The sequence below is a fragment of the Cherax quadricarinatus genome, chromosome 57, assembly GCF_038502225.1.
Source record: "Cherax quadricarinatus isolate ZL_2023a chromosome 57, ASM3850222v1, whole genome shotgun sequence".
NCBI lineage: Eukaryota > Metazoa > Arthropoda > Malacostraca > Decapoda > Parastacidae > Cherax > Cherax quadricarinatus.
In genome coordinates this window covers 15766209-15838297 of record NC_091348.1, presented here as the reverse complement: position 1 = coordinate 15838297, position 72089 = coordinate 15766209, and the positions used below count along the sequence as shown (strand labels likewise).

The following is a 72089-nucleotide window of genomic DNA, read 5'->3' as shown; positions in this document are numbered from 1 at the left end:
TATTCCGGGGATCAACGCCCCCGCGGCCCGGTCCATGACCAGGCCTCCCGATGGATCAGGGCCTGATCAACTAGGCTGTTACTGCTGGCCGCACGCAGTCCGACGTACGAGCCACAGCCCGGCTGATCCGGCACTGACTTTAGGTATCTGTCCAGCTCTCTCTTGAAGGCAGCCAGGGGTTTATTGGCAATTCCCCTAATGCTTGATGGGAGGCTGTTGAACAGTTTTGGGCCCCGGACACTTATGGTGTTTTCTCTTAGTGTACCAATGGTGCCCCTACTTTTTATTGGGGGCATTTTGCATCGCCTGCCCAGTCTTTTACTTTCGTAGGGAGTGATTTCTGTGTGCAGATTTGGGACCATTCCTTCCAAGATTTTCCAAGTGTAGATTATGATATATCTCTCCCTCCTGCGTTCCAACGAGTACAAGTCAAGTGCTTCCAAGCGTTCCCAGTAGTTAAGGTGCTTGGCCTAGAGAGAATAAGTGATTTAAAAAGGATCATCATTGGCTTAGCATCTCTTGTCTTGAATGTTCTCATTATCCATCCTATCAGTTTCCTAGCAGATGTGATAGTGGCATTCTTGTGATCCTTAGGTACTTACTTAGGTACAGTTATCATACAGTAAGTTACCTAGGATAACTCCCAAAAAAGTCAAAGTGACTTATTTCTTAATAGTTTCCACAAGGAAATTAAAACAAGTGTTGATATAAATATTTGTGCTGCTTGGTTTATTAAGTGGATTTAAAGGTTTAAGACCTTTATTTGAATCAATAGAAAAGGGAGTCAAGAGTGTTATCAGTATATATAAACTGCGATATACACTGTAACAAGGATGTATACTCCCATCGGGGGTCAGGAGCTGAGACTTGACCCCTGCAGCCACATATAGTTGAATACATGTTTATTACAGTGTGTGTTTGTTATGTTTTGCTTTATGTGTCCATTTTATGGAAATATTTGATTATATTTTGTACCATTTTGTTCATATTTTGTAAGCCTTTGATCATATAACTGTTCAGGTATTTGTTCTTATTTTGGGATTTGTATTTGTTCGTATTGTTGGAATATTTGTTCGTTTTCTTGGAGTATTTGTTCGTATTGGTGAAGTATTCGCCTGTATCCTTATAATAACAATAATAATAATAATAATAATAATAATAATAATAATAATAATAATAATAATATATCTTTATTTCTACGGGTACATGTACAAGGTATACAGACCATAGCTGACATCAGTGACATGCTACTACATAGAAAGCCGCTTGTTGTGCAGAACATTTCGGGCAAATTAGGACAGTTTTGTCCCAGGATGCGACCCACATCAGTCGACTAACACCTAGGTACCTATTTTATACTGATAGGTGAACAGGGACAGCAGGTGTCTTGTGGAAACACGTCCTAATGTTTTCCAGCCGTACCGGAGATTCGAACTCCGGATCTCATTGTGTGAACTGAGTGCGCTAGCGATGGTGGTGTACAGGTAACAGACATGTTGCCGATAGGCTTTAAACCTAACATTTTTTTTTATCTAAACTACGTGAAATAGATTTTAAATATTTCATTCGGCTTACCAACCCGAAGGGTTAGTGACCCAAGATGGCCAGAAATCCAATTAGTTTGGCTTATTTCCAGTAGAGTCTATTGATCCTCCTCCCCAAGGATCCTAATGGAAATAAGCCACTTCGTCTGAGTTTTTTTGGGGTTATCCTAGGTAATCTACACATATGCTGCTATGTATGATAATTTATGTAACTGCATTTATGTGTACCTGTCTGCATGACCCTTGTCAGTTTAGCGCTTTCTTAGATTATAATATGTGTACTTGTACCTGAATAAACTGGCTGCGACCCGCGACAGCTAACAACAAGGTACCTACTTACTGCTTGGTATAGAGAGGTACCTCGCATCTCGTACCGCAGTAGTTGGGTGCTAGGTTCACAATCGAGAGGACCCGGGGTTGAACCCCATGTGAGGGGAGACATAAAGGCCCCCAGTAGAAATAAGTCACTTTGTTTTTTTTGGGTTATCCTAGGATCTCTACACATATGCTGCTATGTATGATAATCTTTGTAACTGTATTTGTGTGTGTAACAATGGTTAAAAATGACCATAATTTTTAAAGGGATGGACCGGTAAGCCAGCGGAAGGCCTCTATCAGATGACCAAAAGCTCCAAAGGCGGGTCATCATCTGACCAAGACCCGCGTCAGGAAACACTTGTCCTGTTTCCTGACGAACCTTACCTAACCTAACCTGTATTTGTGTATACCTGAATAAACTTACGTGTGGGCAGTTAACAAGCACTTTCATTTTTTGTAAGAGTTTGCCCATTTGAATGTAAATACACCTAATGTAGTGAAGTCTTTATTGAAACAGCATTTCGCCCACTCGTAGGTGAAACGTTTGCCAATGTAGGTGATTCTACACTGAGTGTATTTTTAAACTTGTTTTCTTTATACCTTTGTTAAATAAATTTTGCTATTTGTTTAGTTAGTCATTTAATTTATTTACTGTTTTCTTAACATTTAATAGAAAAGAAAACGCATAACATTTTAGCGTAAACTTTAATAAATAAGAACTGATTGGTATTTTTGTGCTTATTTCAGCACTATACAGAAGGGAAATAAATCTTTCGTCGGATTATTAACCCCGGAGGGTTCCTAATTTAGGGTAACCCAAGAAAGCCAAGTGATGTGGTCTATTTTCATTGGGGTCCTGTTTTTCGTCCTCCCCAGGATGCCATCAACAACAGTAAACTAACTTCCGGGTATAAATTCATTGCTAGGAAACAAGGGAAGCAGGTGTTAGTAGACAGATACATACGTCCCACCTCGTATGGGGTTCGACCCCACGACCTTCGGTTACGAGCCGGGCTTGGTAACCATCAGGCTACGATTAAAATTCCCCCTTGATGTTTTGTTAAGGGGGCCGTGTTTCAAGAAAATGTAGCTCTTTTGTTTACCGTCCGATTTCCTCCAGTTTTGGTGCACAAGACAAAGTTTTTTCACTCTTTCTTGAAAATATTTATCAAAAATATACCTCAAACAACAACTGAAAAAAGGCTGAAAAAGGACTGATTTACTGAAAATGCCCTTGTGTAAAACTTTTTTCCTATATGGGACGACGTAAGGTTGTTTGGACACTTGGTGCCGAGAGAACAATGCTTATACGAATTCCTGGTGGATTAGTTTCCTCTAAATATCTTATCTTTATTTCACAAAAAAAATAAAGTTTGTTAGTTTTTGGAATGTCGCAAAATATCTGCCCTTTACTCCCACATAAATCCCAAAATATTCCACCAGTAAATAGAGAAATCATTATTTTACAATTTCTGTAAATATTATTCCATTTAATTAAGTAATAAAGAAAGAATCTTGGCCATTAGGTGAATAAGTTACTTCCGAGATATTGGCCGGGAGCGCCGGCCGGTCCCCCGTCTCAAAAAAAAATTTTTTTTCGCGAAAATCGCGTTTGTTTGGGTGTATTTCTTAGTAAACTGATGTTCTAGTGCAGTTACCCTCTTCAAAACACCGTTTTCTCTTACTCAGATACCAAAGAATACGACATGAGAGGATTCACTCATATATATCGAAATATTCCCGATGGTCTCTTGCCATATTATGGCTTATTTTATTCAGTCTAGAGTATATAACATGTTTGTATGTTATTTATAGTCTTTATTATGTCATATTAGATCAATGCTGATAGATAAATAAGCCGTAGAGTTGATATATAAGCTGATATAAGCGTAATAATGAAGTGATTTCTCCTGGCACTCTCTGGAGCCGAGCGTTCCCATATGGTGCCTGGTTGGCTCTAAGTCTACGGATAAGCTCCGCCTACTGTTTTATGATGCCAAATAGTCAGTTATTATATTAGAAAGAATAATGCAAGAAAAAGAGATAAAAAAAAAGGAAAAAATCCAAAAAATATATGGGCTGTGAGCAGACTCGCTACCCACATCGCCGTCACCATACCTGATATAAATGACTATAATTTCTTGTAGAAACGTCGTAGAACATTCATTCAAGGCAGGAGATTTAAGTACCTTACCACCCTTTATATATAAAAAAGTGTCACAAGTGCTATCTCCAATCATTGCAACACTCTTTAACAAATCCATTGAATCCTCCACCTTCCCTACAGTACTCAAAATAGCAAGGGTCACCCCGATCCACAAAGGAGGAGACCAAACAGAGTTGAATAACTATAGGCCAATATCCAACTTACACCCTCTCTCAAAAATCTTTGAAAAACTAATTCATAAACGAATCTACTCCTACCTTATCTCCCAAAACATACTCAACCCCTGCCAATTTGGATTCAGGCCTAATAAAAATACTAATGATGCTATTATACACATGCTAGAACATATATACACTGCAATAGAGAAAAAAGAAGTCCCACTGGGGATCTTCATTGACTTACGTAAAGCTTTTGATACAGTTGACCATGACTTGCTCCACGTAAAATTGTCACACTATGGTATAAGAGGGCACTCCCTCAATTACCTCAAGTCATACCTCAGCAACAGAAGCCAATATGTGTACGCAAATGGGGCAAACTCTTCTGCGCAACCAATTACAGTTGGTGTCCCACAGGGAAGTGTCCTTGGCCCTCTTCTCTTTCTCCTATACATAAATGACCTTCCAAATGCTTCGCAATTACTCAAACCCACACTATTTGCAGATGACACTACATACGTCTTCTCTCACCCGAGCCCAGTCACACTAGCCAATACTGTAAATACCGAATTACAGAAAATATCTACCTGGATGAGGACTAACAAACTTACACTAAACATTGACAAAACCTACTTCATTCAGTTTGGTAACAGAGCTACAGATGTCCCTCTTAACATAATGATAAACGGATCACCTATCACAAAGCTAACAGAGGGAAAATTCTTAGGAATCCACCTTGATAATAGACTCAAATTTCATACACATATACAACAAATTTCTAAGAAAATTTCCAAGACTGTAGGCATACTATCGAAGATACGGTACTATGTTCCACAGTCAGCCCTCCTGGCCCTATATCACTCTCTTATTTACCCCTATCTCACCTATGGAATTTGTGCATGGGGCTCAACAACAGTTAACCATCTCAGACCACTAATTACCCAACAAAAGGCTGCAGTTAGAATGATAACAAATTCTCACTACAGGCAGCACACTCCACCAATATTCAATACACTAAACCTACTCACCATACAAAACATCCATACTTATTACTGCACCTATTACATACATAGAACACTTAACTCTGATATTAACCCTCCCCTCAAACATCTCCTTGCCAACCTCAACAGAACACATGACCATAACACAAGGCACAGATCACTCTTTGATGTTCCTCGTGTTCATCTCACACTATGCAAAAACTCAATGCACATAAAAGGCCCTAAAATCTGGAATTCATTACCTGTAAATATAAAAGAAACACTACCTGTTTATAAATTCAAGTCTCTACTCAAAGATCACTTACTCACCCAAAACCAAATAAATACTGAATAACTGAACCTTATAAATTGTATATCTTAAATGTTTCTCACAATTATATCACATAAATGTTAAACCTAAAACCCAATCTAACTTTATTATTTTTTAAATACACTACCTAACAGAATCCTTCATATGACCTGTCTTTGTAATACTCACTTGTGCTTTATAGTAATCTGTTTACATTAATGTTTTATCACTGACTTCATCATTGCTTAATTAATCTTAAGTTAATTTTAAGCCAGCCCGTAATGCTATGCATAGTATAAGTGGCTTTGGCATACTGCTCTTATCTGTATTTTTTGTACCTCTGTATGTGTGCACAAATTTATAATAAATAAATAAATAAATAAATAAATTGTGTTGCCAAAGAGTTAAGCTATTTCTCGGTATATATAATTCAATTTCCATAATTTTTCGATTTTTTTTGAGCGCGCGCGGAAACATGGATCAGTGAGATGATGTAATATTTATACATTATATGTTGACTGGTTAATGAGATTTAAAACCCTTAAACGGTCCAAACAGATCGATGTTCAAATTCGTAGTGCTACAAAAGTAGATTTACTTTTTTTTACATATTTTCAAATATAACCAAAAAAATAGTAGATAAAAGTTTTTTTTTTACATGTTTTCAAATGTAAAACAAAAAAGAAGATCCACATTTTTTTACATACTTTCAAATGTTGAAAAAACGTATATATACGTTTGGACCGTTTAAGGGTTAAAGACTCAGATGCACGAGGGTCATTAAGGATGCACGTAAACTTTTTCCACAAGAATACTTTAATCTCTAGGATAGGATTGAAGTAAACTCTCAGTGTATATACAATGAGAGAAATATATACACCTCTCAGTGTATATACAATGAGAGAAATATATACACCTCTCAGTGTGTGTGTATCCTGTGAACATATGATATTAATTGTAACACATTTATACAACATATGTTGTTATTAACTGTAACATGTTAATAGTTATATATTTTTGTTGTTAACAGAATTGTAACATGTATACAAGGCTTATAAAAAAAATATTTTTAAAAGTATTTATCTATTTACTCTGGAGAAATTTTTTTTATGAATATGAAATCCTACAAATTATATATAGAGACACTTCCCTGTTTCCTGGCAAACCTAATACCTATCTCTATAAAGAACAGAAGTTCTGTAGAGGATGAAATGTCTGAAATATGTAATATTTTCAGGGTTTTACATTGTCAGAAAGTCTGTTATGCATAAAGCTCAGAATCCCAGTACTAACTTTATAACGAAAGACTTCATGGAATACGTTTGCTTCATAGAGCCAACAGTAATGTATTATACAGCAGGTACTCCTCTGTTTTTGGGTTATTATAGCCTACAAGATGACCTGCTTTTGTTCCCTGGAGAAACTGGACTTCAGGGAGCAGCAGACGATGCCCCAAGACATTTTACTTATCCGAAACTATGGGACTCCATATATTGCACCAAGGGTGGAGCCTTTATATACACACACACACACACACACACACACACACACACACACACACACACACACACACACACACACACACACACACACACATATATATATATATATATATATATATATATATATATATATATATATATATATATATATATATATATATATATATATATATATATGTGTGTGTGTGTGTGTGTGTGTGTGTCGTGCCGAATAGGCAGAACTTGCGATCTTGGCTTAAATAGCAACGCTCATCTTGCCATATAGGACAAGTGAAAATTTGTGTATGCAATAATTTCGCCAAAATCATTCTGAACCTAACTAAAAAAATATATTTCACTGTGTTTGTTTAGTATTAAATTATTGTAAACAAATCTAAAATATATTTAGTTGGGTTAGGCTAAAATAAATTCTTCTTGTTATAATAAGGTTAGGTAAGTTTCCTAAGATTCTTTTGGAGCAAAATTAAAAATTTTTACATTAACATTAATGAAAAAAATATATCTTTAAACGTATAAGAGAAAATTTCAGAAAGGACTTAATTTTAAATGAGTTCTTGCTAATTGACCAGTTTTACATATTCGGCACGACATATATATATATATATATATATATATATATATATATATATATATATATATATATATATATATATATATATATATATATAAGTGCAGAACAACCACTGTGAAAAATAAAGAAATTCCAAGCGCTTTCGTGACTTCTCACATTATTAAGGAACTGCATATTGTGATATCACCTGTTTGCTGTGATCTTGTTGCTCGCATATATATATATATATATATATATATATATATATATATATATATATATATATATATATATATATATATATATATATATATATATATATATATTACCTGGAGTTTACCTGGAGAGAGTTCCGGGGGTCAACGCCCCCGCGGCCCGGTCTGTGACCAGGCCTCATGGTGGATCAGAGCCTGATCAACAAGGCTGTTACTGCTGGCTGCACGCAATCCAACGTACGAGCCACAGCCCGGTTGGTCAGGTACCGACTTTAGGTGCTTGTCCAATGCCTGATTGAAGACAGCCAGGGGTCTATTGGTAGTCCCCCTTATGTATGCTGGGAGGCAGTTGAACAGTCTCGGGCCCCTGACACTTATTGTATGGTCTCTTGACGTGCTAGTGACACCCCTGTTTTTCATTGGGGGGATGTTGCATCGTCTGCCGAGTCTTTTGCTTTCGTAGTGAGTGATTTTCGTGTGAAAGTTCGGTACTATTCCCTCTAGGATTTTCCAGGTGTATATAATCATGTATCTCTCCCGCCTGCGTTCCAGGGAGTACAGGTTCAGGAAATTCAAGCGCTCCCAGTAACTGAGGTGTTTTATCTCCGATATGCGCGCCGTGAAGGTTCTCTAGGTCAACAGTTTCACCTGCCTTGAAAAGTGCTGTTAGTGTGCAACAATATTCCAGCCTAGATAGAACAAGCGACCTGAAGAATGTCATCATGAGCTTGGCATCCCTAGTTTTGAAGGTTCTCATTATCCATCCTGTCATTTTTCTAGCAGATGCGATTGATACAATATCGGAGTAATTGAAATTTATCATCGTTGAACTTCATATTGTTTTCTGCAGCCTATTGAAAGATTTGGTTGATGTCCGCCTGGAGCCTTGCAGCGTCTGCAATGGAAGACACTGTCATGCAGATTCGGGTGTCATCTGCAAAGGAAGACACGGTGCTGTGGCTGACATCCTTGTCTATGTCAGATATGAGGATGAGAAACAAGATGGGAGCAAGTGCTGTGCCTTGCGGAGCCTCAGACTTTATTTACTCTGTTGACTACTACTCTTTGTGTTCTGTTTGTGAGGAAATTATAGATCCATCTCCCAACTTTTCCTGTTATTCCTTTAGCACGCATTTTGTGCGCTATTACGCCATGGTCACATTTGTCGAAGGCTTTTGCAAAGTCTGTGTTTATTACATCTGCATTATTTTTGTCTTCTAGTGCATCTAGGACCTTGTCGTAGTGATCCAGTAGTTGGGACAGACAGGAGCGACCTGCTCTAAACCCATGTTGCCCTGGGTTGTGTAATTGATGGTATCTAGATGGGTGGCGATCTTGCTTCTTAGGACCCTTTCAAAGATTTTTATGATATGGGATGTTAGTGCTATCGGTCTGTAGTTCTTTGCTATTGCTTTACTGCCCCCTTTGTGGAGTGGGGCTATGTCTGTTGTTTTTAGTAACTGTGGGACGACCCCAGTGTCCATGCTCCCTCTCCATAGGATTGTAAAAGCTCGTGATAGAGGCTTCTTGCAGTTATTGATGAACACGGAGTTCCACGAGTCTGGTCCTGGGACAGAGTGCATGGGCGTGTCATTTATCGCCTGTTCGAAGTCATTTGGCGTCAGGATAACATCAGATAGGCTTGTGTTTACCAAATTCTGTGGCTCTCTCATAAAAAATTAATTTTGATCTTTGACTCTCAGTCTCCCTATGCATTTCAGATATATTGGCCTCTTTTAGCCGCTCTGTTATTCTTTTCCGTCGCCTGTAAAGGGAGCGCCTGTCTCTTTCTATTTTACATCTACTCCTCCTTTTTCTTAAAGGAATATGCTTTGAGCCTACATCGAGTGCCACAGAGTTAATCTGTTCTAGACATAAGTTGGGCTCTGTGTTCCTTAGTCTATCTTCCCAGCTTATATCGTTTAGGACTTGGTTTACTTGGTCCCACTTTATGTTCTTGTTATTGAAGTTGAATTTGGTGAAGGCTCCGTCGTGACTGATCTCATTTTGTCGGTCTGGGGCTCCGCGCATACATGTCTTAACCTTGATTATGTTGTGATCCGAGTATGTTGTTTTTGATATGGTGACATTTCGTATCAGATCATCATTGTTAGTGAAGATGAGGTCCAGTGTATTCTCCAGTCTAGTAGGCTCTATTATTTGCTGGTTTAAAAATTTACCACTGTCTGGAAAATCTTCCAGCTCCTGCCCCTAACATCTTGCTCCTGGGGGATTTCAACTTAAGGCACCTAAAATGGAGGAATATGGCAAATAATGTTGTTGCAGTGATAACACCAGGAGGCAGCTCAGACGAAAACTCACACACATACGAGCTTTTAAATCTCTGCACAAAATTCAACTTAACAGCTGTTCCTGGAATTGCTGGGACATTGCATCCGGAGGCTTGTAGACGACCACAATGACTAGGTTTTGGTTCTCGATCTTTACTGCTAAAGCTTCCACTACATCATTTGAGGCATTAAGCAGTTCTGTGCAAACAAGTGACTGCGATATACAGGCCAACCCTCCCCCCTTCCCTTTTGCCTGTTCACTCTGTCGCATCTGTATAGGTTGTAACCTGGGATCCATATTTCGTTGTCCAAGTGATCCTTTATGTGGGTCTCTGTGAAAGCCGCGAACATTGCATTTGCCTCTGCAAGCAGTCCACGGATGAAAGGTATTTTGTTGTTCGTTGCTGGCTTTAGACCCTGTATATTTGCAAAGAAGAATGTCATCGGATTGGTATATATATATATATATATATATATATATATATATATATATATATATATATATATATATATATATATATATATAATCTCTCAGTCCACAACATGATTCAACATTCACACTGCATCGAAGTAAGCAGTATCTTCTGAGGGAAAATTCTTAGGAATCCACCTCGATAATAGACTCAAATTTCATACACATATACAACAAATTTCTAAGAAAATTTCCAAGACTGTAGGCATACTATCGACGATACGGTACTATGTTCCATAGTCAGCCCTCCTGGCCCTTTATCACTCTCTTATTTACCCCTATCTCACCTATGGAATTTGTGCATGGGGCTCAACAACAATTAACCATCTCAGACCACTAATTAGCCAACAAAAGGCTGCAGTTAGAATGATAACAAATTTTCACTACAGGCAGCACACTCCACCAATATTCAAAACACTCAACCTACTCACCATACAAAACATCCATACTTATTATTGCACTTATTACATACATAGAACACTTAACTCTGATATTAACCCTCCCCTCAAACATCTCCTTGCCAACCTCAACAGAACACATGACCATAACACAAGGCACAGATCACTCTTTGATGTTCCTCGTGTCCATCTCACGCTATGCAAAAACTCAATGCACATAAAAGGCCCTAAAATCTGGAATTCATTACCTGTAAATATAAAAGAAACACTACCTGTTTATAAATTCAAGTCTCTTCTCAAAGTTCACTTACTCAAAACCAAATAAATACTGAATAACTTAACCATATAAATTGTATATCCTAAATGTTACTCACAATTATATCACACAAATGTTAAACCTAGGACCCAATCTAACTTTGTTATTTTTTTAAATACACTAACAGAATACTCCATTCTACTGAATGAACAGCAATGCATGCAACCATATGACCTGTCTTTGTAATACTCATTTGTACTTTATAGTTATCTGTTTACAATAATGTCTTATCACTGATTTCATCATTGCTTAGTTAATCTTAAGTTAATTTTAAGCCAGCCCGTAATGCTATGCATATAAGTGGCTTTGGCATGCTGCTCTTACCTGTATTTTTTTTTGTACCTCTGTATGTATGCTAAAATTTCTAAATAAATAAATAAATAAATAAATCTGGCCGGGTGGAGTAGGTACTACGTACTATGATACAAAGTGTGTAGGCTCGAATCATGATGTTTGTAAATAATTTCATCTGTTTGCGAATTGCTAAGCATATATATAAAAGTTGTAAGCTTCCTTGAAGGTCACATTCTCTTGTGATGTACTGGACCTAAGTGTAATGCTGAACACTTTCTCTAACCTTGACACAACTCAACCACTTGGGCCCTTCCCCTCGTGTGTTTGTTCGATCCTTTGTTCATCCACTGTCTTGTTTGTCCACTGCCTTGTTCATACACTGCCATGTTCAATTATTGCCTTGTTCACCCTTGTTCATTTATATATGATATACATATTAAAACTTTAATTCTGAACAAGGCATCCAATATCACATTACTCTTTCATTCTACTTTACAGGTAAAGAATGTCATTGTAAACAAAATATACACCATCTAATTAATCTCTAGGTAATGTACGGGATCACTTGACGCACTAATATAGAAATCGAGATATTTTAAAATGTAAGCTGTGGAAAAATATTTGGTCTTTCCTCGTTCGTGATGATGAATTAGACACCTGTGCAACATCTGGGTATCTTTATTCTGTAGAAGCTTCGCCAACCAGTGGCTTTATCAGTACAATACGGAAGACTGCAGATACATAAGATGAGGTAGTCAGTCCCTCTCAGCCTAGATGCATCTGAACCACGTTGATCTCCTTAATTCAGAGCCACTCGACTTTCATTGTTTTGGTTGCTGCAGATTGATCTTAGTGGCAAGTACAGGGAATAACTCAGCAGTATGCCTGTCTCCCGCTCCAGGGAGTTCAGCTCCCCGTCTCACAGTAACCTTACAGTTATGTCAGTACAACAACGTAACGTGTCTGTCCTTCAGTTACTGGACGGAGAATCGACCTTCCAACACTACTTGGACTGAATAACTCATATGGGTTTAGCACTTCACTTAAATGTAAGTGTGTGTGTGTGTGTGTGTGTGTGTGTGTGTGTGTGTGTGTGTGTGTGTGTGTGTGTGTGTGTGTGTTAGTTACCATTTTGTCCTAGGCACATGTCGATTAGACACTAGGCCTGTTGTATATGAGTACGTGTGTGTGTGTGTGTGTGTGTGTGTGTGTGTGTGTGTGTGTGTGTGTGTGTGTGTGTGTGTGTGTATGTGTGTGTAGGTGTGCAGATGTGTAGGTGTGTATGTGTGTGTGTGTGTGTGTGTGTGTGTGTGTGTGTGTGTACTCACCTATTTGTACTCACCTATTTGTGGTTGCAGGGGTCGAGTCACAGCTCCTGGCCCCGCCTCTTCGCTGATTGCTACTAGGTCCTCTCTCTCCCTGCCCCATGAGCTCTATCATACCTCGCCTTAAAACTATGTATGGTTCCTGCCTCCACCACATCACTTTCTAGGCTATTCCATGGCCTGACTACTCTATGACTGAAGAAATACTTCCTAACATCCCTTTGATTCATCTGAGTCTTCAACTTCCAATTGTGACCTCTTGTGTCTGTGTGTGTGTGTGTGTGTGTGTGTGTGTGTGTGTGTGTGTGTGTGTGTGTGTGTGTGTGCGCGCGCGCGGAACAATCACTGAAAAAAATAGCGAAATTCCAAGCGATTTCGTGACTTCTCACATTATAAAGGAACTATAAAAATAAAAGGGTAACAGGAAGGCATAAAAATCAGGTGTTGTTGGGGTTGGCAGCGAAGTGTAGTCTCGTCCATATATGCCTTCCTATTAACCTTTTGTTTTTATAGTTCCTTGATAATGTGAGACGTCACGAAAGCGCTTGGAATTTCGCTATTTTTTCAAAGCGGTTGTTCTGCATATTGTGATATCACATGTTTACTGTGATCTTATATATATATATATATATATATATATATATATATATATATATATATATATATATATATATATATATATATATATATATATATATATATATATATAGGGATATCTTGCTACTCCTACTTACACTTTGGTCACACTTCACAGACACGCACATGCATATATATATATATACATACATCTAGGTTTTTCTCCTTATTCTAAATAGCTCTTGTTCTTTTTTATTTCTTCTATTGTCCATGGGGAAGTGGAAAAGAATCTTTCCTCCGTAAGCCATGCGTGTCGTATGAGGCGACTAAAATGCCGGGAGCAATGGGCTAGTAACCCCTTCTCCTGTATACATTTACTAAAAAAGAGAAGAAGAAAAACTTTATAAAACTGGGTTGTTTAAATGTGCGTGGATGTAGTGCGGATGACAAGAAACAGATGATTGCTGATGTTATGAATGAAAAGAAGTTGGATTTCCTGGCTCTAAGCGAAACAAAGCTGAAGGGGGTAGGAGAGTTTCAGTGGGGGGAAATAAATGGGATTAAATCTGGAGTATCTGAGAGAGTTAGAGCAAAGGAAGGGGTAGCAGTAATGTTAAATGATCAGTTATGGAAGGAGAAAAGAGAATATGAATGTGTAAATTCGAGAATTATGTGGATTAAAGTAAAGGTTGGATGCGAGAAGTGGGTCATAATAAGCGTGTATGCACCTGGAGAAGAGAGGAATGCAGAGGAGAGAGAGAGATTTTGGGAGATGTTAAGTGAATGTATAGGAGCCTTTGAACCAAGTGAGAGAGTAATTGTGGTAGGGGACCTGAATGCTAAAGTAGGAGAAACTTTTAGAGAGGGTGTGGTAGGTAAGTTTGGGGTGCCAGGTGTAAATGATAATGGGAGCCCTTTGATTGAACTTTGTATAGAAAGGGGTTTAGTTATAGGTAATACATATTTTAAGAAAAAGAGGATAAATAAGTATACACGATATGATGTAGGGCGAAATGACAGTAGTTTGTTGGATTATGTATTGGTAGATAAAAGACTGTTGAGTAGACTTCAGGATGTACATGTTTATCGAGGGGCCACAGATATATCAGATCACTTTCTAGTTGTAGCTACACTGAGAGTAAAAGGTAGATGGGATACAAGGAGAATAGAAGCATCAGGGAAGAGAGAGGTGAAGGTTTATAAACTAAAAGAGGAGGCAGTTAGGGTAAGATATAAACAGCTATTGGAGGATAGATGGGCTAATGAGAGCATAGGCAATGGGGTCGAAGAGGAATGGGGTACGTTTAAAAATGTAGTGTTAGAGTGTTCAGCAGAAGTTTGTGGTTACAGGAAAGTGGGTGCAGGAGGGAAGAGGAGCGATTGGTGGAATGATGATGTAAAGAGAGTAGTAAGGGAGAAAAAGTTAGCATATGAGAAGTTTTTACAAAGTAGAAGTGATGCAAGGAGGGAAGAGTATATGGAGAAAAAGAGAGAGGTTAAGAGAGTGGTGAAGCAATGTAAAAAGAGAGCAAATGAGAGAGTGGGTGAGCTGTTATCAACAAATTTTGTTGAAAATAAGAAAAAGTTTTGGAGTGAGATTAACAAGTTAAGGAAGCCTAGAGAACAAATGGATTTGTCAGTTAAAAATAGGAGAGGAGAGTTATTAAATGGAGAGTTAGAGGTATTGGGAAGATGGAGGGAATATTTTGAGGAATTGTTAAATGTTGATGAAGATAGGGAAGCTGTGATTTCGTGTATAGGGCAAGGAGGAATAACATCTTGTAGGAGTGAGGAAGAGCCAGTTGTGAGTGTGGGGGAAGTTCGTGAGGCAGTAGGTAAAATGAAAGGGGGTAAGGCAGCCGGGATTGATGGGATAAAGATAGAAATGTTAAAAGCAGGTGGGGATATAGTTTTGGAGTGGTTGGTGCAATTATTTAATAAATGTATGGAAGAGGGTAAGGTACCTAGGGATTGGCAGAGAGCATGCATAGTTCCTTTGTATAAAGGCAAAGGGGATAAAAGAGAGTGCAAAAATTATAGGGGGATAAGTCTGTTGAGTGTACCTGGTAAAGTGTATGGTAGAGTTATAATTGAAAGAATTAAGAGTAAGACGGAGAATAGGATAGCAGATGAACAAGGAGGCTTTAGGAAAGGTAGGGGGTGTGTGGACCAGGTGTTTACAGTGAAACATATAAGTGAACAGTATTTAGATAAGGCTAAAGAGGTCTTTGTGGCATTTATGGATTTGGAAAAGGCGTATGACAGGGTGGATAGGGGGGCAATGTGGCAGATGTTGCAAGTGTATGGTGTAGGAGGTAGGTTACTGAAAGCAGTGAAGAGTTTTTACGAGGATAGTGAGGCTCAAGTTAGAGTATGTAGAAAAGAGGGAAATTTTTTCCCAGTAAAAGTAGGCCTTAGACAAGGATGTGTGATGTCACCGTGGTTGTTTAATATATTTATAGATGGGGTTGTAAGAGAAGTAAATGCGAGGGTCTTGGCAAGAGGCGTGGAGTTAAAAGATAAAGAATCACACACAGGGTGGGAGTTGTCACAGCTGCTCTTTGCTGATGACACTGTGCTCTTGGGAGATTCTGAAGAGAAGCTGCAGAGATTGGTGGATGAATTTGGTAGGGTGTGCAAAAGAAGAAAATTAAAGGTGAATACAGGAAAGAGTAAGGTTATGAGGATAACAAAAAGATTAGGTGATGAAAGATTGAATATCAGATTGGAGGGAGAGAGTATGGAGGAGGTGAACGTATTCAGATATTTGGGAGTGGACGTGTCAGCGGATGGGTCTATGAAAGATGAGGTGAATCATAGAATTGATGAGGGAAAAAGAGTGAGTGGTGCACTTAGGAGTCTGTGGAGACAGAGAACTTTGTCCTTGGAGGCAAAGAGGGGAATGTATGAGAGTATAGTTTTACCAACGCTCTTATATGGGTGTGAAGCATGGGTGATGAATGTTGCAGCGAGGAGAAGGCTGGAGGCAGTGGAGATGTCATGTCTGAGGGCAATGTGTGGTGTGAATATAATGCAGAGAATTCGTAGTTTGGAAGTTAGGAGGAGGTGCGGGATTACCAAAACTGTTGTCCAGAGGGCTGAGGAAGGGTTGTTGAGGTGGTTCGGACATGTAGAGAGAATGGAGCGAAACAGAATAACTTCAAGAGTGTATCAGTCTGTAGTGGAAGGAAGGCGGGGTAGGGGTCGGCCTAGGAAGGGTTGGAGGGAGGGGGTAAAGGAGGTTTTGTGTGCGAGGGGCTTGGACTTCCAGCAGGCATGCGTGAGCGTGTTTGATAGGAGTGAATGGAGACAAATGGTTTTTAATACTTGACGTGCTGTTGGAGTCTGAGCAAAGTAACATTTATGAAGGGATTCAGGGAAACCGGCAGGCCGGACTTGAGTCCTGGAGATGGGAAGTACAGTGCCTGCACTCTGAAGGAGGGGTGTTAATGTTGCAGTTTAAAAACTGTAGTGTAAAGCACCCTTCTGGCAAGACAGTGATGGAGTGAATGATGGTGAAAGTTTTTCTTTTTCGGGCCACCCTGCCTTGGTGGGAATCAGCCAGTGTGATAATAAAAAATATATATATATAATATATATATATATATATATATATATATATATATATATATATATATATATATATATATATATATATATATATACATCGTACCGAATAGGTAAAACTTGCAATTTTAGCTTAAATAGCAACGCTCTTCTTGCCGAATAAGACAAGCGAAAGTTTATGTATGCATAAATTTCGCAAAAATCATTCTGAACCTAACGAAAAAAATATATTTCATTGTATTTGTTTATTATGAAATTATTGTTAATCTGTCTAAAATATATTTAGTTTTATTAGGCTAAATTAAATTGCGCTTGTTACAATAATGTTAGGTGAGTTTTCTAAGATTCTTTTGGTACAAAATTATTAATTTTCACATTAACATAAATGAAAAAAATATATCTTTATGTTCCAACTACTCCGTTATGGAAAACTGGAGGAAATAATAGATAGAACTGAATATACTACAAACTCTAATCACACAATAGAGCGGAAAATTAATGTGAAGGACCTAAGAGTGGTAATGTCACCATTACTTGGAAAAGACCCGGGCCGGGAGAATACCGGCGAATAAGAAAAAAAAAATGTCTGAGGATCTCACCTTCAAGGATCACAACAATGTCACTATCACATCTGCGAGGAAACTGATAGGATGGATAATGAGAACATTCAAGACAAGAGATGCTAAGCCAATGATGATCCTTTTTAAATCACTTGCTCTCTCTAGGCTGGAATACTGTTGTGCATTGACATCTCCATTCAAGGCAGGTGAAACTGCAGAGCTAAAGAATGTACAGAGAACCTTTACTGCACGTATAAGTTCCATCAAACACCTTAACTACTGGGAACGCTTAGAAGCACTTGACTTGTACTCACTGGAACGCAGGCGAGAGCGATACATCATAATCTACACCTGGAAGATCCTGGAGGGACTGGTCCCTAATCCGTACACAGAAATCACTCCCTACGAAAGCAAAAGATTTGGCAGGCGATGCAACATACCGCAAGTGAAAAGTAGGGGCATCATTAGTACACTAAGAGAAAACACAATAAGTGTCCGGGGCCCAAGACTGTTCAACAACCTCCCACCAGCCATAAGAGGCATTACCAATAGATCCCTGGTTGTCTTCAAGAGGGAGCTGGATAGATACCTAAAGTCAGTGCCAGATCAGCCGGGCTGTGGTTCGAACGTTGGACTACGTGCGGCCAGAAGTAGCGGCCTCGTTGATCAGGTCCTGATCCACTAGGAGGTCTGGTCATGGACCGGGCCGCGGGGGCGTTGATCCCCGGAATACTCTCCAGGTAGACTCCAGGTATAAGAGAAAATTTCAGAAAGGACTTAATTTTAAACGAGTTCTTGCTAATTGACCAATTTTACCTATTCGGCGCGACATACCTATATAATCCCCCTCCCTCACACACACAACCAGTTTTCAGTACAGAAACGTCTGGCACCTTTCAAATGACACCCATTGTCCTCTACCCTTATTTAGCTTTATGATAACGATAAGATAGATTGGGACACATCATCATTTAGTCATTGATAAATTTATGTTTTTCCCTTGTCATTGGTGTCTTAGCAGACCACTGGCAAGGCTTGAACTGTATTAACCTATATGGGGCTGCAGAGGTCGTATCACAGTTCCTGTCTTCTGTTTCTTAAAAAAAATCTACTGCATTAAATGCCATTAACATTACAAAATGGCTGAGGTTTACTCATGTGTTTAAATAGATGGGAATTATTATAATCATGAAGGGAGGGGGGGGGGCGCTAAACCGTAGGGGTCACACACACGCTGCACTCACCTGGCATACTGGATCAGTTTATACTGGTTTCTGGACAAGTGAGGGATGTGAAGCTTGTCCAGAGGAACCTGTTTAAACATATTCACTGTTCCACAACGCAGTGTGTGTGTGTGTGTGTGTGTGTGTGTGTGTGTGTGTGTGTGTGTGTGTACTTGCCTATATGTGGTTGCAAGGGTCGATTCATAGCTCCTGGCCCCGCCTCTTCGCTGGTCGCCACTAGGTCCACTCCCTGCTCCATGAGCTTTATCATACATCTTCTTAAAGCTATGTATAGATGCTGCCTCCACTACATCACTCTCCAAACTCTTCCACTTCCTGACAACTCTATGACTGAAGAAATACTGCCTAACATCCCTGTGACTCATCTGAGTCTTCACCTTCCAGTTGTGAACCCTTGTTTCTGTGTCCCATCTCTGGAACATCCTGTCTCTGTCCACCTTCTCAATTCCTCTCAGTATTTTACATGTCGTTATCATGTGTCCCCCTCTTCTCTCCTGTCTTCCACTGTCGTCAGGTCGATTTCCCTTAACCCCTCCTCCTGGCCCCGCCTCTTCACTGGTTGCCACTAGGTTTGTGTTAGTTACCATTTTGTCCTAGGCACATGTCGATTAGACACTAGGCCTGTTGTATATGCGTGCTCCTGTGTGTGTGTGTGTGTGTGTGTGTGTGTGTGTGTGTGTGTGTGTGTGTGTGTGTGTGTGTGTGTGTGTGTGTGTGTGTGTGTGTGTGCGCGCGCGCGTGTGTGTGTGTGTGTATACTCACCTATTTGTGATTGCAGGGGTCGAGTCATAGCTCCTGGTGTGTATATGTGTGTGTGTGTGTGTGTGTGTGTGTGTGTGTGTGTGTGTGTGTGTGTGTGTGTGTGTGTGTGTGTGTGTGTGTGTGTGTGTATTCACAAGAGTAAATTTCCTGATTAGAGCGGGTGATTTGCACATTGCAGCAAGGTCAGACGCGCCGGATTCATCATTAAATACTCATAAGACGTACACAGGAATAATTTGCAGAATAACTCGAGTAACTGTGACACAGTCAGATTGTTGAGAGGTGACGAGGAGAATAAGAGTATTACAAAGGAGAGACCAATCACATTTTATTTGGACAAATAGTAATCTGTTATATAAATATTTATACTAAATATTTATATAATAGATGTAGTAGCGTATCTTATCATATGCTGCTACACTACACACTTTTTATTAAACCAAGTGTAAAAACCTAGCTGAGGCAGCCTAGCAGATGAGTTACCCTGGTCAGGAGACACTTGTTTTGTTTTCGCTATATATTTAATAGAAACAAGTGTCGGGAGGTACTTTTCCTTATTCCTTAAGAACAAAACACATACTGTCACTATACATTATTAACAAGGATTGCGTATGGTGGAATTATTACCGTATTGCAAGTGTTAGGGGTAAGACAGAAAGCAGGACTGCAGAGAAACAAGGGAGATTTAGGAAGGGTTGGAGGTGTGTAGACTGAGTGTTCACACATTGAAGTATATAAATTAACAATATTTAGATGAAGGTAAGGAGCTGTTTGTCGCATTTAGGGATTTAGAAAAAACATATGATAGGGTGGCAGATGTTGCAAATGTATGGAATTGGTAGTGGTTACTAAAAACCGTAAAGAAATTTGTGCAGATAATGAAGCTCGGGTTCTAGTGTGTAGGGGAGAGGGTTACCATTTTCTAGTAAATATACGACTTAGACAGGAATGAATGACGCATCCATGAAAAAGAAATGAATACCAGGCGTATTAGGGAAAGGTGTGAAATTAGAAGATAACGACTCGAAAACCAAGTTGGAATAGCCACAGTTGCTCTTTTCTAATGACAGTTTTCTCGGGAGATTCAAAAGAGAAGTTGCAAAGGTTGATGGAGGAATTTGAGAGGTTGAGTAAAAGAAGGAAGCTTAAAGTGCAAGGTGAGAGCAAGGTGAGAGATTGGATATCAGACTGGAGTTAGGGAGCATGGAAGAAGTGAATGTTTTCAGATATCTGGAAGTGGAAATTCCGGCAGGTGGGTCTGTGAAACACGAAGTGAACCACAGAATGGACGATAGGAAAAAGGTAGGTGGTGTGTCGAGGCATCTTTAGAAAGAAATAATTATATCTATGAAGTAAGAAAAAGGTAATGTACCAAAGAATAGTGGTAGCTATATTTCTATATAGGCAAGATATAGGTTTGTAGCATGGAGGAGATAGGGGTAGTAATGTCACGTTTGGGATCCATGTGTGGTGTGAGTACGCAAGGAATTAGGAGAATAGAAATCTGAAGGTTGTATAGGTATTTTATACCATAAATGTAATGATACCATAGACATAATTCGTAGGTCTGAAGAAGGGGTTTGAAATGGTTTGAACATTTAAAGAGAACGCAGCCGAAATTGATGCCAAGGGAGTACATAGATGAGATGGAAGCAAAGGAGTACGGTCGTCCCAGAAAGGCTTGTAGGGAGGAGGTAAAGTAGGTTTTAAGTGCTAGGGACTTTCAACATCCAACAGGCTTAAGTGAGCGTGTTAAATTGGAATGGAGACAAGTGGTTTTTAATGACTTGCCGTGCAGTTGGAGTGTGAGCAATATAGCCTTTATGAAGGGATCTGGGAAATTGGCTAGCGGGCTTCAGTCCTGGAGATGGGAAGTACTGAGCCTGAACTCTGATGGAGGTGGTGGGGATGTTGCGGTGCAGAATGTCATTTCATTTGTGATATCTGAGCACTTCTGGCAAGACAGCTATTAAATAAACGATGGTGAAAGTGTTTCCTTTTTCTTTGGGTTACTCTACCTCGATGGGAGATAACTGAAATATTATTAAACAAAATGTCAGGAGAAAATTTTCCATTTTCCTGATGAACAAGGAGTGCTGACAAGGGCAGGATGGTGCGCTGGTATGCTAGCAGGATGGTGCACTGGTATGCTAACAGGATGGTGCGCTGGTATGCTAGCAGGATGGTGCACTTGTATGCTAGCAGGATGGTGCACTGGTATGCTAGCAGGATGGTGCGCTGGTATGCTAGCAGGATGGTGCACTGGTATACTAGCAGGATGGTGCGCTGGTATGCTAGCAGGATGGTGCGCTGGTATGCTAGCAGGATGGTGCACTGGTATGCTAGCAGGATGGTGCACTGGTATGCTAGCAGGATGGTGCCCTGGTATGCTAGCAGGATGGTGCACTGGTATGCTAGCAGGATGGTGCGCTGGTATGCTAGCAGGATGGTGCACTGGTATGCTAGCAGGATGGTGCACTGGTATGCTAGCAGGATGGTGCACTGGTATGCTAGCAGGATGGTGCGCTGGTATGCTAGGATGATGGTGCACTAGTATGCTAGCAGGATGGTGCACTGGTATACTAGCAGGATGGTACACTGGTATGCTAACAGGATGGTACACTGGTATGCTAACAGGATGGTACACTGGTATGCTAGCGGGTTGGTGCGCTGGTATGCTACCAGGATGGTCCACTAGAGGCGTAGTAGTACGCTAGCAAGATTGTATACTAGGGGGGAGGTGCGCTAGCAGGGTTATACGCTGACAGGGAGGAACGCTAACAAGAAGGTGCGCTGACAGGGAGGTGCGCTGACAGGGAGGTACGCTGACAAGGAGGTACGCTGACAGGGAGGTACGCTGACAGGGAGGTACGCTGACGGGGAGGTACGCTGACAGGGAGGTACGCTGACAAGGAGGTACGCTGACAGGGAGGTACGCTGACGGGGAGGTACGCTGACAGGGAGGTACGCTGACAAGGAGGTACGCTGACAGGGAGGTACGCTGACGGGGAGGTACGCTGACGGGGAGGTACGCTGACGGGGAGGTACGCTGACGAGGAGTTACGCTGACAGGGAGGTACGCTGACAGGGAGGTGCACTGACGAGGAGGTACGCTGACAGGGAGGTACACTGACAGGGAGGTACACTGACAGGGAGATACGCTGACGCTAGCGTCAGACAATGCAAGCAGGGTGGCAGGGTTACCAGAGGCTACCAGGCAGTCAGGTTGAGCGATACAGTGATGGTCTGAGCAGACTACCCACGACCATGGCGACCAGTGTGTGTCCTCCTGTCCTGTCTTACACCACCAGGACCATACTCTCACACACTCGCTGCTACACTTCCAGACTCCATAATGGACCCTACACCTTACCTCAACCCTTCATACATAAGAAGGTAGTAGGTACAGAACTATTTTTCTAGTTACTTCTTTTTTAAGTTGAAGTTTGCATGACTAGTAGGAATACAGTATTTGTCGAATACCATATATAATAATAATAATAATAATAATAATTTATTATTATTATTATTATTATTATTATTATTATTATTATTATTATTATTATTATTATCATCTTCGCTAAAGCCTTGTGTAACGATATTATTTTTTATTATTATCATCATCATTGTAAAATCTTGTGTACCGATAATATCATCAATAATATGAGAAATATATAAAATTTTGTTATAATTTAAAATTAGTTAACATGTTTTTATCTGTGATTGTTGAACAATTTAAATTTATTTTATAATTTTTTTTTAATTGTCAAAGTTTCATAGTACAGTAATTGTACAGATATATTCTACGACTATATCGCCATGTAAATTATTGACCCCAATGGAAATAAGCTACTTTATCTGACTTTTTTGGGAGGGGGGTTATCCTAGGTAATTTACACATGTTACTAGGTTTGATAATTTAACTATTTATGTACCTGTATTTAAACTTACTTACTTCTTGACAAGTACATAAAATATGTAAATATTGTATAAAGGTTTTATAGTGATAATCTATTTCATAATGACATAAAATATTTTTTAAGTATATTTACTAGTTTCAAGGTTAAGACGTACCTTCCTTTGATCCTCCTGCTGAGCACCACAAATCATACTGATGGTTTATACTATATCTGTCTCCATCTGTCTGTTTCTGTCTTTTTTTTCTTTCTCTTTTTCTGTCTCCGTGTCTCTGTCTCATATATATATATATATATATATATATATATATATATATATATATATATATATATATATACACATTGTGTGTGTGTGTGTGTGCGTGCGTGCGTGCGTGTGTTTGCGTGCGTGCGTGCGTGCGTGTGTGTACTCACCTAGTTGAGGTTGCGGGGGTCGAGTCCGAGCTCCTGGCCCCGGGGTGTGTGTGTGTGTGTGTGTGTGTGTACTCACCTATTTGTGGTTGCAGGGGTCGATTCATAGCTCCTGGCCCCGCCTCTTCACTGATTGCTACTAGGTCCTCTCTCTCCCTGCTCCATGAGCTTTATCATACCTCGCCTTAAAACTATGTATGGTTCCCGCCTCCACTACTTCACTTTCTAGGCTATTCCACGGCCTGACTACTCTATGACTAAAGAAATACTTCCTAACATCCCTTTGATTCATCTGAGTCTTCAACTTCCAATTGTGACCTCTTGTGTCTGTGTCCCATCTCTGGAACATCCCGTCTTTGTCCACCTCGTCTATTCCGCGCAGTATTTTATATGTCGTTATCATGTCTTCCCTGATCCTCCTGGCCTCCAGTGTCGTCAGTGTGTGTGTGTGTGTGTGTGTGTGTGTGTAAGTAATGAAAGATTGGATATCAGAATAAAGGGAGGGAGTATGGAGGAAATGAATATATTCAGATATTTGGGAGTGGACTTGTCAGCAGATGGGAAAGAAAGACAAGGTGACTCATAAAATTGATGAGTAGGAAAAGGTGAGTGGTGCACTGAGGAGTCTGTGGGGACAAAGAACATTATCCATGGAAGCACAAAATGTATGAGAGTATAGTTATACAAATGCTGTTATATGGGTGCCAAGCATGTGTGGTGAATGTTGCAACAAGGTGGAGGCTGGAGGCAATGGAGATGTCGTGTTTGAGGGCAAAGTGTGATGTGAATATAATACAGAGAATCCGTAGTGTGGAAATTAGGAGGACGTGTGGGGTTGCTAAATGAATCATCCAGAGGGCTGAGGAGGAGTTGTTGAGGTGGTTCAAACATTTAGAGAGGATGGAACAAAATTGAATGAATTGGAGAGCAATAAATCTGTAGTGAAAGGAAGATGGGGGTAGAGGTCAGCCTAGGAAAAGTTGAAGAGAGAGCATAAAGGAGGTTTTGGGGGCTTTGACTGCCAGCAAGCATACATGAGTGTGTTAGACAGGACTGAGTGGAGACAAATGGTTTTTCATGACTTGATGTGCTTTTGGAGTGTGAGCAAGGTAACATTTATGAAGGGATTCAGGAAAACTGACAGGTCAGACTTGAGCCCAGGAGGTGGGAAGTAAAGTGCCCACACTCTGAAGGAGGGGGTGTTGATGTTGCAGTTTGATAACTGTAGTGTAGGCACACCTCTGGCAAGACAGTGATGAAGTGAATGATGACGAAAGTACTATTTCTTCTTTTTCGGGTCACCCTGCCTTGGTGGGAAATGGTCGATGTGTTAATAAATATAAATATATATATTTACACACATACAATGTATGAGAGAGGGAGATGTAAGACTTGTAATATAGATGACTCGTTAGGCAGCGGCATCAGCTACAGCTCTTGCTACTGCTGCAAATGATATAAATTATGGGGTCTTCAGCCCCCTTGCCCCCCACTTTCATTCTGCCATTTATTTCAGACAATCTTCATTTCAGGCATCCCGAATAGCGGCTCTCAGAGCTCTTGATCCGCTTCCTTTCTCTGCTTTTCTGACAGACTCATATGGGCGACAACATTCCTACCTTAGAATATCTCTTACAGAAAAGTGCAATCTCAGATGTAAGTAATTAAACTGTTTGTCAAGCATTTGATTTAATCAGTCCCTCTTTTGTATTAAATGTTGCTCTTTGAAAGTATGTTAATTAAGAATCGGTAAGAGGTTAATACTTCGTTTTTCATTTTTAATCATTTTGTGCGTGTGTGTGTGTGTGTGTGTATTTTGCCCCTCTCATGTTGTATTTGATATTTTCCAATGTACAGTGGAACTGTGGTACTCGAACAGCTCTGTACTTGAACAGTTCGGTATTTGAATGCTTTATTCGGTAAATAAATCACTCGGTAGTCAACCATTTGCTCGGCACTTGACCAAACAAACATGACCTGCCAGAACTTCACTGTAAACTGTTTCATATTTCTTCACAATTTTTGATGTTTTTTTTATATTGTATAAATAAGTCACCATGGGGCCTAAGAGGGTTAGTGATAGCAGCCTACCAAAAAGAACAGATTGGCACTAGAACAGCCTTCTGGAACCAATTAAATGTGAATGCAGAGGTTCCACTGTAATTGTACCTGAAAGTAGCCAAAATGATGAAGCACAGTGTTCTATGAACTGTTTAATAGAAAAAATTACTATAAATAAGTACTTACTATATCATAGCACCTATATAATGATACATTATTTTTTAATTTCAAGTTCACCTCCCTAGCAGGAATACAGTACGTATTTGTCGAGTACCATACTACATTTATCTCACATACAGTATCACTTTTTTGGGTTATCCTAGGTATTCTACACATATGCTGCTGTGTATGATAATTTATGTAACTGTATTTATGTGTACCTGTACCTGATTAAACTAACTTACTTATTACTGTATTGCAATGTCATGACTCATAAAATTACTTATTCCCAGGCCAGTACTGTATGCCAGAAGAGGGAGTGAGTTTAACACCTAAAGAAAGGCTTTTGTCCTCAGAAGAAATTATAAGAGTGGCAAAGTTGTTTATATCAGAAGGTACAGACAAGATCAGGTTGACCGGAGGTGAACCCATGGTCAGAAAGGACTTGACACACATTGTTGGTAAATATACATTTTGCCTGCCTAATCTGGAGGTCGTGTTATTGATTTTATCAATGTTTTGTGTTTTTTTTGTGCAGTTTATTGTGCATATTTCAAACAAGCAAAAACTTTATTTCTATGAAATTGAGCACAGTATACTATTATTCAATTAGGGTGACTGACATGTATAAACTACCTTATAGAAAGCTCATTATGCAAGGAATGTTGGGCAACCATAAATTTTGTGAATGTGTATTTGCTTTATTAGTTTCTAAAAATACTTTATTGGTTAGTACGGCCTCTCCTCGCTTAACGACAGAGTTCCGTTCCCGAGACCTTGTCAGTAAATGAATTCGTTGCTAAGTGAGGAGCATACTATAATCATAGTGGGTTTGAGTCTACCATCTTTGATATTGTTTTAATGTCACCTTTGCAACATTTGTAACATTTCTGGTATATTTTTAAATGTTTATACAGTAGTGTACTGTATATTGTAGTAAATAGAATAGAGGAAATCAGCTCTTAATATACATACATTATTTAGGTATGAATACTGGTCAGAGAGCCCGTTGTAAGTCCGAGTTGTCAGTAAATGAGTATGTCGCCAAGTAAGGAAAGGCTGACCAAAAAATTAAATGTCAAAAATTAAGTATAGCCTTTCCTTTTTTTTTTTTTTTTTTTTTTTTCACTGGCCGATTTCCACCAAGGCAGGGTGGCCCCAAAAAGAAAAGCTTTCACCATCATTCACTCCATCACTGTCTTGCACCCTTCTGGCAAGACAGTGATGGAGTGAATGATGGTGAAAGTTTTTCTTTTTTGGGCCACCCTGCCTTGGTGGGAATCGGCCAGTGTGATAAAAAAAAAAAAAAAAAAAAAAAAAAAAAGGAAAGGCTGTACTTAATTTTTGACATTTAATTTTTTGGTCAATAGGTTTTTCATTAGTGTTGTGTAAAGAAGATGGATGTTGGGGAAATTGACATGTGTATATCAGGGAACTATGAGAAGAGAGAGAGAGAGAAAGGGGAGAGATGTACAAATCTCCCATAGAAGGACCTAAGATGAGTTCTTTACATTTAACTAGTTCTTTTAGTTTTCTAAATATGCTGTACTTCCCTTCCCTTTGAATTGTGAGAGAATTAATGTGGCATGTAATATTATATCTATCACGTGAAGGTAATAAGAACTTTAACTGTGCTATGTACATTTTGTAGTACTTTTGCACCTGTATCAATATAGTGTGTTAGGCACTTTATCATAGTTATCAATTTTAAGGACTCATATGGCCACAAGAAAATCAGGAGAGTAAATAGACCTTATATCTTAAAAGGCTGGTTGTCTTTAATTTGTCCAATTAAAAATGCAAATGAAAAAGCATAACAAAGATGAAATTAAGTGCTCAGTGATATTTTGAGTTGCCCAACAACTCTGCTCTCAGTGCCACACTTGGACAACTGTTAATTCTGGCATCACTTGATGTAAATATAGTTTTGAGATCACCATATCAAGAGCAAGATATGACTATCCTACGTTATGGTTTCTAAGAGCAAAATGAGCAGGGAGGATGGCTCTCCTGGTAAGAAGAAATTAAGAGATACAATATTTGTCTGCTTTCTCGAATTCAGTCTGACCTGTGAGCCTAACCCTCTAACCCCTGTTTTTTTATCATTAATTCACTATTAGTATTTTGGCATTTGCAGCATTCTTTCAGAACCTAACCCTTGCAAATACCAAGGGTCTACAGTACAGGTATTTTACTTTGCAGAGTCTTTGTCTCACCTTGGGGTCAAGCAGTTGGGTATGACCACCAATGGATTGTTATTGAAAAGGCATTTGCCTGAACTGCAGAGAGCTGGACTCACGCACTTGAATGTCTCCCTTGACACACTCATCCCACAGAAGTTTGAACTTATCACACGACGTCGTGGTTGGGAGAGAGTGATGGATGGTATTGAAGTAGCCCTAAACTTAGGATACTCTCCTGTAAAGGTATGAGTGGATGTCTGTGTGTTCTGCATGCTTAAACCTAGTATTATGGTAGACCTACCAGTTATGGCAAGGTACATTAATTGAAGAAAGGTTTAAAAAGATGCATAAGTGATTGATTTTTTTCTAAGAGTGTAGATTCAACCTAAGTAATCTTTAGATTCTGATTCTTTTTAATGCTGTGTTGAAGGAGTGGATAGTGTGTACATCTGCAGGTGAATGACAAGGGTTCAGTTCAATACTACTAGTTTCTCACTTGTAATTTTCACATTTATTATGATTTGAATTATCAATTTAAATTTTATTGATATGATATGGATAAATCTTCAAATATTTAATAAGTGATAAATTGATGACAAGTTACAGAAGTGCAGGTAACATGAGAAGGAGATGTCAATATACGTATTAAGCTTAATATACGTATTAAGCTTAATATACGTATATTATGCTTAATATACGTATTAAGCTTCCAAGATGCTGGGGTTACAGAATATCAATGGAATATAGCTTGAGTAATGACCATAAGACAACTTGACTCAAGAAATCATAACACAATTGCTCAGTGATGAGGAATTGTTAGGAGGGAGAAATGTTAGGTTGCTGATTAAGATCATGACACATTTAACCAAACAGTAGATACAAATATTTGTCTGCTTTAATGCTTTGTGCACCTTCTTAGTTTGATGGGTTCATATTAGAACAAAATTAAGGAAGGAAATGAAAATGATATACAGTACCAAGTTATTATGAAAGACTGTTTTTTAACAATTCTGAAGAAATAACAACAGATGGGAATACTTCTTGTATTGCAAAATTTCATTGTTAAAAGCTTGTAAAGTTTCATTAAGTAACTTGTGTGCCTCATTAAATATGCCACAGTGCCATCTTTAAATATCTTAAACAATCGTGGTGGCATCACACATCCTTTTGTGAGGCCTACTTTTAATGGAAAATAATCCCCCTCTCTCATGTATACCCTAACTTGAGCTTTACTGTCTGCATGAAAACTTTTTGCTTCTTTTAGTAACCTACCACCTATTTCACATATTTGTAACATTTGCCTCGTTATCCACCCGATCATATGCCTTTCCTCCTAAATCCACAAATGCAACGAACAGTTCCTTCCTTTACTAAGCATTGTTCATTTACATGTTTCAGTGTACTGTAATTGCTTGACTTACATACAGTGGACCCCCGCCTTACGATATTAATTCGTTCCTGAGAGCTCATCGTAAGCTGAAATTATCGTTAGCCGAATTAATTTTCCCCATAAGAAATAATGGAAATCAAATTAATCCGTTCTTGACACCCCAAAGTATGAAAAAAAAAAAAAATTCCACATGAAATATTAATTTTAATACACAAACTGAAGAAGACATGCACAATTACTACTCTACTAAGAATAGAATACATGACACTTACCTTTATTGAAGATCTGATGATGATTGATGGGATGGGAGGAGGGGAGAGTGTGGAAGTTATTGTTGAGAAGGGGAATCCCCTTCCATTAGGACTCGAGGTAGCAAGTCCTTTTCAGGGGTTACTTCCCTTCTTTTAATGCCACTAGGACCAGCTTGAGCCACTGGACCTCTGTCGCACAACAAATCTGTCCATAGAGCTCTGTACCTCCCGTTCCTTTAAGACTTTCCTAAAATGGGCCATAACATTGTCGTTGTACAGGTTGCCAACAGGTCTTGCAGTAGCTGTGTCAGGGTGATTTTCATCCGTAAAGGTTTGCAGTTCAACCCACTTCGCACACATTTCCTTAATCTCTTTTTTCAATTCCATACTAATTCTCGCCCCTTTTTACCACAGGGATGGCACTAGAAGCTTTCTTGGGGTCCATGGTGACTTATTTTGCAGTTACAAGCACTAAAAACATGGATAATGTGAAATGTACCGTATGTATGCGTAGATGCGACCACACTGGCTGGCTTGTAAACACTAGTGCTGAGGCCACACGTGGGATGCATCCTGGATGAATCACGTAAGGCGTGGCAAAATTTTTACGTTCAAATGCTTCATATGGCGGATTTAACGTGACACGATGCGTTCGTAAGGCGGGGTCCACTGTATCTCTAACATGCTAAAATCCGTATTTTCTTAAAATGTATTCAAATTTCAGATTAATTGTGTTGTAATGCGTGGGAAAAATGAGGACGAGCTAGCTGACTTTGTAGAACTGACTCGGCATAAAGATATCGATGTACGCTTTATAGAGTACATGCCCTTTGATGGAAACAAGTAGGTAGTTGAGTATTTCAGAACTTTCCTTTACAATTTACAGAGCACTTATTAAGAATATACTATTTTGACTAAATTTTTTAAATAAAGCACTTTTGTAATTCAATACAGTATAGTATACAGTATATACATTATTGCAATAGACCTAAAATCTTTTATAGAAATATTGATTAGTCAGCTGTCTGCTGTCTCTACTTCCAGTGCTTTAGATAAAACAGCATCAATTGAAGAATCATACATTATATATATATATATATATATATATATATATATATATATATATATATATATATATATATATATATATATATATATATATATATATATATATATATATATATATATATATATATATATATATATATATATATATATATATATATATATATATATATATATATATATATATATATATATATATATATATATATATATATATATATATATATATATATATATATATATATATATATATATATATATATATATATATATATATATATATATATATATATATATATATATATATATATATATATATATATATATATATATATATATATATATATATATATATATATATATATATTTTTTTTTTTTTTCTTTTTTCAACAAGTCGGCCGTCTCCCACCGAGGCAGGGTGACCCAAAAAAAGAAAGAAAATCCCCAAAAAGAAAATACTTTCATCATCATTCAACACTTTCACCACACTCGCACATTATCACTGTTTTTGCAGAGGTGCTCAGAATACAACAGTCTAGAAGCATACACACATAAAGATACACAACATATCCCTCCAAACTGCCAATATCCCAAACCATTCCTTTAAAGTGCAGGCATTGTACTTCCCATTTCCAGGACTCAAGTCCGACTATATGAAAATAACCGGTTTCCCTGAATCCCTTCACTAAATATTACCCTGCTCACACTCCAACAGATCGTCAGGTCCCAAGTATCATTCGTCTCCATTCACTCCTATCTAACACGCTCACGCACGCTTGCTGGAAGTCCAAGCCCCTTACCCACAAAACCTCCTTTACCCCCTCTCTCCAACCCTTTCGAGGACGACGCCTACCCCGCCTTCCTTCCCCTATAGATTTATATGCTTTCCATGTCATTCTACTTTGATCCATTCTCTCTAAATGACCAAACCACCTCAACAACCCCTCTTCTGCCCTCTGACTAATACTTTTATTAACTCCACACCTTCTCCTAATTTCCACACTCCGAATTTTCTGCATAATATTTACACCACACATTGCCCTTAAACAGGACATCTCCACTGCCTCCAACCGTCTCCTCGCTGCTGCATTTACCACCCAAGCTTCACACCCATATAAGAGTGTTGGTACTACTATACTTTCATACATTCCCTTCTTTGCCTCCATAGATAACGTTTTTTGACTCCACATATACCTCAACGCACCACTCACATTTTTTCCCTCATCAATTATATGATTAACCTCATCCTTCATAAATCCATCCGCCGACACGTCAACTCCCAAGTATCTGAAAACATTCACTTCTTCCATACTCCTCCTCCCCAATTTGATATCCAATTTTTCTTTATCTAAATCATTTGACACCCTCATCACCTTACTCTTTTCTATGTTCACTTTCAACTTTCTACCTTTACACACATTCCCAAACTCATCCACTAACCTTTGCAATTTTTCTTTAGAATCTCCCATAAGCACAGTATCATCAGCAAAAAGTAACTGTGTCAATTCCCATTTTGAATTTGATTCCCCATAATTTAATCCCACCCCTCTCCCAAACACCCTAGCATTTACTTCCTTTACAACCCCATCTATAAATATATTAAACAACCATGGTGACATTACACATCCCTGTCTAAGACCTACTTTTACCGGGAAGTATTCTCCCTCTCTTCTACACACCCTAACCTGAGCCTCACTATCCTCATAAAAGCTCTTTACAGCATTTAGTAACTTACCACCTATTCCATATAATTGCAACATCTGCCACATTGCTCCTCTATCCACTCTATCATATGCCTTTTCTAAATCCATAAATGCAATAAAAACTTCCCTATCTTTATCTAAATACTGTTCACATATATGCTTCAATGTAAACACCTGATCTACACATCCCCTACCCACTCTAAAACCTCCTTGCTCATCCGCAATCCTACATTCTGTCTTACCTCTAATTCTTTCAATTATAACCCTACCGTACACTTTTCCTGGTATACTCAGTAAACTTATTCCTCTATAATTTTTACAATCTCTTTTGTCCCCTTTCCCTTTATATAAAGGGACTATACATGCTCTCCGCCAATCCCTAGGTACCTTCCCCTCTTTCATACATTTATTAAACAAAAGTACCAACCACTCCAACACTATATCCCCCCCTGCTTTTAACATTTCTGTCATGATCCCATCAGTTCCAGCTGCTTTACCCCCTTTCATTCTACGTAATGCCTCACGTACCTCCACCACACTTACATTCTGCTCTTCTTCACTCCTAAAAGATGGTATACCTCCCTGGCCAGTGCATGAAATTACTGCCTCCCTTTCTTCCTTAACATTTAAAAGTTCCTCAAAATATTCTCGCCATCTACCTAATACCTCCCTCTCCCCATCTACTAACTCCCCTACTCTGTTTTTAACTGACAAATCCATACTTTCCCTAGGCTTTCTTAACTTGTTTAACTCACTCCAAAATTTTTTCTTATTTTCATTAAAATTTCTTGACAGTGCCTCTCCCACTCTTTCATCTGCTGTCCTTTTGCACTCTCTCACCACTCTCTTCACCTTTCTTTTACTCTCCATATACTCTGCTCTTCTTATAACACTTCTGCTTTGTAAAAACCTCTCGTAAGCTACCTTTTTCTCTTTTATCACACCCTTTACTTCATCATTCCACCAATCACTCCTCTTTCCTCCTGCCCCCACCCTCCTATAACCACAAACTTCTGCCCCACATTCTAATACTGCATTTTTAAAACTATTCCAACCCTCTTCAACCCCCCCACTACTCATCTTTGCACTAGCCCACCTTTCTGCCAATATTCGCTTATATCTCGCCCGAACTTCCTCCTCCCTTAGTTTATACACTTTCACCTCCCTCTTACTTGTTGTTGCCACCTTCCTCTTTTCCCATCTACCTCTTACTCTAACTGTAGCTACAACTAAATAATGATCCGATATATCAGTTGCCCCTCTATAAACATGTACATCCTGGAGCCTACCCATCAACCTTTTATCCACCAATACATAATCTAACAAACTACTTTCATTACGTGCTACATCATACCTTGTATATTTATTTATCCTCTTTTTCATAAAATATGTATTACTTATTACCAAATTTCTTTCTACACATAGCTCAATTAAAGGCTCCCTATTTACATTTACCCCTGGCACCCCAAAACTACCTACTACTCCCTCCATAACATTTTTACCCACTTTAGCATTGAAATCCCCAACCACCATTACTCTCACACTTGATTCAAAACTCCCCACGCATTCACTCAACATTTCCCAGAATCTTTCTCTCCTCTACACTTCTCTCTTCTCCAGGTGCATATATATATATATGTTGTATTCTGAGCACCTCTGCAAAAACAGTGATTATGTGTGAGTGTGGTGAAAGTGTTGAATGATGATGAAAGCATTTTCTGTTTGGGGATTTTCTTTCTTTTTTGGGTCACCCTGCCTCGGTGGGAGACGGCCGACTTGTTGAAAAAAAAAAATAATATCTTTATCAGCAAGTACATACACAAGACAGTTATTGTAATTGGAATGGAGTAGGAAAAGACTGGGAGAATAGGGAGCTATGAGAGAGAGAGAGAAACTGAGAATGGACATTTACTTAGCTATTGGTGTCGGTTAGAGCAAGGAAAGAGCACACCTGTCTCTACTACCTACTAACCATCATAAAATGTATAAAAATTTAACTACTCTTAAAATACAGATGGGTGGACAGGAAGATGGTGAGCTACTCGGAAATGCTGGAGAACATCACTCAGATGTACCCTGACCTTATGAAGGTGTCTGACAAGACAAACGACACCTCCAAGGTACTGTTCTTTGTCTATATATACATTATATATATACACCTACCATCTGACTTAAGACCTGCTCGACTTACGACCACTCGACTTACGACCGTGTTTTTTATGCCAAATTTCGGGGAAATAAACATCTATTTGTGTTGTACACAGTGTTTATCCTAAACCTTACAGTATAAAATACAGTACTAACAACATAAAAAGTAAAGTAAAACATAAAATTCCAAAATAAAACAATAAAATAAAGTCATTACAAAAATGTTTTGTTGATATTCAGTAGTAAAGTTCGACTTACGACCGGTTTCTCGGAACCGAACTCGGTCGTAAGTCGGATGGTAGGTGTATATATAATTTTTTTTCTTATATGATTTAAGAGAGATTTTGAAGTCAAGAGAAGCTCCTTCTGTCTCTTGTTTCATAATTCAATATGACTACCCATAAATGGCAGCCTTTGTGGAACTTTTCAACCCCCCAGTCTGCCTTGTGGGCATTTTTTCCCTTATAATGATAACAGTGTGTTTTCTACCCATTAAGTATCATATTTCTCCACAATGCAGTTGATTATGAAACATGTACCAGGAACTGAACTACTTCTTTTTTTTTATTTGCATATTTTTTAATATCTTAATAAATAACAAAAATATTTTGTTGTAAATATCACTACTAGTATGGCAGGGACAGCATTATACATATTATACAGTCTAGTAACCCCCTCTGTATACATTACTAAAGTTAAAAAGAGAACCTTGTGTTTTCTTTTTTGGGCCACCCTGCTTCGGCGAGATGCAGCCAATTTGTTGAAAGAAGATGAGATATTATACAATAACACCTGTGTTCTCTTCACATAAAGTATCCTCCTCTCATGATGCCTAGTTTGTTATTGAACAACCTCCCTAGTGGAGCATGAAGCACACTTTTGTTTACCAGACAAATTTGAGGCACAGGATATGAGATGTTTGTTCAGTATATGTTACTTTGTTTCTCATATTTTAAACCCTTAAAAATTAATTAGTTTCCCTGTGGTGTGTCCAGTTCCCCCTCACTGTCATAGAGCTATGTGACAAAAAAAATAACCATTTTTTATACCTTTTTTTTAAATTAGTATATTTTCTAAATACAGCAGTACAAAACAAAATACAAGACACACAACAAAATATATTTGCATCATTGACAAACTATTGGATGCTTTGCATTTTGTACTGAGTTTCATATTTTTATTTTTTAGTCTTATTTTTTGTTTATTTGCCACAAAAGCATTTTCCTTATCAACAGGCATACAAAGTCCCCGACTTTGCTGGGCAAATTGGTTTTATTACCTCTATGTCTCAAAACTTTTGTGGTACCTGCAACAGACTAAGGATAACAGCTGATGGCAATCTTAAAGTCTGCCTCTTTGGTGCTGCTGAAGTTTCATTAAGGCAAGTGTACATCTGTTTGTCGTATGTTGGATGTTCATTTGTTTTAGTAGCTGTAAATATGGCAGTAAATGTTGTGAGTGTGTGTGTGTGTGTGTGTGTGTACTCACCTATTTGTGGTTGCAGGGGTCGATTCATAGCTCCTGGCCCCGCCTCTTCGCTGATTGCTACTAGGTCCTCTCTCTCCCTGCCCCATGAGCTTTATCATACCTCGCCTTAAAACTATGTATGGTTCCCGCCTCCACTACGTCACTTTCTAGGCTATTCCACGGCCTGACTACTCTATGATTGAAGAAATACTTCCTAACATCCCTTTGATTCATCCGAGTCTTCAACTTCCAATTGTGACCTCTTGTGTCTGTGTCCCTTCTCTGGAACATCCCGTCTTTGTCCACCTTGTCTATTCCGCGCAGTATTTTATATGTCGTTATCATGTCTCCCCTGACCCTCCTGTCCTCCAGTGTCGTCAGGCCGATTTCCCTCAACCTTTCTTCGTAGGACTATCCCCTGGGACTAGTCTTGTTGCAAACCTTTGCACTTTCTCTAATTTCTTGATGTGCTTGACTAGGTGTGGATTCCATACTGGTGCTGTATACTCCAGTATGGGCCTGACGTAAATGGTATACAGAGTCTTGAACGAATCCTTACTGAGGTATCGGAACGCTATCCGTAGGTTTGCCAGGCGCCCGTATGCTGCAGCAGTTATCTGATTGATGTGCTCCTCAGGAGATATACTCGGTGTTATACTCACCCCCAGATCTTTTTCCTTGAGTGAGGTTTGCAGTCTTTGGCCATCTAAACTATATTGTGTCTGCGGTCTTCTTTGCCCTTCCCCAATCTTCATGACTTTGCATTTGGCAGGGTTAAACTCAAGGAGCCAGTTCTGGACCACGCTTCCAGCCTGTCCAGGTCTCTTTGTAGTCCTGCCTGATCTTCATCCGATTTGATTCTTCTCATTAACTTCACATCATCTGCAAACAAGGACACTTCTGAGTCTATCCCTTCCGTCATGTTGTTCACATATACCAAGAACAGCACAGGTCCTAGGACTGACCCCTGTGGAACCCCGCTTGTCACAAGCTCCCACTCTGACAACTCGTCACGTACCATGACTCGTTGTTGCCTCCCTGTCAGGTATTCTCTGATCCATTGCAGTGCCTTTCATGTTATGTGTGCCTGATCCTCTAGCTTTTGCAGTAACCTCTTGTGAGGGACTGTGTCGAAGGCCTTCTTGCAGTCCAAAAAAATGCAATCGATCCACCCCTCTCTCTCTTGTCTTACTTCTGTCACCTTGTCATAAAACTCTAGTAGGTTTGTGACAGGATTTTCCTTCCCTAAAACCGTGCTGGTTGTCAATTATACACTTGTTTCTTTCCAGGTGCTCCACCACTCTCTTCCTGATGATGATCTCCATGACCTTGCATACTATACACGTTAGTGATACAGGTCTGTAGTTTAGTGCCTCATGTCTGTCTCCCTTTTTAAAAATTGGGACTACATTTGCCATCTTCCATACCTCAGGGAGTTGCCCAGTTTCAAATGATGTGTTGAAGATCTTTGCTAATAGCACACACAATATCTCTGCTCCCTCTTTAAGGACCCACGGAGAGATGTTGTCTGGTCCCACCGCCTTTGAGGTGTCAAGTTCGCATAGCAGCTTCTTCACTTCCTCCTTGGTTATATGTACCTCATCCAGCACTTGCTGGTGTACCCCCCTGTTCTGATTTCCTGGAGTCCTACTGGTTTCCACTGTAAATACTTCTTTAAATCTCGTGTTGAGCTCCTGACATACCTCTCAGTCGTTTCTTGTGAATTCCCCATCACCCTTCCTCAGTCTGATTACCTTGTCCTTGACTGTTGTTTTCCTCCTGATGTGGCTGTACAACAGCTTTGGGTCAGTCTTGACTTTCGATGCTATGTCATTTTCATATTGTCGCTGAGCCTCCCTTCTTATCTGTGCATATTCATTTCTGGCTCTTCGGCTAATCCCTTTATTTTCCTGAGTTCTCTGTCTTCTGTACCTTTTCCATTCTCTAGTACACCTAGTTTTTGCCTCCCTACACCTTTGGGTGAACCAAGGACTCGTTCTGTTCTTCCCATTATTTCTGTTTCCCTTGGGAACAAACCTCTCCTCTGCCTCCTTGCATTTTGTTGCCACATAGTCCATCATTTCTTGTACTGGTTTTCCTGTCAGTTCCCTCTCCCACTGAATGTTTTGAAGGAAGTTCCTTATGCCTTAGTAGTTCTCCCTTTTGTAGTTTGGTTTTTCCCACCCTATTCCTGCTACTCTCTCCACTTGGAGCTCAACTATGTAGTCGAAGCACAGAACCACATGATCACTAGCTCCCAGGGGCCTTTCATACAAGATATCCTCGATGTCCGAACTACTCAAGGTGAATACAAGGTCCAGTCTTGCTGGTTCATCTTCTCCTCTCTCTCTGATAGTGTCTCTAACATGTTGATGCATGAGGTTTTCCAGTACCACATCCATCATCTTGGCTCTCCATGTTTTGGGACCCCCATGGGGCTCCAGGTTTTCCCAGTCAATCTCCTTGTGATTGAAATCACCCATAACTAGTAACTTTGCTCCCCCATGTGTGCTCTCCTGGCCACCTCGGCTAGTGTGTCGACCATTGCTCTGTTGCTTTCATCGTATTCTTCTCTTGGCCTCCTGCAGTTCTGTGGTGGATTGTACATTACTGCAATTATCACCTTATGTCCCTCAGACTGGATTGTTCCTACTAAGTAGTCCCTTTCACCCGTGCCATCCATTCCTTCCATTTTCTCAAAACCCCACTGGTTTTTAATGAGCAGTGCAACTCCTCCTCCCCCTCTCCTCCCTCTGTCTTTCCTGAGGATTTGATATCCGGGTGGAAAGATTGAATCTGTTATTATTCTTGTGAGTTTTGTTTCTGTGAGTGTTATTATGTCTGGGGATGTCTCCTTGATTCTTTCGTGCCACTCCTCATACTTATTTGTTATTCCATCTGCATTTGTATACCACACCTTCAACTTCTTTTCTAAGACTGTGGTCTGGGAGGTGTATTGGGGTTGGGGAAGTGGGAGACCTGATAAGGAACTATGGTTGCTGTGGGGGTGGAGTTTATAATGTAGTGGGTGGGGGCATTGGATGTGGCATGGGTGTTTTGGTTTAGAGTGTTTGGCTGCACTGGGGTTGACCTGGTTGGGAGGCTTCTATAGGAAGCTGTGAGGGAGGTTGTATTTGATCTTCTTCCTGTGTCTGGGATCTCCTGTCTGTCTTCTCCATCCCCTCTCATTCCTCCTTTCGCCTTTGTACCATCTCTCTCAGTTTCTGCCTTTCTTCTTGTGTTCTGTCACGCTCGAGATACACCTTCCTGTATGCCGGCATGTCCCTTAATCGTGCTTTCTCCTGCAGGATCCTGTTCCGAGTCGATTCTGCCTTGAAGGTCACTTTCACTGGCCGGGTTCTTTTTTTTACAAACCCCCCTATTCTCCGAAAATTTTTCAGCTGGGTCATGTCGTCTTCTCCTATTACTTTCATGATGCTTTCAATTGCTTTTTTTCCCCCTTGTTTTCTTGCTTCATATGTTTCCCCTTCAACTTCCCGGAGCCCATACACAAAGACTGACCTCACCCTTTCATTCTCCCACTGCATATCCCTGTGTATCCCCTCATTTAATTTGATTTCCTTCATTGCAGCTTTCCTTTCTTCAGTTTCACTAGCTAATGTGCTTAGGCTCAGTGGTCTGTCATTTTCCCTTCTCGGCTTTCCCTGGGCTCTGCTGTGGTCTGTTAGGGCCTCCACATATAGCTTAGCTCTTTCATTTACTACAGTCTCCACAGATAGAGCTTCTACTTGCAGTTTTGCTCCTTCTTTCCCTACAGTCCCCTTATTTGTGACTGAGGTAGCAGTCTCTGTTGTCAATCCCAAAATGTTTTTTAGTTTTTTTAGGCTGTTTCAGATTTTTCAGTTCCTCTTCTAAACTCTGTATCCTGGCCTCTGCTGCTTTGACTTGCACCTCCCACTTCCTGCTTTCCATTACTATCCTCTCTTCCATTCTCATGCTAAGTTCTTCTAGTTTCCTTTCCCATTCATGTTCCCATTTTATGAGCTCTGCTTCCCAATCTTCCTTTGCAGCTTCCTCCTCCTGTCCCTTGGTTTTTCTTGTTGCTCTCTGGCAACCCATTTTTGTTTTATCCTGATTGCCTCAGATTGGGAAACCTATGTAATTTTGTGTGTTAGGTTAGTAGTGTGTATGTCAGAGTGTGGGGGGGGGGAGGTAGAGGAGGAACTGTGGCTATGTGGGAGAGGGGTGGGGAGGGGGAGTGGGAAGGAGGGAGAAGCAAGTGGGAGGGGGAGAGGGGAAGGAGGGAGAGGTGGGGAGGGGGAGGGTGAAAGAGGGAGGCGAGGGATCAGGTGAAGGAGTGAGATGTCGGTGGGGAGGGAGGGAGTGTATGTGTTGTGTGTGTGTATTGTGTTTGTGTGTGGGGGGGTGTGGGGGTGTGTTGTGTGTGTGTGTGTTGTGTTAGTTGCCATTCTGTCCTAGGCACATGTCGATTGGACACTAGGCCTGCTGTATATGCACGTGTATGTGTGTGTGTGTGTGTGTTTGTGTGTGTTTGTGTGTGTGTGTGTGTGTGTATTGTGTGTGTGTGTGTGTGTGTGTGTGTGTGTGTGTGTGTGTGTGTGTATGTGTGTGTGTGTGTGTGTGTGTGTAATTATGTGTGGAATTATGTGTGGGTTTAGGATGTGTCTGAAAAGTAGGTGACTTTTGCTTGGAGTGTAATGTGGATTCTCAGTGGTCGCTTGTGACCACAACCTCTTGTGACCTGACCCCCACCCTCCTGGGACTTGGCCCGCACCTTCTTACAATGTTGCCTATGCTTGACCTGCCACCTAGCTTATAGTAAGTTACTCGCCTTGTTCAATGGATTACCAATTGCTATTCCTTGTTGAATACTTGAGTGCCTATTCTTTATCGTGCTATGAGAGACCATTCGCAATCAGCTTGGCGGTTAATTGAAACCTGGAACCCCACACCCATGCAATCACTCAATAGGTGATTACAGTACTTGCAATGCAACTGTAGCAGCCTGTAGATTGTCCAGCTCGATGTGACGTCCTGGCGTATATCCACCTCAATTTCTTCTCGTTAATAATGTACCCTATTCACTGTATTTATCTCACTGGTCACACGATTGTTTCACTTTATTATCTTTCTTGGGTGACACGTGACAACGTCGCCTGAGCACACACACTAGCCTGCCAGCCCTGACTGCGCACCACGTTTGACTTTCTATATCACTTACGAAAATGCGGCTCTCCCTACACTTATGTGGCTCAGGCAGTTTATAAAACCTTCAAGGAATTGTTCACTATCCTAGCACACTTAGCTACCCTTCAGATCACTTGGGTAGCCCTCAAAAACACATATTCGCGGAGCGCGGAAGGCATGACCGGCGCACACACTGACTAGACGGGGTGTGTGTGTGTGAAAATCAGTTGCCTGGAGTGGAGTCTTTGCTCAGTGCCTTATTGACTAACACATCAGGATGTCCCCCGGTTACAGTAGGAGCTCCTGGGTCACAGTAGAAGGCCCCTGGGTCACAGTAGAAGACCCCTGGGTCATAGAAGGAGCCCCCTGGGTCCCAGCAGGAGCTTCCTGGGTCCTAGTAGGAGCTTCCTGGGTCCCAGCAGGAGCTTCCTGGGTTCAAGCAGGGGTCTTAGCAAGAGCTCCTTGGGGTCCCAGCAAGAGCTCCTTGGGGCCTCGGCAAGAGCCCCTTGGGGTCCTAGCAGGAGCTCCTTGAGGTCCAAGCAGGAGCTCCTTGGGGTCCCAGCAGGAGCTCCTTGGGGTTCCAGCAGGAGCCCCTGGGTTCCAGCAGGAGCCCCTGGGTTCCAGCAGGAGCCCCTGGGTTCCAGCAGGACTCCCTCCAGGTCACAACAGGCCAAAGACTTTTTAATGAGCTTTCAGCATGTTAACAAAATATTTGTTGGTCCCACAGTTGATCTCTTGAAGAGAATGCAGCATTTTATGACCCATACAAGGTTAGCTCTTGTTTTTTAAGATACTATAGATAATAATAACATTTAGGTGAAAACACAAACATTTTCAGAAGATGCTCAATAAGCCAGATTTTAATGGCAAAAGGTGTATTAAATTTCGAACTGCAAGTACTGTATTCACCTGTCTGATTAGTCATTGTGCAAGTCAAGCTTTAGGTGAGACTGTGACAAAATAAAATAAATATTGCATAAATATATATTGTTTGTAACACACACATACACGAGGCAGGGTCAGGAGCCGAGTCTCAACCCCTGAAACCACAGTTAGGTGAGTACTATAAATTCTCAGGTGTTTTGTGATCATTCTTCATTTAGCTTTTCTACCTGATTAAAATAAATAAATGCTGTTTTGTTAAAAAAAATAATAAATAAATTGCATTATATTTTAATGTTTCTTTTATCTTATTTTCTACAAGGGATGCTATTCGTAATGGATGCACAGATGATGAATTGCTAGAAGTTGTTGGTGCAGCTGTTGGCAGGAAGAAAAGACAACATGCAGGTGTGTATTGCTGAATACAGTAAACCCTCTCGTAATACATGGCATACATTCCTGAAAATCGGCACTGTTTGGAATTTATCATTATGTTAATGGGAAGAACGTACAGGAAAAATAGGGTTATGTTCCGTATCCTTTCAGATTTGCCAAGCACCTTTTTAATATTCTACTAGGTAAATATTACTACAGTTTATCTTGTATTCTCATTGCTGTATATTAACATGGAAGCATATAGAGAGTGTTGATGTGGTCCTACTGGGCTGTAGCAATGAGCTATGTTGTTTGTGTTGATGTGAATACAGTAAGTCCTCAACTTATAAACACATTGAGAATCTTCTGTATTGTGTATAATATTAGTATATCATTCTTTCTTCTTTCAACAAACTGGCTGTATCCCACTGAGGCAAGGTGGCCCAAAAAGAAAAATGAAAGTTTCTCTTTTTAACTTTAGTAATATATACAGGAGAAGGGGTTACTAGACTCTTGCTCTTGCCATGTTAGTTGCCTCTTACAACATGCATGGCTTATGGTGGAAGACTTCTGTTCCACTTCCCCATGGAGATAAAAGTGGACAGCACGGCTGCCTCTAAATTACCAAACTCGGGTTCAATTCCTGGCGGAGTCTTCTTTTAGCCATGCGTGTTGTAAAAGTCAACTAAAATGCCGGGAACAATGGGCTAGTAACCCCTTTTCCTGTAATGATTACTAAAAAGAATAAGAAGAAAATTTTACGTGGGATGTCTGAATGTGCGTGGATGTTGTGTGAATGATAAGAAAGAGATGATTGTGGATGGTATGAATGAGAAGAAGCTGGATGTCCTGGCTTTAAGTGAAACAAAGCTGAAGGGGGTGGGAGAGTTTCAGTGGAGAGAAATGAATGGGATTAGGTTAGGGATTTCAAATAGAGTTAGAGCTAAAGGAGTAGCAATAATGTTGAAGGATAAGCTATGGCAGGAAAAGAGGGAATATAAATGTATTAATTCAAGGATTATGTGGAGTAAAATAAAGGTTGGATGTGAAAAGTGGATTATAGTAAACATAGAATTGATGAGGGGAAAAGGGTGAGTGGTGCACTTAGGAGTCTGTGGAGACAAAGAACTTTGTCCTTGGAGGCAAAGAGGGGAATGTATGAGAGTATAGTTTTACCAACGCTCTTATATGGGTGTGAAGCATGGGTGATGAATGTTGCAGCGAGGAGAAGGCTGGAGGCAGTGGAAATGTCATGTCTGACGGCAATGTGTGGTGTGAATATAATGCAGAGAATTCGTAGTTTGGAAGTTAGGAGGTGGTGCGGGATTACCAAAACTGTTGTCCAGAGGGCTGAGGAAGGGTTGTTGAGGTGGTTCGGACATGTAGAGAGAATGGAGCGAAACAGAGTGACTTCAAGAGTGTATCAGTCTGTAGTGGAAGGAAGGTGGGGTAGGGGTTGGCCTAGGAAAGGTTGGAGGGAGGGGGTAAAGGAGGTTTTGTGTGCGAGGGGCTTGGACTTCCAGCAGGCATGCGTGAGCGTGTTTGATAGGAGTGAATGGAGACAAATGGTTTTTAATACTTGACGTGCTGTTGGAGTGTGAGCAAAGTAACATTTATGAAGGGGTTCAGGGAAACCGGCAGGCCGGACTTGAGTCCTGGAGATGGGAAGTACAGTGCCTGCACTCTGAAGGAGGGGTGTTAATGTTGCAGTTTAAAAACTGTAGTGTAAAGCACCCTTCTGGCAAGACAGTGATGGCGTGAATGATGGTGAAAGTTTTTCTTTTTCGGGCCACCCTGCCTTGGTGGGAATCGGCCAGTGTGATAATAAAAAAAAATAATAGTAAACATATATGCACCTGGAGAAGAGAGAAGTGTAGACGAGAGAGAGAGAGATTTTGGGAAATGTTAAGTGAATGCGTGGGGAGTTTTGAACCAAGTGTGAGAGTACTGGTGGTTGGGGATTTCAATGCTAAAGTGGGTAAAAATGTTGTGGAGGGAGTAGTAGGTAAATTTGGGGTGCCAGGGGAAAATGAAAATAGGGAGCCTTTAATTGAGCTGTGTAGAAAGAGGTTTGGTAATAAGTAATACATATTTTATGAAAAAAGACGATAAATAAATATACAAAGTAAGATATAGCACATAATGAAAGTAGTTTGTTAGATTATGTATTGGTGGATAAAAGGTTGATGGGTAGGCTCCAGGATGTACATGTTTATAGAGGGGCAACTGATATATCGGATCATTATTTAGTTGTAGAGGAAAATGGCAACAAGAAGTAAGAGAGAGGTGAAAGTGTATCAACTAAGGGAGGAGGAAGTTCGGGTGAGATATAAGCAACTATTGGCAAAAAGGTGGGCTAGTGCAAGTATGATTAGTGGAGGGGTTGAAGAGGGTTGGTATAGTTTTAAAAATGCAGTATTAGAATGTGGGGCAGAAGTTTGTGGTTAGAGGAGGGTGGGTGCAGGAGGAAAGAGGAGTGATTGGTGGAATGATGAAGTAAAGGGAGTGTTAAAAGAGAAAAAGGTGGCCTATGAGAGGTTTTTACAAAGCAGAAGTGTTATAAGAAGAGCAGAGTATATGGAGAGTAAGAGAAAGGTGAAGAGAGTGGTGAGAGAGTGCATTAGGAGAGCAGATGATAGAGTGGGAGAGGCTCTGTCAAAAAATTTTAATGAAAATAAAAAAAAAAATTAGAGTTAAACAAGTTAAGAAAGCCTAGGGCACGAATGGATTTGTCAGTTGAAAACAGAGTAAGAGAGTTAGTAGATGGGGATATGGAGGTATTGGGTGGATGGCGGGAATATTTTGAGGAACTTTTAAATGTCAATGAAGAAAGGGAAGCGGTAATTTTATGCATTGGCGAGGGAGGTATACCATCTTTTAGGAGTGAAGAAGAGCAGGATGTGAGTGTGGGGGAGGTGCATGAGGCAATACATACAATGAAAGGGGGTAAAGCAGCTGTAGCTTACAGGATCATGACAGGAATGTTAAAAGCAGGGGGGGGGGGTATAGTGTTAGTGGTTGGTATTTTTGTTTTATAAATGTATGAAAGAGGGGAACGTACCTAGGGATTGGCAGAGAGCATGTATAGGTTCTTTATATAAAGGAAAGGGGGACAAAAGAGATTGTAAAAATTATAGAGGAATTAGTTTACCAAGGATACCAGGAAAAGTGTACGGTAGGGTTATTATTGAAAGAATTAGAGGTAAGACAGAGTGTAGGACTGTGTATGAGCAAGGAGGTTTTAGAGTGAGTAGGGGATGTGTAGATCAAGTGTTTACATTGAAGCATATATGTGAACAGTAATTAGATAAAGGTAGGGAAGTTTTTATTGCATTTATGGATTTAGAAAAGGCATATGATAGAGTGGAGAGGGAAGCAATGTGGCAGATGTTGCAAGTATATGGAATAGGTAGTAAGTTACTAATTGCTGTAAAGAGATTTTATGAGGATAGTGAGGCTCAGGTTAGGGTGTGTAGAAGAGAGGGAGACTACTTCCCGGTAAAAGTAGGTCTTAAACAGGGATGTGTAATGTCACCATGGTTGTTTAATATATTTATAGATGGGGTTGTAAAAGAAGTAAATGCTAGGGTGTTCGGGAGAAGGGTGGGATTAAATTATGGGGAATCAAATACAAAATGGGAATTGACACAGTTACTTTTTGCTGATGATACTGTGCTTATGGGAGATTCTAAAGAAAAATTGCAAAGGTTAGTGGATGAGTTTTGGGAGAGTGTGTTAAGGTAGAAAGTTGAAAGTGACAATAAGGTGATGAGGGTATCAAATGATTTAGATAAAGAAAAATTGGATATCAGATTGGAGAGGAGGAGTATGGAAGAAGTGAATGTTTTCAGATATTTGGGAGTTGACGTGTCAGCGGATGGATTTGTGAAGGATGAGGTCAGTCATAGAGTTGATGAAGAAAAAAGGTGAGTGGTGCGTTGAGGTTTATGCAGAGACAAAAAACGTTATCTATGGAGGCAAAGAAGGGAATGTATGAAAGTATAGTGGTACCAACACTCTTATATGGGTGTGAAGCTTGGGTTGTAAATGCGAGAAGACGGTTGGAGGCAGTGGAGATGTCCTGTCTCAGGGCAATGTGTAATGTAAATATTATGCAGAAAATTCAGAGTTTGGAAATTAGGAGAAAGTGTGGAGTTAATAAAAGTATTAGTCAAAGGGCTGAAGAGGGGTTGTTGAGGTCGTTTTGTCATTTAGAGAGAGTGGATCAAAGTAGAATGACATGGAGAGCGTATAAATCTGTAGGGGAAGGAAGGCAGGGTAGGGGTCGTCCTCGAGAAGGTTGGAGGGAGGGGGTAAAGGAGGTTTTGTGGGCGAGGGGCTTGGACTTCCAGCAAGTGTGCATGAGTGTGTTAGATAGGAGTGAATGGAGATGAATGGTATTTGGGACCTGACAATCTGTTGGAGTGTGAGCAGGGTAATATTTAGTGAAGGGATTTAGGGAAACCAGTTATTTTTATATAGCCGGAGTTAAGTCCTGGAAATGGGAAGTACAATGCCTGCATTTTAAAGGAGGGGTTTGGAATATTGGCAGTTTGGAGGGATATGTTGTGTATCTTTATACGTATATGCTTCTAAGCTGTTGTATTCTGAGCACCTCTGCAAAAACAGTGATTGTGTGAGTGATGTGAAAATGTTGAATGATGATGAAAGTATTTTCTTTTCGGGGATTTTCTTTCTTTTTGGGTCACCCTGCCTTGATGGGAGACGGCCGACTTGTTGAAAATAAAACAAAAGAACAAGTAAGAAAAATATAAGAAAACCCAGAGGGGTGTGTGTATCTTCTTTCAACAAACCAGCCGTATCCCACTGAAGCAGGGTGGCCCAAAAAGAAAAACAAAAGTTTCTCTTTTTAACTATAGTAATGTATACAGGAGAAGGGGTTACTAGGCCCTTGCTCCCGGCATTTTAGTCATCTCTTACAACATGCATGGCTTACTGAGGAAGAATTCTGTTCCACTTTCCCATGGAGATAAGAGGAAATAAATAAGAGCAAGAGCTAGAAAGAAAATAGAAGAAAACCCAGAGGGGTGTGTATATATATGCTTGTACATGTATATGTAGTGTGACCTAAGTGTAAGTAGAAGTAGCAAGACATACCTGAAATCTTGTGTGTTTATGAGACAGAAAAAATACACCAGCAATCCTACCATCATGTAAAACAATTACAGGCTTCTGTTTTCCACTCGCTTGGCAGGATGGTAGCACCTCCATGGTTGGTTGCTGTCTACCAACCTACTACCTTGGTAGTATACCATTATTGTGTATATTATTATTACACACAATACAGAAGGTCCCCAACATGTTTGTAGGTTGAAGACTTCCTGTCTTATGAATCTTGTACACAATTCAGGAAGTCCCCCAATGTGTTTGTAAGTCAAGGATTTGCTGTACAGATTTGTCAGTGGTCAAGCATTCTGTGATGCATTTCTGGTCTGATTTCCCCTTCAGTACTTTATAGATTATTGTTGTAATAAATCTGTGCTATACCAGTAAGGGTCATACAGCAAGTAATACTTAGAGCTGATAAGACATCAGTACTTGCTACTGATTCTGCTTTACAGCAATACATCTAGACATGTCAGGATCCTCTTCAGTGCAAAAATCTGTAACTTTACCAGTATAATAGATTGCTTACATAACTGTTGTAATACAGTGTTAACTGTTTATCTCCAAGTTCTTCCTCATTCTCTTCTTTTATTGTTCCCTCTTATAACTCAGATTTGAGCTCCTCCAGCAATTTTTCCTCTTGCTTTTTTTCTTTCATAGATAACTTTCTCTCTTATCACAAATGTTTCAGTACTCTACCTTCTTCCTTCTGTCAATTCTGTCACTCCTTTCGTCTTTCAGAGACCCATTTCTCAAAAATCCACTCTCAAGTATCTAAATGCATTCTCTCTCTCTCTCTCTCCTTTTTTTATGTACTTGCCTATTTGTGGTTGCAGGGGTTGAGTCCTAGCTCCTGGCACTGCCTTTTTGCTGGTCGCTGGTGTGCATGCATACGTGTACGTGTACAGGGATTATGAAGATCTGAATTTTGGAGAATATACAGTACTGAACTGATGCAAATGTGTCTTACTCATCTACTTGTCTGTATTGTATAATAATATTGCTTGATGACCCTTATGGGTTTAGCACTAAATTTCATTATAATAACTTGTGCACACAGCAACACCATTGTATATTAGTAAAGAGAACATCTACAACTTCATTGCTCAACCACTAGTTATGAGTGAAAGGAGTTGGATTTGAGGATCTGCTTTGCATGTGCCAGTAGGCTTGCAGTAAAACACTTTATTTCTTATGTTCTTCCACAAGTGAGCTCTGCCTCTTGTCATATTATCTACACCTCACGTTTGGCTCCAGTATAAAAGGTTTTATCGTTATGCTTGAGCTTCATATTGATTGAAGCTGTGTAGCTGAACACTTAAGGTCGAGGGATTGACCACCTCAAAATTGCTTCTTAAGATAAAATTTGTTCAGTCTTCTAACCCAGAATGTTAGCCACCCAGGTTACCCCAAGAAAGTCAGTGCATCATCTAGGACTGTCTGTCGTATTTCCATTGGGGTCCTTCAGTCTTGTCCCCCCAGGATGCAACCCACACCAGTCAACTAACACTCAGGTACCTACAGCGCTAGTCATGGCATTATGCCAAGTGAGCGCCCCGGCATAATGCTGTGATGAAAATCAAAGGCCTACCATACAGGGGGGCCTTTTTTCGTCAGTGTATTATGCCAGGTAGCAGCCTTTAGCATGATGTCACGGCCTGCTGCCACACTCCACAGTGACTCCTCAGTGCTCACGTGGCTACCATGGTGAGAGGAAATAGTAAGTTTATTCAGGTATACACAAGTACAGTTACATAGATTATCATACATAGCAACATATGTGTAGAGAACCTGGGATAACCCAAAAAAGTCAGTGACTTATTTCCATTGGTGTCCTTTTAATACCTTATTATTATACTATGTAGGAGATAATATCTTATTATTATACTATATAGGAGATATACCAGGAATAAGGTCAAATGAGTTATTTATATTTACATGTGTTAGTTAAAAAATAAAAAAATCATTCTCCTCCCTTTCTGTTGGTACATTCATTAGGCAACTTTTAACTCTCTTCTTGAACTGGTTCATGCTATGACTGGCTTTGACATGTGCAGGCAGTCTGTTCCATTCATTTATTGTTGTACCATATAAGGTGTTTGAAGCCTGGCTACTGACTGTGGGTACTACAAAGTTGTGTTCAAAGTTGTGCTTCGGTTCCCGACCTTGACAATATTAACAGCAAGATATTCTGGACACTGTTTGTGAGCGATTTTATAAACTTGATTTAACTTCAGTTGTTTTACTTTGTCTTCAACATTCAGCATATCCAATTGTTGTAATTCATCCTGGCCTACATGTTCTCTTGGACCCAGGTCCAGGACCCAGCTCCAGGATCCAGGTCCAGGATGAATCTTACCATTTTGTTCTGGGTGATTGGCAGTCTGTCTTTCATTTTTTTTTTTGTCAAGGCAGAGTACCATGAAGAGCAAGCGTAGTTCATATGACATTGTAGACATAGGATCCTGCGAGCCTCAGGAACTTCAGTCTGGCATTCGCTTTCTTTACTACACTGATATGCTTGGGTCAATGGGGATTCCCAGATATGTTACTGAGGAAACTGAAGTGATGGGCTCCCCATTACACTGGACATTAAAATTATTTACCCTTCTCAGTTTATGTTTCGTGCCAAAGAGTATGGTTTCCGTTTTCCCGAAGAGCAACGACAGTTTGTTGTCTACTAACAATTTGCTGCAGGACTCCAGTTCCACTGTTAATACATTAGCTATATCTTGTGGGTCTTTACCTGACACTAACAGAGCACTGTCATCTGCATACAGTAGGAGTTTGCGCTTGACATTAATGATCATGTCGTTTACATAACATAGGAATAATAAGGGACCCAGAATACTATCTTGGGGAACTCCACATGTTATCGGCAGGGGTTCTGATTATGTTTTGTTGATTTTGACAAATTGTTTCCTGTTTTTAAGATAGGACTTAAACCAGTCTACAGAACCTGTGCCGATAGCTTGAAGTTTCTTTCATAATATATTGCGGTTGACAGTATCGAAGGCCTTTTACAAGTCTAAGGTTACCATTCCTATGAGGTTCCCCATTGACATTTCAGTTCTCATGTAATCCATCAGATTAATTAGGGAGGTGTCGGCTGAGTAAGATCTCATAAAGCCTAATTGATAACTATGAAGAATGCTGTTATCATTAAGATACTTTTGAGAGCACACCACCCTCTCTAGAATTTTGGATATTACACCGAGTATACTAACAGGCCTATACTTGCTGACATCAGACCTACTATTTTTCTTGAAGATAGGAGTAACTCTGACCTCCTTGAACCGCTCGGTACGGTATTAGTGGTGATGGACAAAATTATTATGTGAGCAATAGGGATTGGCAATTCAAAGGCACCATTTTTAGGAACTTAAACGGGATGTTATGTAGGCCGGTGCTCTTCGTTGGGTTTAACCTGCTTAGTTCTTTTTGCATGAAGTCATGAGATACACTTACTAGTTGACAACTGTTTGGGGTTACCCCTTTATTGGTATAGTATGTTTGAAACTTATCAGAGTCTGTGTTAAAGGTATTTGATGCAGCTGGTAGTTTACTTACTAGTGTTGATGCAACAGATGTGTAGTGGGAATTAAAATAATTTGTCACTTTAGTTATTACGTGGCATTCCTCGTTATCGATATTTAGTACTATGTTAGATCTATCTACTGGTTTATGGCTATACACCAGCTGTTAAGTTGTTGCCAGAGCTTTCAAGGGTTATTCTTGTACTCTTCGATTGAGCAATAGTGTCTTGCCTTTGCTCCTTTTGTAAGTCTCTGCACCCTGTTCCTCACCCTTTGGAATTCATTTATTGCTGCAATATCCTGTCTGTTTGTCTTAAATCTTTTTAGGAGCTGGTCTCTCAATTTTATATTATCAATCATCCAGGGTTTGGTTCTCCGTTTAATCTTTAACTGATACAATATTATCAAGGATGGCAGTGAACATTGTTTTGAATTTTTCCCAGGCATCATTTACGACCGTGCAATGTTATCTCTGTCCAGTCACAATCGTGCAGCCTAGCTATCAGTGTTTCTTTACTGTAGTTTCTAGTTGACCTCATTTTTATTGTCCTGTGTAGGCCTATCCTATCCCTAGTGATTTTCCTGGTGCAGTAAATGATGAAATGATCACTAAGGCCTGTGGTAATGACGCCTGACTGATTAATGTTCTCAGAGCGGTAACAAGGATGGCTGAGAACTGTGTGATCCGGGTTGGTGTATTATTTTATTTTTTTTTTTTTTTTTTTTTTTTGCTGTTGAAAACATATATTGAAGTCTCACAGTATTACTGTCTCACAACTGTTATCAAGTCCTGACAAGACTCAAAAAGTCCTCTAAGAACTGGTCCTGGGTGGGAGGGCGGTAAGTAGTTCCTACTATGATGGGTTTGGTCATGGGAACCAACACTTCCAACCATAGAATCTTCAGTTTGTCATTTAAATCAGATCTTGGGTTGTAGGCTGTTATTTCTAATGTAGGCACATACCCCACCACCTTTTCTATTCCTGTCTAAGCGTTTTATATTGTAACCTTCTATTTTGACCTCGTCGTCAGTCACCGTATCATCCAACCAAGATTCAGAGATGGTTATAACTGCCGCCATAGTTCTGTTACCTAGAATCCTAATCTCTGCCAGTTTTTAAAAAAGTGATCTTTCGTTGACATGAATAAATTGAAGACCTGTTTTCATAAAACAATTATAATCATCAATATATGGCAGTGGGTCATTTATATTAAAATTAGGTAAATCAGTGTCATTATTGCTAAAGGGTAAGTGTACCAAAGTACATTTGTTACAAACAAAATGAAATCTGATATCATTACCATAATCGTACACACATCCATTATGCACAAACCCTTACACATTTTAAATAAGGTATATTTACTGTTCTTCTTTCGTACCTTAGTACAGTGTATACATATGGCTGGTGGTGTCTGAGATAATAAGAATGGTTCTATTGTCTCACATTGCCCTTTGTATGCATTACATATAGAGTTAAGGATATCATTCCTAGCTACTAGACCATCATTATCACCATCACTTATCTGCCTATTTTGCACCTGTACCATAGTTTGAGGTCCTGGATTAGTTTGGATATTGCCACTAGGCAGTTCCCCAGACCTAAACCCTGTTGAGAACCGCTGGTTAATAGTGAAGTGAAGTTTACTGGGTAAGGATATCGGTTCCATCCCACAGCTGGAGGCTGCTGTACATGAGGCATGGAATAATATACCTCCCCAAACCCTCAAGAATTTGTGTGAGAGTATTAAAAACTCAGTAAGTGTGCAAATACAGTGGACCCTTAACCAGCGATGGCATTGATTAACGATAAATCTGAATAGTGATACATTTTAACGCAAAAATTTTGCCTCAACTAGCGCTTAAAAACCCGACCAGCGCTATTTGTTCCATACCATACGCGTCCACTTTGGCCTGAGCGCGCCTCACTTGTCCCTTCGGTGCCAGTGTTTACAAGCCAGCCAGCCACCGCGGTCACTTCCAAACATACAACAACTGGAACATTTCATATTATCACAGCCTTTGTAGTGATTGCACCTGCAAAATAAGTCACCATGGGCCCCAAGAAAGCTTCTAGTGCCAACCCTACAGCAAAAAGGGTGAGAATTACTATGGAGATGAAGAAAGAGATCATTGCTAAGTATGAAAGTGGAGTGCGTGTCTCTGAGCTGGTCAGGTTGTATAATAAACCCCAATCAACCATCGCTACTATTGTGGGTAAGAAAACGGCAATCAAGGAAGCTGTTCTTGCCAAAGGTGCAGCTGCTGCTGCACCACAGTCAGCTGTTGTTGTTGCTGCACCACCATCAGCTGTATTACTCGAAGATGTGGAGAGAGTGTTGTTGATGTGGCTTAACGTGAAACAATTACCGAGAAACGATTAACCCCGGAGGGTTAGCCACCCAGGATAACCCAAGAAAGTCAGTGCATCATCGAGGACTGTCTAACTTATTTCCATTGGGGGTCCTTAATCTTGTCCCCCAGGATGCGACCCACAACAGTTGACTAACACCCAGGTGAACAGGAAAAAATGCCTGGAACTAGTGCTCATATTGGTGAGGTTAGTGGGGAGGATGTGGAAGAGTTGGTGGAGGAGGACAATGAAGAACAAACCACTGATGAGCTGCTAGATCATCTTCAACAGTAAGAGGCCACACCTGAGGAAACTGCTTCGGAGGAGGGGAGAGAGAAATTGACGAAGTTGCCTACTTCAAAGATTAAGGAAATGTGTGCAATGTGGCTTAAAGTGCAAACCTTTTTTTTAATGAAAATCACCCTCACACAGCTATTGCAAGCCGTGCTGGTGACTATTACACTGACAATGTTGTGAAACACTTTAGGATAAAGGAACGAGAACTACAGGCCTCTACGGACAGATATGTTGTGCGACAGAAGTCCAGTGACTCTGAAGCTGGTCCTAGTGGCATTAAAAGAACAAGGGAAGTAACCCCAGAAAAAGACTTGCTGCCTCAAGTGCTAATGGAAGGGGATTCCTCTTCTAAACACTAAGATGATCAATGCTCTCCCCTCCTCCCATCCCATCAATCATCACCAGATCTTCAATAAAGGTAAGTGTCATGTAACTGTGCATGTAATCTTCAGTTTGTGTGTATTAAAATTAATATTTCATGTGGTAAAAATTTTTTTTTTCAATACTTTTGGGTGTCTTGCACGGATTAATTTGATTTCCATTATTTCTTATGGGGAAAATTAACTTGACTAATGATAATTTTGACTAACGATGAGCTCTCAGGAACGGATTAATATCGCTGGTTGAGGGTCCACTGTATATTATAATCTTTCATGGTATGTGTTTGTGTGTTGGTACGTGTGCGGGGGAGGGGCGACATAATGCCGTGACTAGCACTGTACTTCAAGGCTGAAGGACTGATCACCTCATATATACCTCTCCACTTTTGTTTTCTCCAGTATGTAAATATCTGTGTTTTGACTGAAGGGGTCTGCGGAGCAGGCAGAATATCTCGGCAGTAAAGATAGCACACTGTTGCACAGTCATCTTGTTCATCTTCAATATTATACTACTGTTAAAGAAAATGTTAACTAAAACTCAAACTGTTTCTTGGACTGGAATAAAATGTTGCAGTTATATGATATTGTTTAAAATAGATTTTTTCAGCAAAATTGGTTGGTAACTTTGATAATCTATTGTATTGCTAACCATGTCCCTTAAGGTTAATTATATGAAAGAGCAAAAGCACTCCTGTGCTGATTTTCTTTGTGGTTAATAAAACACAGCTTCATAAGTCATATGTCAGCTTTGGATACTACCGCACTGTACATACTCTAAACAATATTTTAAGCTATGTATTTATGTACACTAATATTTTTCACAGGAATGAAAAATCTGGCAAAGCTGAAGAACCGACCGATGATTCTAATTGGTGGGTGATTCACGAGACTATACATAGTATGTAGACAATGTTTCTTTTCATAAGGTCTTCTGTAATTACTAACACAGCTTATACCATATTATTCAGTTTACTATAATTTGCTGATCACAATATATTTACTTGCTTCAATCAGTTTGCCAAATTAATCCATACATACTTCAACTTTGCTGCTTTGTTCCTGTATATGAAATGTAGACAGCTTACAATGAAAAGGTGTTTACAATTTTTTTTATTTTCATCATATGTTGCAAACATAAATAAGTAGAGTGGTCTAAACACAATTCAAATTCAAAGTTTATTCTCTATAAGGATTACAATGCTGAGTTTACAGAATTTGGTTATTGTGTGGTTTACATGTAGTAAAATAATTACAGAGGGTACCACTAGAACACCTAGCATGGCTAGGCATTTCGGGCAGACTTAGATTAATTCTTAAATTTAAAATATTACAAATTATGAGGTAAGTTGGTATTATGGCTAAGTGACTAAATACTAGTTTGTGAGTTTAGCAATGTGAATGCTTTTGTTTTGGCACAATACATAGTTTCAGTATTGGAGTATCACAGGCCAACTTATGACTCGTTAGGATTCATTATTTTAAGATTGAGATTGATATTTCTGTTTATGGTGAAATGGGTGAGTGAGTGTAAGTGTGAATAGGTTGTATAGGTACTCTGAATACATAACCTGTCTAAGCACCATTTTCCAAACCAATATAGATATTTAAGAATTTTCTAAGATTTTTGTACTAAATTTTTCATGGTATAGGAATGCATTCATTGATTTCTTATCAGGAGCTCATTGCAGGTAAGGGACTGAACTCGAGTGCTGTACATTTGTCTTCAATCATCTCAAATATGGCTTCATCAAGAGTTCACCAACATTTCATTCACACAACTGTACAATCCCTGAAAGCAGATTTAATCTCAAAATTAACATCATATGATAAAAAAAAATTCACCCACGTGAAATGCTGTGGATGTGTTAAAATAAGTAACTTCTCAAGTCAAATTGCTCGACAAATGTCCAGCATGGAAGATCACAATAACATTTTTTGGAAGAACTTTGGTGAACATGCACAGAGGGAAAGTTGTGAAGGCATAGAACAGAATAAAGAGGTGGTGTTACAAGAAAACAATTCTGATATCTCGCATACACAAGTAAATGCTAATAGACCTTCAGGCAAAAGCCTTTCTAGTGAGGATAATAATGATGATTCATCCTATACATTGAGTCATGTAAATTCAGCAGGTGAAGCTCGCATGGTGGATATAAGTGGAAAAAGGAGGAGCATTCGTCAAGCTGTGGCTAGAGCAGAAGTCTCTCTAGGCAGTCAAGCTTTTGCTTTGTTGAAGGAAAATAAAATGAAAAAAGGAGATGTGCTTGGAGTGGCACGAGTGGCTGGCATAATGGCAGCAAAGAGAACATGGGAGCTGATACCAATGTGCCATCCTATTTTACTTGATCATGTAGATATATCATTAAAATTGCAAGAAAACATAGAAAATGGTCAAGAATGTCACCTTGTTATAATTAATGCTAAAGCTGTTACTGCTGGGAGCACAGGAGTGGAGATGGAAGCTTTAACTGCAGTGACCGTGGCAGCATTAACAGTGTATGATATGTGTAAGGCTGTAACACATGATATTACAATATCAAACATTTGCTTACTCTCAAAATCAGGTGGCAAGAGAGATTTTACAAGGTTGTCCTGAATAGGAAGTTTGTACATTAGTGTGTGTGTGCATATACATATATATATACTGTATATATAATTTATATATTCTTCTTTCAACAAACCAATCGTATCCCACCAAGGCAGGGTGGCCCAAAAGGAAAAACGAAAGTTTCTCCTTTTAAATTTAGTAATACAGTATATACAGGAGAAGGGGTTACTAGCCCCTTGCTCCCATAATTTATATATATATATATATATATTTCTTTCTTTCAACACACCGGCCGTATCCCACCGAGGCGGGGTGGCCCAAAAGGAAAAACGAAAGTTTCTCCTTTTACATTTAGTAATATATACAGGAGAAGGGGTTACTAGCCCCTTGCTCCCAGCATTTTAGTCGCCTCTTACAACACGCATGGCTTACGGAGGAAGAATTCTGTTCCACTTCCCCATGGAGATAAGAGGAAATAAACAAGAGCAAGAACTAGAAAGAGAATAGAAGAAAACCCAGAGGGGTGTGTATATATATGCTTGTACATGTATGTACAGTGTGACCTAAGTGTAAGTAGAAGTAGCAAGACATACCTGAAATCTTGCATGTTTATGAGACAGACAAAAGACACCAGCAATCCTACCATCATGTAAAAGAATTACAGGCTTTCGTTTTACACTCACTTGGCAGGACTGTAGTACATACCTCCCTGGGCAGTTGCTGTCTACCAACCTACTACCTAGGATATATATATATATATATATATATATATATATATATATATATATATATATATATATATATATATATATATATATATATATATATATATATATATATATATATATATATATATATATATATATATATATATATATATATATATATATATATATATATATATATATATATATATATATATATATATATATATATATATATATATATATATATATATATATATATATATATATATATATATATATATATATATATATATATATATATATATATATATATATATATATATATATATATATATATATATATGTCGTGCCGAATATGTAAAACTGGTCAATTAGCAAGAACTCATTTAAAATTACAGTGGACTCCCACTTAACGATCACCTCCCAATGCGACCAATTATGTAAGTGTATTTATGTAAGTGCGTTTGTACGTGTATGTTTGGGGGTCTGAAATGGACTAATCTACTTCACAATATTCCTTATGGGAACAAATTCGGTCAGTACTGGCACCTGAACATACTTCTGGAATGAAAAAATATCGTTAACCGGGGGTCCACTGTAATTCCTTTCTAAAATTTTCTCTTATACGTTTAAAGCTATATTTTTTTCATTAATGTTTATGTAAAAATTTTTAATTTTGCTCCAAAAGAATCTTAGAAAACTTACCTAACCTTATTATAACAAGAACAATTTATTTTAGCCTAACCCAACTAAATATATTTTAGATTTGTTTACAGTAATTTAATACTAAACAAACACAATGAAATATATTTTTTTCGTTAGGTTCAGAATGATTTTGGCGAAATTATTGCATTCACAAATTTTCGCTTGTCCTATATGGCAAGATGAGCGTTGCTATTTAAGCCAAGATCGCAAGTTCTGCCTATTCGGCATGACATATATATATATATATATATATATATATATAATATATACATTTTTTTTTTTTTTTTTTTAAACAAGTCGGCCGTCTCCCACCGAGGCAGGGTGACCCAAAAAAAAAAGAAAGAAAATCCCCAAAAAGAAAATACTTTCATCATCATTCAACACTTTCACCACACTCACACATTATCACTGCTTTTGCAGAGGTGCTCAGAATACAACAGTTTAGAAGCATATACGTATAGAGATACACAACATATCCCTCCAAACTGCCAATATCCCAAACCCCTCCTTTAAAGTGCAGGCATTGTACTTCCCATTTCCAGGACTCAAGTCCGACTATATGAAAATAACCGGTTTCCCTGAATCCCTTCACTAAATATTACCCTGCTCACACTCCAACAGATCGTCAGGTCCCAAGTATCATTCGTCTCCATTCACTCCTATCTAACACGCTCATGCACGCTTGCTGGAAGTCCAAGCCCCTCACCCACAAAACCTCCTTTACCCCCTCTTTCCAACCCTTTCGAGGACGACCCCTACCCCTCTTTCCTTCCCCTATAGATTTATATGCTTTCCATGTCATTCTGCTTTGATCCATTCTCTCTAAATGACCAAACCACCTCAACAACCCCTCTTCTGCCCTCTGACTAATGCTTTTATTAACTCCACACCTTCTCCTAATTTCCACACTCCGAATTTTCTGCATAATATTTACACCACACATTGCCCTTAGACAGGACATCTCCACTGCCTCCAACCGTCTCCTCGCTGCTGCACTTACCACCCAAGCTTCACATCCATATAAGAGTGTTGGTACTACTATACTTTCATACATTCCCTTCTTTGCCTCCATAGATAACGTTTTTTGACTCCACATATACCTCAACGCACCACTCGCCTTTTTTCCCTCATCAATTCTATGATTAACCTCATCCTTCATAAATCCGTCCGCTGACACGTCAACTCCCAAGTATCTGAAAACATTCACTTCTTCCATACTCCTCCTCCCCAATTTGATATCCAATTTTTCTTTATCTAAATAATTTGATACCCTCATCACCTTACTCTTTTCTATGTTCACTTTCAACTTTCTACCTTTACACACACTCCCAAACTCATCCACTAACCTTTGCAATTTTTCTTTAGAATCTCCCATAAGCACAATATCATCAGCAAAAAGCAACTGTGTCAATTCTCATTTTGTAGTTGATTCCCCATAATTTAATCTCACCCCTCTCCCGAATACCCTAGCATTTACTTCTATTACGACCCCATCTATAAATATATCAAAAAACCATGGTGACATTACACATCCCTGTCTAAGACCTACTTTTACTGGGAAGTAATCTCCCTCTCTTCTACACACCCTAACTTGAGCTTCACTATCCTCATAAAAACTGTTTACAGCATTTAGTAACTTACCACCTATTCCATATACAGTGGACCCCTGCTTTACGATCACCTCCCAATGCGACCATTTATATAAGTGCGTTTGTACATGTATGTTTGGGGGTCTGAAATGGACTAATCTAATTCACAATATTCCTTATGGGAACAAATTCGTTCAGTACTGGCACCTGAACATACTTCTGGAATGAAATAATATCGTAAACCGGGGGTCCACTGTACTTGCAACATCTGCCACATTGCTCCCCTATCCACTCTATCATATGCCTTTTCTCAGTCCATAAATGCAATAAAAACTTCCCTACCTTTATCTAGATACTGTTCACATATATGCTTCAATGTAAACACTTGATCTACACATCCCCTACCCACTCTAAAACCTCCTTGCTCATCTGCAATCCTACATTCTGTCTTACCTCTAATTCTTTCAATTATAACCCTACCGTACACTTCTCCTGGTATACTCAGTAAACTTATTCCTCTATAATTTTTACAATCTCTCTTGTCCCCCTTCCCTTTATATAAAGGGACTATACATGCTCCATGTATCTCTCATCTCTCATGATTGTCTGGAAATTTTACAAAGTTTCAAGTGTTTTAAAATTATTGTGGATTTCAGATACAATGGAACCTCAAATATCGAACTTTGTTCCAGATGGCTGTTCGAGTGCCGTTACCGAACGAATTTATTCCCATCAGGAATGATGTAAATTAGATTAGTTCATTTCAGACCCTCAGAAATACACTTATAAAAGCACTTACAAAAAATGCACTTACATAATTGGTTGAGTTGGGAGCAGTTCGATATTTGAGGTTCCACTGTATACTGTTTTTGTGTTAGTGACATCTAAGAGGAGTCGTAAGGCTCTTACTTTAAGTACAGAGTTAGAAATGATTAAACTCAGTGAGCCAGGTATGTCTGTGACTGAGATAGTACTGTACTGATAATTGTTCTTATGTGTACCTGTACCTAAATAAACTTATGCACTGTGCTGGCATACAGGTACAGTAAAATCACTACTTGGCATCGTTACAAAGTAGAAGTCACTACACCAGGAGAGAAATTAGCTAGGAGTGTCTTGCTAGTTTTGAAGACTCAATAATATAAAGAGCATAATAATCGCTCTGGTGCACTTTTAAATATCACATATTATGTTATAGATATTTTCATTAATCCAACTATGGCATATTTTTTTTTTTTTAACCCTTTCAGGGTCCACAGGCCTTCTCAGAGACTTGTTCTCAGGGTCCCCCAAATTTAAAAAAAAAAAAAAAAATTTTCTTATGAAAAGATAAAGAATCTTTTCCCGAAAAGTATGAAATTTGATGGAAAACTTACAGAATTATGCTCTCGCGAAGTTAGCGGTCTTGATGTTTACACATCGGCGATTTTGCGCACTTTGAGCCCTATTTTCGGCCAATTCCAGTGTACTAGTCGACAAAAATCATAAATATTTCGCTAGAACTCCATTTTTTCTATCGAATGAGTACAAGAAACCATCCATTTACCAATTTCAACTATCCAATACAGTGGTCAGAATTTAGCAATTTTGCCAATTTCACACAAATTTCAAAAGATGCCAATTTCCAAATAGGGTCCAGAATAAACAAGAAAGACATTCCTGGCACTAAAATAACATTTCCTCTGTTTATTAGTCACGTCCCCATGCCCCTCTTACATTCTTTTGCTTTCCATTTTGAATTTTTATTCTCACAAAAAACAGAAGATTTACTGTTATGCAGACTACTGCATTAGTGTAGAAATGGTATAAATAATATCGGCTCATTTGTGAGAGAATATTAGACTCACCAGTTGACGGTATTGGATGCTTAGCATTTGTTTACTTTTGAACTTTGGTAAAAATTGAGCATTTCTGCTACTTTGAGCTCAATTTCAAAGTACTTTTCATTGTAAAACCAGTCAAAATCATCTCAATTTCTGTAATATGTCTTCCATTCTATAAAATGAGACCAGGAAAACTAGAATACAACATTAAATACCATACAAAAATACAGTGCAAAGTTGCTGTTTTAATCCAAAAACACAGTTTTTTTTTGTCATTACACACTGTGTGCTGCAGGAGTTTTTTTTTTATACTGCGCACACTGACCACATAGACCCATTCTTTCATATGTAGGCCTACCAGCTTTCTCTCACTAGATTTGAAGGTGCTAGAATTTATGAGTACTAGTACGTCAAGGACCCTGGCACATAAGCCATACTAGTACGGCCGAAACCCTGAAAGGGTTAAGAAACATGCTACGTATCATATAAACATAGAACAAATTGACATAATTGTGAGGTGTGGTAGCTTGGCAGTTTGTGGGAGTGTACGGCAAGAATTAAATAAGACCTTCTTTCTTAGTCCACTACCACCAGAGAAATTGTGAATATTACTGGGGGTAACTGAAGAAAAAATATTCCTTTCATAAGTCTTCACTCATAGTGTCACTCTCAAAATGGTGTGTTGTATGAGCCTGGGAGTGTTGCTGTTATACAGGCTACTGTATTAATGTAAAGATAATTTGGATATAATATAAGGCATTTGTGTTGTAAGGAAAATGCTCCATAAATGTACCTGGAGTTTACCTGGAGGGTAAACTCCAGGTAAATGTGTATGTAAGGTTTGTGTTTTAGGTTGACATGTAGTGGATGTGTCAATGGACAGCTATTGAACTGCCACTTGGACAGGTATTAATGTGCGTCAGACTGACTGTCTATACACTCAAAACACTGATATTACGTACTTATACATTTATGGAACGTTTTCCCCACAGTATGAACATCTTACATTATATACAAATTATCTCCACATTAATTCAGTAGCCTACATTGCTGGGTGTGTTGCTGTGAACCTGGGCGTGAGGCAGAGGATGAAAATATGCCATCTCCTGACTTCGTGCAATAAATACTACCATCACTCGCTATAAGCTAAGGCCAAAATTATTTTAAGGTAAGTAATGAGTGTACTGTACATTTTACTTTTTTTTAAGGACTAGTTCTATTGTTTACTTAATATGTGATAGTATAAATGTTACCAGGCATTTATATGCATTTAAAAGTGAAAAAAAGATTATTCACTTTACTGCAATAGCCTGGAACCTAACCCGCTGCATAATCAGGGCCCTCCTGTATATATAATGTGTATATATATATATATTTTATATAGTATTTATTTAATGTTTTTGTACATTATCAGATTTTCTTGAACTATATTCTGATGTGTAATATACCTGCCTACCTAAATAAGAGGTCTTTAAAATATTTTAGAATATTTTTGTGTGGCCTTACAGATAAGCAGAGTTGTCCTTTACAATTTTACAGGATTTCACATTCAGAGATTTTGATTATTCAGATTTTTACTAAAGGGCAGCCACAAAATAATTTAATTATCTAGAGTTATTCTTGTTCAGGCTCAGTTACTTTTTCACACTCAGATTTCTTTTTTAATTCTGATTATTATTTTCTATGGATGTTTATTTATTTATTTATTTATGTCTTTGCAAACAGTACAATGAGATTTTGTATTTACAATAGTGGGTTGCAATGCAAAGAGAGCCTCTATTATGCCTAGGCATTATGGGCCAACTTAACATTATTGGCTTACAGACTACTTAACACTAAGGATTATATCATAGTTGTACAGTAGGATAGTAATTATTTCATAGTTGTACAGTAGATTATTAATTATAAGTGAATCAAAATTGGTACAAGAGATATATTCATATATTCAAAAATGCTTTTTGTGAAAACAATTATTCAATTATATTCCTGTCAACAATGGGTAAAAGGTTCAAAGTGATGTTACTATTAACCAGATTAGTGTTACAGGCATATGTTAGAGATATTTGTTATGCAGGTTTTTCTACTTTTGCAAGACATCTTGGAACATAATATCCCCCCCACTACCTTCTCTGTGAATTTGTAGGGATGACTATGCAGTGGAACCATGGTTTTTGTTTTTAATTCGTTCCAGAGAGTCTGACGAAACCCAAATTTGACGAAAACTAAAGCAATATTTCCCATAAGAAATAATGTAACTCTAATTAATCTGTTCCAGACACCCAAAAATATTAAAAAAAAAATGCATTATATAGAGAATAATTATAGTTTTGCATGCAGAAAACAATGAGAAATAAATATAAAGCACTAATTTTAATGGATAAATGAACATTTAAATCAGTTTTACCTTTATTGAAGACTCTTGTTGGTGTATGGAAGATGCGAGGATGGGAGAGGGAGGAGAGTTTATTATATGGAAGGGGAATCCCCTTCCGTAAGGACTTCCGGTATCAAGTCCCTATCTGGGGTTACTTCTCTTCTGTCTTTTCCTGGCACTAGGACCAGCTTGAGTCACTGTACCCCTGTCGCACAAAATATCTGTCCGGAGAGATCTGGTGTAGGTAGATGTAGGTATGTAGTCTGCCTGGGCTACATACCTACGCTTATGTACCTACATAGCTACACGATATTTAATGCAGCCCAGAGCCATGTTATTACCATCGACATACCATGTTCACTGAGTTTAATCGTTTCTAACAACTACCTTCAGATGCCATCATAAACGAAAGGAGAAGTATTGAATACAGCCTCTCCTCACTTCATGACAGAGTTCTGTTTCTGAGACCGCGTCGTGAAACAAATTCATCGCTAAGTGAGCAGCATACTATAATGGTAGTGAGTTTGTCAGCCATCTTTGATATTGTTTTAATGTCACCTTTGCACCATTTATAACATTTCTAGTATATTTTTAAATGTTTATACAGTAGTGTACTATATATTGAAATAAACAGAATAGAGGAAATCAGCTCTAATATACATTTTTTCAGTGTGAATACTGGCCAGAGAGCCCATCGTAGGTTCGAGGTGTCGGTAAACGAGTAAGTCGCTAAGTAGGGAGAGTCTGTAATTCGTGCTGGGAATTGTAAACAACAACATTATGTATTAATCCTTAAACGGTCCAAACAGATCGACGTTCAAATTCATAGTGCTACAAAAGTAGATCTACTTTTTTTTATTTATTTTCAAATATAACAAAAAAAAATGTAGATAAAAGTTTTTTTTTACATGTTTTCAAAGGTAAAACAAAAAAGAAGATCTACATTTTTTTACATACTTTCAGATGTTGAAAAAACGTATATGTTTTGAGGAGGGTGACTGGGCCAACACAGATTCATACATGTTTTTTTCTGGTGGTAGACCAGAGAAAACATGATGTTTTCCCTCCACCCGACTACCACCCCTCCATAGCACATAAACATTGCATGTTAATATGCTATGTAACGTGTTTCTTATATAATTTTGAAGAAAATATCATAGATGGATTAATGAAAATGTCTATATTAATGTAAAATAAGACATTTAATGTGCCCAAGAGTGATTATTATTGTATTACTATGGCATTAAGACTAGAGGGACACAATTAGTGATTTTAATGTGTACCTGCATGAAAACCAAGGTGGTGAACGAAAACTGGGACAATATTATGATGAAAAAAGTCGTCAAAAACCAAATTCGATGAAAACCAGGGCAAACGACAACCAAGGTTCCACTGTATTAGTAGATATGACTAATGAGGGTGTTACTCCTGTCATGAGCTGCTACCTATGTAGAGATGTACACATGTGTAAATTTTGTTGAATACATGTTTTGCTTATATTTCCTCCTTGACATGTTTTACCTTTAACCCATAAACTGTCCAAACGTAGATCTACATTTGCGCGTGTAGCACTCCGACCTTGATTTTCTCCATAAGAAAGAATTTAAAAAAAACGTAGATCTACGTTTGGAGCGCCATGGGAGCGAATGTAGATCTACGTTTGGACAGTTTATGGGTTAAAAAATTTAAATCCTTATTGTTAATGACTTGGTGTGTTGCAGCTCTAATGACCTTCACATGGTTGATGATTCTTAAGTCTGACAAACAATAGTAAACCACTGTCCAGTGGTTAGGAAAATCGAATTTGTACCATTTTTTTTTTTTTAATGTAAAATTAATAGGGCAGTAGGTTATATTCAGAAGTGTTAAACTTTTATGGTCATTCATTACCTGGGAAAATGGAAGGCAGTTGGGTTCAGCTCAAGGAAGGGAAGGAGAGGTTCAGTTCAAGAGCCCCTACATGGAGTCTACCCAGGTGTTCTGGGGGTCAGTGCTCCAACGACCCAGTCTTTGACCAGTCCTCCCAGTGGATCAGGGCCTGATCAGCCAGGCTGTTACTGCTGGCCTCGCATATTCCAACATACGAATCACAGCCCAGCTGATAGGGTGCTGACTTTAGGTGCCTGTCCAGCTCCCTCTTGAAGGCACATTACCTTCCTTGAGGGGAACAACGAAAGTATAATGTAAATAGTAATACTAATGTACAAGGACTATTATGTTGAGTGATATCTCGAGCATAGTTCAGTTGCCAGTTTGTGGCTTCTGTACGAGACTAGGAATCAAGAATTAAATTCACAGGACTTAGTATTGAAATTTTATTAAAATATAGGCTCTGGAGCAAATTACATTATAAAAATTTCCAAAATTCAATTTGCATTTGTAAAAAAAAAAAAATGCAAATATTCAGTGCTTATGGTTTCAGGTCAAAATTTGTCAAACCAAATCTGAGAATTTTTTTTATAAGCAAATAAATAGCATACAGAGAAATCTGGTGAAAGGAAGAGTACTGTGCATCAGAGCCCTCAAAGGTTCCTTGATGCTGCTGAGGAGTTTTTGATCAAAGGAATTGAAGCTGCTCTCCCCTTCATCTATTGAACCTGATGCAATGTATAAGACCACATGGGAGTTAGCACTCCCCCAATGACTAACAATAATGCATATCAGCGTTTGAATAATACGCAATATAATTGGGTTAAGCGCTACACCCAAAAGGGTCATATAGTGGAGTGTGAATGAATGGTTCACAATATACAGTACAGAATATGATATTTTAAGACTATAACAATATCTGTAATATTAAACAATGTTCTCACAAAAAGTGCTAAATCTGTATAGGTCATTCAGCACTGCAAGGCAATGTGTGAAAGTGTAAAAAAAAAAAAAACTTGGGCTACAGCTACACTGTGATGCACTGAATAGAGACCTTCACAATTTTAAGGCAAGACACTACTACTGGCTAGTCAGGAAGCATTTTTAACAGCAACATCATTCTGACTAACTTCTCCACCCCCTCCTTCAGAGTGCAGACTGAGTTCCAATACAATTTTAAAATAGTCATAGTATTATTATATTCACAGATAACTAAGTGTTTTATTACAGTATAATCAAAGAAAGCAGTAACTGTTTTGTAAATGGATTAAGGAGCAGTTTTCTTCATGAATCCTTGTGAGATGAAGACAGCATGAAAAGAAAACATTTTTCATGCATTTCGATGAATGTTTAAATACAATAACTGTTAAACAAAATATATAAAGTATGAACATAATAAGATCTATCCTATTTAGATAGGTATTACAGTATGGTTATTAGAATGTCACCTGGCTATAAGCACAGGTTTGTAGTACTAGGTGAGTATAAGCATAAATGACTGCAACAAACACATCTCTCAATTTTGCTTCATCTTAGAGGCGATTGTGGTGCTGCTGTTGCTTACGGTGCTTCCTTAACTTATCTAGTAAGTCATCAAAGAGTTCCTCTAGGTATTCTTCATCTTCATCCTCATCAATCACATAATCTTCATTGTTTTCACTAGAGAGATCATAATCATCATCATCTAGGTCATTGTAGTCATCATCAGTGTCACTGAAGTCCTGCAGGCCAAATTTTTTTTTGTTGGTGTCCTTGGATGTAGTATCGGGAGATGTACAAACCCAGCTGCCCACTGCACAAATGCTGTAACACGAGATTAGTGTAAATACAGCAATAATAGCTATTGGTACAGGCACACCACCAATTTTCTAGCATTCTTTTTCCTAATCCTTGCCAGACCAACAGAGGTCACTTAATAATTCAACAGTACACCTCTGACCCACTAATTATACACCTCTGAAGAGTAAAAAGGCACAATACCCTGACGAACAATAATTTTAAAGCACCAAGATTTATTAATTACAGTACTTACAAAGAATGTTGCAGTACTTCTACTCCCAAAGTGGCAAGTTTTAGAATTTTACTGAAACTGTAGATAAATGGTTCAGAAAACCAACAAGTTGATGAATGAGACACTTTTGCAAAACTTGAGTATCTTTAGTGTGGAAATGTTTCACCAGGCAGTGGTTTCCTCAGTCCAATACAGAGAAGAATACTGGAGGAATTTGAGGTAATCAGTCCAATCTTGATAAGGGTACAGAGTATGCATGGAGAAGGGTCTTATACACTGCATACAGGCGAGGCAAAGCAATCGGCAGTAGTGTCACCTTGGAAAAATCCATAGGTGGAAGTTGGTTGTGCCTATAGCTTAGGTAAGCACAGAATTCTCTGTATGGTTCAGAAAACTATCAAGTGTCATCATTGAAGGCTCTTGGCTCATATAATGACTCCAACAACATGCTCATTGGGGAAGCCAGGTATAGATACTCAAAAATTAGGGACAAAGGAATTAATGTACAATTGCTATGGATCCCATCACACATTGGATTACTCCTTCATGATAAAGTTGATATGTTAGCCAAGAAGAGTATCCAGAAGGAGAACGTAGAATATAACTTTGGTATAACTGTGTCTAGCATTAGGAATAATATTAGGAGAGAAGTAAATAATGAAGATGATTGTTATAGGAATGCAGTTAGAAGCCTGAGTAGATCTATAACCCACTATGATAACATGAACGTAGATAAGTATGTTTATGGAGCAACTTGCAATGTGAACAGACTGACTGATGTTGTAGTGGCCAGGCTTAGGCTTGGTTACAAGTACTTCTGGCAGTTTGGGAGACACACAGATGATGATCAAACTAAATGTAAATTATGTGATCAGGCATATGGTCACTCTCTTGAACACTATGTGCTTAATTGTCCACTTATTGAGGAATACAGAGACAGACAGTATAATAACCTATGTGACATGTCAAGATATCTTATTAATGAAAATAAGATACCAGATATACTAAGCAAATTTCCTAAATTTGCTTGTAACAGATAAGTGAACTATAGATATGTAGATATAAATCCATATGTATTCCTGTTAACCCTTTGGGGCCTAGTTCCTAGGCCTTTTGTGTATCCACATGCTCTCGCGCTACCGTCCACAGGATGGATATGGGGTGCACAATAAACTAGCCACTTCGGTGGCAAAATCTCTGTCAAGTGTCTCATTCATCAATGAGTGTAACAACTAAACTACTAAAAAATTAATGCTATCTTGATATGGCATTTTTCCTTGCATCATAATTGTATGTGTATCATTTATAGATCACTATTCCATAGCAAGATAAAATTAGCATCATAACTAACCAGTGGTTGCCATCAACGTGTACGTCCTCTCCATCATTGTACTTCTTTCCGTCTAGTGAACATACTGTGGGGAAGCGAATGTAGATTAGTTTATTCATACATCACTTCATGAATTATTTGTAGTGATATTTTATCACTAAAAGTATATGTTAGCATATTTTAATAAAAAAACTACAGTACTGTTTAATGTATGAATGATGTGTCTACTCACATTTATGAGCAGGGCGGAAATCTGGGCTGAGCATTGTTGTAAATTCTTCAAAATCAAGTCTCCAGTCACGATTAGTGTCTGCTACATCTACAATGGCATCTACACACAATGCTCTGGAAAACCATTTTTATTTACGTAATTTCAGGAGCAAATGGCACATGTTTGTAACTTATTTTTCACTTGCCAATAGCAATTCTCCAACCTATTTCCAAAAAAAAAGGTGAAGAAGATAGTGGTGTAGATTGTTTTGCTGTAATTATAATCCTAATGGACAATTGTTACTAATAGATTTTGTCTGTTTCTGAATAATTAATCATTGGATCTTGTCTTGTATTAATGAAGTTTGTTATATCCAGGATTTACTGTATTGTAACACATCTCGGTAGAATTTATTGTATGTCGGTATATGCAAGACATGCCATGGGGGATGGAAATTTTAAACTGAAGTTTTCCATGCCCCATGGCTTGTCTTGTATTGTTAAGATTGTCTGTCTGTGATTGTATTGCAATATCAGTACATGTATATGTATACTGTATATGCAAAACTTAAATGAAAAAAATTAACAATAACATATCACCTGTAGTATAAAGACACAATGAAAGCTTGCACTGCATATTGTGTTCTCATATCCATACCTAACAGCCTGTATATTCAAGACATTACCTCGTAAGTTCTTCATCCTGTTCAGGACGAGCCATGAAGAAAGCACCAAGGGTACAATTAAGCAACTCGTCTGAGTTGAGATAATTGTCTTTATCTGCATCACATGTGAAAAAGCGACCCCAAAGACTCTCTCTGTATGTCATACCAGATACATGCCAGGGCTGGTCAGCTAAGGTTGCCTGCCAGTGCTTTCCCACCACTAGCAGAAGAGCATCACGTTGGGTGCTGTAGCATACGGCTGTACAAAATATTAAAAATTATTAATGAATCGTGCCTTGCTATTATTTTTTAACACTGGCCGTTTTTATTTGCAAATTTAAATACCACAGTGCATTCTGCAACTACTGAGATTTATATGATTTTACAAAGTCAGAGTAAGAGCTAGCTATATTTACCTAATATGTCCTGTTTCTTGACAAATCTTACATAACCCTCACACAAGATGGTTCTTCATAAAATTTTTTAGTTTATACATGTATAGTGTACACAGTTGAATACTGAAGCTAAGGGCTATTCCCTCACCTTGGCTCATTTGACAGCCCAGTCTTATCAAAGGTATACTAACACCCTGGGATGCAACCTACAAGAATTGGCAACAACCATGTACCTACTTGATGCTAGGTGAACAGGTGTAAGAAAATATAACCAACATTTCCACTCATCCTCAGACTGTACCAGAGTTCACTGCCTTTACTACAAGTTAAACTTTAATCCTTCTGGGTCTGGAGCTACTTTCACATGAGCATGGTACTACCACACAGGATGGTGAGAGTTCAATGGTGTCATAGAATATATTATTTAGAGCAATGTATTATTATAATCAAAAAGAAGTGCTAAGCCACAAGGGCTATACAGCAGAGCAATGTAAAGAATACACAAGGACAGGCTCAATACTAGCTCATGCTGGGGAGGTCCTGCTTACATTACATCATTCCAACTCGTGTATTTGTATAACTTATTTTTAAAGCCATCCATATTACTAATCATACTTTTATGCTTAACAGTTTATTTCATTCTTCTACAAATCTGTTGTCAAACCAGTGCTCTCCTATATACCTTTTAAAACTGAAAAGGAACAAATGGCCCATGTGCGTTTAGAGAGTTATACGTCAATAATACAGTAATAATAATATATCTGAATTTATCTAACTTTAATTAACAGCTAGAAAGGTCTTGTTTAGTTATTTACAGCACCTCATTTATGTACCTTTTATATACAGTGGACTCCCGGTTAACGATATTTTTTCACTCCAGAAGTATGTTCAGGTGCCAGTACTGACCGAATTTGTTCCCATAAGGAATATTGTGAAGTAGATTAGTCCATTTCAGACCCCCAAACATACATGTACAAACGCACTTACGTAAATACACTTACATAATTGGTCGCATTCGGAGGTGATCATTATGCGGGGGTCCACCGTATTTCTATTTTACATTTGTACACTTCAATATCTCCCCTTCATTCTATGCCTTTCTAAAGTGTTTCATGTTTGTTCTTAATCTAAGTATAAAGACATGGAATGTAGAGCAAATCTTTATTTTAGATAACATTTCACTTAGGGATGTGCTTTATCATATTTTCAGAAAAACTAAATTTCTTAGATATGCATTCCAGTAAGATTAATGGAGAAGGAGAGGTCACATTATAACAAAGACAGGAGGTCAGGTCACAGGTGGCATTGTATGAGTGGGGCCTTATAGAGAAAAGGTTACTTAGCAATAGGTGTGGAAGAGATTTTGCTTGACAAACTGAGCAGAACTCAGGTACTCTCAGCTTGTTAAATTAGACACATGTGTCTAATTTAACAACGTGTCA

The 72089-nt window shown here is 38.9% G+C and overlaps 2 protein-coding genes across 6 annotated transcripts in view; one reads left to right on the top strand and one right to left on the bottom strand.

Annotated features, from left to right (window-relative positions):
* Positions 1–22518: 22518 nt before the first annotated feature.
* On the top strand, positions 22519–57736 carry Mocs1 (Molybdenum cofactor synthesis 1). Of its 5 annotated transcripts, none has more exons than XM_070097384.1 (10): positions 22519–22948; positions 25410–25533; positions 26391–26558; positions 28300–28523; positions 30646–30764; positions 34704–34809; positions 36073–36218; positions 42678–42763; positions 55246–55293; positions 56110–57736. In XM_070097384.1, exons 1-10 carry the CDS (start codon positions 22730–22732, stop codon positions 57015–57017), a joined length of 2148 nt encoding a protein of 715 aa, XP_069953485.1. In that variant the 5' UTR covers positions 22519–22729; the 3' UTR covers positions 57018–57736. The 5 variants fall into 5 exon arrangements, with proteins under 5 accessions (XP_069953485.1, XP_069953486.1, XP_069953487.1 ...); XM_070097385.1 differs by having other exon boundaries at positions 22521–22945; XM_070097386.1 differs by having other exon boundaries at positions 22760–22945; positions 25394–25533.
* Positions 57737–66468: 8732 nt separating this feature from the next.
* The window catches only part of LOC128693490 (follistatin-related protein 1), a 68218-nt gene continuing 62597 nt past the window's right edge, over positions 66469–72089 (bottom strand). The window contains exons 6-9 of the mRNA XM_053783194.2: positions 70274–70511; positions 69610–69722; positions 69399–69462; positions 66469–67839 (exon numbers count right to left, since the gene is read on the bottom strand). Of these exons, the coding sequence (XP_053639169.1) occupies positions 67569–67839; positions 69399–69462; positions 69610–69722; positions 70274–70511 (686 nt within the window). The 3' untranslated portion in view covers positions 66469–67568. The remainder of the gene's footprint in view (positions 67840–69398; positions 69463–69609; positions 69723–70273; positions 70512–72089) is intronic.

What these genes read in the sequence shown, in the direction of transcription:
- Mocs1 (XM_070097384.1), top strand. Translation starts at nt 22,730, where the DNA reads ATGCAAGCAGGGTGGCAGGGTTACCAGAGGCTACCAGGCAGTCAGGTT. An exon ending in AGAAAAGTGCAATCTCAGAT is followed by an intron (nt 25,534 to 26,390) that starts GTAAGTAATTAA and finishes ACTTATTCCCAG; the next exon opens with GCCAGTACTGTATGCCAGAA. An exon ending in GCTGCTGAAGTTTCATTAAG is followed by an intron (nt 36,219 to 42,677) that starts GCAAGTGTACAT and finishes ATTTTCTACAAG; the next exon opens with GGATGCTATTCGTAATGGAT.